This window comes from Zea mays, chromosome 3, assembly GCF_902167145.1.
Source record: "Zea mays cultivar B73 chromosome 3, Zm-B73-REFERENCE-NAM-5.0, whole genome shotgun sequence".
Lineage (NCBI taxonomy): Eukaryota > Viridiplantae > Streptophyta > Magnoliopsida > Poales > Poaceae > Zea > Zea mays.
Genome location: NC_050098.1, coordinates 149,186,530 through 149,257,701, shown reverse-complemented (window position 1 = coordinate 149,257,701; position 71,172 = coordinate 149,186,530). Strand labels below are relative to the sequence as shown.

The following is a 71,172-nucleotide window of genomic DNA, read 5'->3' as shown; positions in this document are numbered from 1 at the left end:
CTAGTCGGCACGCCGGCGCTCGCCCAACCCGCGCGCGCTCGCTCTGGCATTCGGTCAAGTCCGCTGCGCGCCCTTGCCCTCGACCGTGCCCTCCCGCGCCTATAAAGCCTCCCCGGGCGCGCCTCACTTCACTCCGCGCTCACCAGCACCGGCCAGCCACCCTTCCTTAGCTCCGGCGAGCTCCTTTCCGCCCACCATTGCCGCCAGAGCTTCGGCCACCGTGGCCAGCCCACTCCAGTCACCCCCAAGTCGCGCCAGCGCTTCGATTAGCTCCGCTAGTGGCCCGTGAAGCTTTCCAAGCCCTCGGACCCGGCAGAACTTCACAGGAAGCCCGAGATCACCCTCACCGGACTTTGGTCGCCCGCCTGCACGCGTGGACCGAGCTCTCCGGTGAGCCATTCTTCAATTCCTCGCGCGCACACCTTCCTTGATCCCTGGTGAAGCTCTCTGACCCTCTTGATTGGTCAATTTCGCCTTGATAGGCCGGACTCCTCGCCGCCGACGAGCTCCCCCGCCTGCGCACGCGGACCGGCCAACTCCGACCATCCCCGACGGCGACCCGCACATCGTCGTGACCGTCAGGACCTCCCCTACACCCTCGGCCACCTCACCGGAGCAGTCTCGCCGCCGGTAAGCCCCTCCGCCCTTTCTTCCGTCGCGGGTACTGTTTAATTTGGGGAAAGGACCTCGGGTTAGGATTAGAAGAACCTAGGGGGTTTTCTGCAATGTCAGTGACTCATTTGAATAGTAGCCCAGGGACTAATCTATGAGGAAAACTTAAAACACCCGCCAGGGACCCCGTTGCAAAGTAGTTTTCCATTTAATCAATTCTGTTTAATCTTTTTAATAAACAGAGAACTTAGAAAATTCATAACTTGATGAATTCTTAACCAAAAGTTGTCAAACTAATTTTGCTAAATCCTAAATAATATGAGCTATCATTTAAAAATAATGAACCCTATGCATTCTGTTTTAATTTTTAGAGTTTAAAATTAAAAACAGAAACTGACCAAACCTTGTTTAATTAAGGAAAATTAGTTTTGCTTCTATGCTGAACCTAAGAAAATTTGTAGATACTCAACCCTCATTTAAGCACTGTTTAAAAGTAGTAAGAACCCCAGTATTGGAAAATATAGTGTATATATCCATTAAAAGCCATTTCTGCCCAAAACTTAGGAAAATCAGAAAGGCATTAGAAATTGATGAACAGTGAGTGAAATTATTTTTCCTAGTTTACTTAGGAAACAGAGAACCTAAGAAAAATAAAGGGACCTCTAGTCCAGATCAGTTTTAAAGTGAAATATTTTATTTAGCATTATTCCAACTAGAAATCAGTTATTAAAATTACAAAACCAGACCTAAAATTGATAATAAAAATCCAGTGGACTTGTAACCACCAGAACCCCACTGCAAAAAATAATGAACACCCCAGCCCATCATTTTTAGTAGGGTAAATAAATATAATATGGAAATGAGTCATTTTCCAAATAAATCATGAATAACCCATAATAATACAATAATGGGCAAACAAAATTATGTTAGGTCAATGATAAGATAAGCCCCCAGCGAAAAATACAAACCCATTAAAAGATGCAAAATAATACCTATGACTAATATTTTATAAGAAAGGCCATTTAATCCAATTAATGCATACCACCCCTTCGCTTAAGCAAAAAGATGCCAAACTTCAGAATGATTGCTCTTGCGCAAAATAGAAGCTAAGAAAAATCAGAAATCTGTTGTTTGATATTTTTCAAATATAGTGGTAGTAGAAAGCACCCCCTTGGCTAGAAACTTTAGAAAATCCTAGGAAAATAACTAATAAGAATTAATGGCTAGAATTTTGTGCCAAGTCATGTTATAGCACCTAAAGGCCAGCAAAAATAAGTTTTAGAGAATTACCTACTATTAAATAATAGTTGTAGTTCAAAGCACCCCTTCTGCCGGAAAATTTGATAATTTTGTCCAGAGAAAACTATTCACTTTATGATTCCCAAATTTTGAGACAGAGAATTATACACCAGTAATAATTCACTTTAAATTTTGCAGAATTTTTGGAATTTTATTAAGGCAACTTGTAGTTCAAACCTACTCCAAAAACTTAAGGGGAATAAAGAAAAAGAAAGAAGAAATAAACCTCACTCCAATAAGTCCAACTTGAATTCTTGTCAATTCTCACTAAGACTTTAAAAAGAATTCAGTGGAACCCCAAAAATAAACCTACCACTTACTTTAGCTAAGTTTGATCCAACTTACCAAGTATACCACCCAAAAGGAACATAAGTAAGGTTTAACTCTATCTACTTAAGTAGACCATACACCATCAAAAGTTTAAATTACTAAAGCACATATCATATCATGCATATATCTTACGCATTGCATTCATTAGATTGTAATCTCGTCGATGGAGAGTACGTGCTCATCCCCGAGCAAGGAACTGTCCAAGAGGAGGACCAGGAGCAAGCTTCCGAGGTTGCTATCGAGGATCTCCCTGCAGCCCCAGCTATTGAAGGCAAGCCCCGGTTTATATGCATAACCGTATTATTATATGCTACTTTACTACACTTAATGCTTGTAGGATTGTAATGTGCACTTAAGTGTAGGAGTTGCTTGAAACCTCTAGTTGCATGAACTTAGGATTCCTTTTTGAGATGAATACTAGTATGCTAGGTCGAGTAGCTGTTTGCTAATCAGGATCTCAGTAGAAGTCGAGTGATTTTTCTAGCACTCGCGCGAGGCCAGGAATTGATTGTATTCATCTTGATAACGGGATCTGTGTTAGTCTATGGACTTGGATCCAGGGAGGATGCCTTGACCATGAGACGGGAAAAAGGAATTAAGGATTAATGTGTGGATACCTGAGTCAAGCGTTTGAACGTACTAAGCACATGCCAGGAAAAATGGTAACCGGTAAACCTAGTACCTGAGTGAAGCCGGGCGCGGACTTTATCCCTCATGCGACCTGAGACTGGGTCTCCCATGCTAGCTATGGTGGGTACAAGTGCGGTCACTGCACGGCGGCAGCCGGGGTCAGTGGAGCATTGTATGCCAACGCGGTGAGGCCTGGACGCGAACGGGGAATCGATGGGGATGGTTGTCATGTGCGGGGTCGGAGTACCCTGACTTGCCGTGTGTTTAGGTTTACCTTGCAAGGATAAAACTCGATTCGAATCGTCTGCTTCTCGCAGCTAATGAGACTGCTTGACCCCTTGTACTGCATCGAGTAAGAAGTGAAATGAGGTTACATGAGACAATTTGTTGATTGAACTAAATGCTTGTCACCATGTATGCTTAGAAGGAGCAAACCTAGCAAAGATAATGATGATAGAATTTGAAAAGCTAAGAATTGATTTTAGAAACAGCTAGTGCTTTTGGCAAACCCAACCCCTCAGCCAAACAGCTGCATAGTCTAGAGGTAGAGGAGTAGACTCCTCACACCGGGTAAGTCTAGCTGAGTATTAGTATACTCATCCTTGCTTGTGGCATAATTTTTGCAGGTACCATTCAGGAAATGGTTGATGGTGTGACTTGGCCTACCACCCTGCCACCGGGTTGGACGGTCGAGTGGGATGTTGCTCCAGCAGGAGAGGAGCACAAGCAGTAGTGGGCTAGGCCTTGCCCATTTCCTCGATACCGACGACATCGATTATCCGCTACATTTTATTTCGTGAACTCTTATTTGCTACTCGAAAAACTCTGATCTATGTAATAATCCAGTACTTAATTTGAGGTTTCCTGTTTTATTGTATTTCTTCTGTGACTCGCCTTCGAGTGAGATTGTGGAATTTGATCCTGGTTAAGTGGCTCTACCAGACTAGATCTGAGGGACTGACGGGTTATTCCGATTTAAGTGTGTTGCGGCCCCTGAGGCGTGACTTAGGCACTTAAGCTGGAATAATTCGGATGGTTCTGCCACAGCTGGTATCGGAGCAAATTCCACCACAGAGAAGGACAATAAACCATGAATACCATTTTCAAAAATTAAAACTTGCCTAGAAACTGCTACAGATCGTCAGGACTAGACCACTAGACCTAGGACGAAAGGCCTTAAGCATAGAGGGAGGGATAGGTGGCTAATTAATTAGGCCCCGTGGGCCAGTACTTAGATTTTTAAGGATGTCCTAAGAGCACCCTATTGTTTGGAGAGGAGACGTTACTTTCAGCATGCATGCATTATAAACACGAAGAGGAATTAAAACTTGAGCTAACCCACTTCCTTTAAAAAACCATCCGGGCTCTCTTTCTTTTTTTCCTTCCACCATAATCTTTACCTTTGATTCCCTTCCACAGATGAACTCACCCACCCTCGCTAGTGGAGGAGACACTCGTTTCAGTTTCGACTTCCTTTCTCGCGATGGCTTTCCTTCCATCTTGTGGGAAGTGCTTAACTCCGCCGGTTACCCTACGCCCCCTTTGTACACGGTGCAGTTGTATGAGGAGCATCGAGTACCTCGTTGTCGGGTCTGGCTAACTTTGGAAGCTCATCCCCTTCAGCCGGGTTGGCGTTCTCTTGATTCCGAGACAATTGGACTCAGGACGGATGACACCGTTGAAGCGGCAGCCATGAAGACTCTGACGACTTTCTGTGGCTACCATCCCCTGGAGATGGTGATGCACCCCTTGGGACTCTTCCCTGCCGAGAAGAAGGACGACCCCATGTGGTGTAACCGCGTGAGCCATGTGAATGATGTGTGGGCGATGTATCCTGACTTGGTTGGGAGGGTCACCGTTCAGTGCATGAGTGCACTGTACCGCCTTCAGGCCCTTCAGAGCGATGCTATGGCACACCTTGCTAACATCGCTCAAACCGCCAAGCTCACTCTCGACAATCGGGAAGATTTTGTGGTCGATTTATCCACCAAGTTGGTAGAGAAGGATCTGCAGGTGGAAAGGCTGAGCCAGCGCATTACCACCTTGGAGCAGCAGGTGGAGATCCGAGACAACACTATTGATGTCTTGGAGAACCAGCTTCACGATGTGAAGAGGGAACTCGAAGAAGCGAATGACCACCTAGACATGCACCACTTGGAGATGGAGGCCAATGAAGCCGGAAGCAAGGGAGAAGAGGCTCCCGAGGAGCTAGGACCAGCCCCTGGTGCCAATGGGACTACCTCCACGATGCCTCCTTCACCCGTATCTAGTGTCGCTTCCACCGCTTAGGGTTAAGCAGTCACTTCGACACTTTTAGGCGGATAGAAACCTATGCGAGCTTAGTTAATGTCAGATTTTGGACTAGGCTTACGGGTACTTTCCCCTGATTGATGTAACCCTGCAAACTTTTGAAATCTGTGGGATGTTTGTCACCATGTTATCTTCATTTCGAACCTAATATTATGATTATGGCATTTTTCCTTCCATATGAGATGATATCTTGTCGTTCGAAACTGTGAGTTGGGATAACAATGGCGGCAATCTCTGTTTTTAGATGGCAGCTAGGCAGCGTCGCAGGCATAACGAGCAGGTTCCCCCACCACCTCCTCTAGCTCCCACAGTGCAGGAGCTGATGGCCCAGCAGAACGAGATTCTGCGACAGCTCTTGCAGCGCCAGCCCCACCCTCAGCAGCATGGTGGAGTCCATCATCAGCGACCTCCGGCAGCGGCAACCTATCAGGAGTTTCTGAGTACACAGCCACCCTTGTTCACCAAGGCAGAGGATCCATTGGATGCCGACGTGTGGCTCCGCGTCATTGAGTCCAAGTTTCCCCTCCTCACGGGAGACTGCCCAGATGAAGCCAAGGCTCGCTTCGCCGCGCAGCAGCTTCGCAGCCCTGCTCGGACTTGGTGGGACCACTTCTGTGCTATGCTCCCCGCTGATCGTGAAGTGTCTTGGGAGGAATTCAAGACTGCTTTCAGAGGGCACCACATCCCAGCCGGCATTCTTGATCGCAAGCTGAATGAGTTTCTGGCAGTTAATCAAGGAACCCGCACGGTACTGCAGTATGCGCAAGCCTTCAATGACCTGTGCCAGTATGCAGGGTACCATGCTGATTCTGATGAAACGAAGAGAGACCGCTTCCGTAGGGGTCTTAACACCAAGCTGCGGGAACGACTCAACACTGTCCTGGCTGATAGCTTCAATGAATTGGTCAACCTGGCCATCTCCCAGGATGATTGCATTGTAGCTCACCGGGCAGAGAAGAAGAGGAAGGCACCAATGGCAGCACCGTCCGCTCAGGCCCAGAGGTTCCAGATTGTTTCTCACAATCAGAGCAGGGGTTTCCAGCAGCAGGCAGGCAGATGGGTGATCAGGCCACCTCAGCAGCAGCAGCCGGCACCCAACTGCTTTCCAACTCCCGCTCCAAGGAACAATCAGCCTCCGCAGCAGCAGCAGTTCCGCCAGGGCAATGGGAACAAGTGTTTCACTTGTGGCAATGTGGGCCACTATGCCAAGAATTGTCCCAGGAACCAGTAGAGGCAGATGCCAGCACCTAATCAAGACAAGGGAAGAAAGCAGAAGGTACAAGTCAGGCAAGGAAAGCTCAACTTCACTACTCTGGAGGAAGTACCTGAGGGAGCTCCTATCATGACCGATATCTTTTCAGTTTATAATCAACCTGCTTTAATTCTATTTGATTTTGGTGCATCTCATAGTTTCATTAGCCAAAAGTTCAATGCTAAATGTGAACTGCCATTCTCTCACTCAAAAGGGTCATTTATGATAGTCACACCTGGGGGTAAAATTTCAACTAATCAATTAAACCAAAGTGTGCCTATTCAACTGGGAAGCCACATTGTGAAAACCACTCTTCTTGTTTTGGGTTTAGAAAATGTGGACATTATTCTGGGAGCTAATTGGATGACCTTGCACCAAGTTGTGCTTGATGTAGCCAGCTGTACCGTGGAAATTAATTCTCCGTTCTGTGGGAACTTCACCTTAATTCTGCCCAGTCAGGGTTCAACTCAGTCATGTACTTTCTCTATAACGGAGTTACATCTGAAGATGATTCCAGTGGTCTGCGAGTATGCAGATGTCTTTCCTGATGAATTGCCAGGAATGCCACCGGACCGGGATATTGAATTTGCCATTGAGTTGCAACCGGGAACGACACCAATTTCTAAGAGGCCCTACCGAATGCCACCCACTGAGTTGGCAGAATTAAAGAAGCAATTGCAGGAGTTGCTGGATAAGGGATTTATTCGCCCAAGTACTTTGCCTTGGGGATTTCCAGCACTGTTTGTGAAGAAGGATGAAAGCTTGAGGCTGTGTATAGATTACCGCCCTCTTAATGCGGTAACTATCAAGAACAAGTATCCTTTGCCTCGTATTGATGTTCTTTTTTACCAGTTGGTCGGGGCCAAGGTGTTTTCCAAAATAGACCTTCGCTCCGGCTACCATCAGATCAAGATACGATCAAGCGATATTCCGAAGACGGCATTCTCAACCAGATATGGGCTATATGAATTTTTGGTAATGTCATTCGGGCTGACAAATGCACCAGCATATTTCATGTATCTGATGAATTCTGTTTTCATGCCTGAATTGGACAAATTCGTAGTGGTTTTCATCGATGATATTTTGGTATACTCGAAGAACAAAGAAGAACATGTCGGGCATTTGCATGTAGTGCTTCAACGTCTGCGAGAGCACCACCTTTATGCCAAGTTGTCCAAGTGTGATTTTTGGCTAAAGGAAATCAAATTCTTGGGTCACACTATCTCTCAGACGGGAATAGTTGTTGATCCTGATAAAGTGCAAGAGGTGATGAACTGGAAGCCACCAACGACTGTCCGTCAGATTCGGAGTTTTCTGGGATTAGCTGGTTATTACCGAAGATTTATTCCAGATTTCTCTCGAATTGCGAAGCCTATAACTGAGTTGCTGAAGAAAGAAGCCAAGTTTGTTTGGAGTCAGAAGTGCGAAGATGCCTTCCATGCATTAAGGCAGCATCTGACCACAGCAACAGTGTTAGCGCAACCCGACAACAACAAGCCTTTTGATGTATATTGTGATGCCTCCGGCACTGGAGTAGGTTGTGTCTTAATGCAAGACAACCGAGTCATTGCTTACGCCTCAAGAGCACTCAGGCCTCATGAGCAAAATTATCCCACTCATGACCTCGAGTTGGCAGCAGTGGTTCATGCATTAAAAATGTGGAGGCACTATTTAATGGGAACCCACTGCAACATCTTCACTGATCATAAGAGCCTTAAGTACATCTTTACTCAGGCTGATCTCAACATGAGGCAGAGAAGATGGCTAGAGCTGATCAAGGATTATGACCTGGAGGTACATTATCACCCAGGGAAAGCCAATGTGGTAGCAGATGCCTTGAGTCAGAAGTTGCAATGCAATTGTATTCTGATGGATTCTCACATCAACACCTTGTGTGATGAGTTGAGAAAGATGCAAATTGAAGTGATTCCTTCTGGTGCTCTGTCTCACATTTCTGTCGAGCCAGCTTTGCAAGACCAGATCATCATGGCCCAGCTCAGTGACAAGGGAGTGCAGATTATCAAGGAGAATCTCCATCAGAAGGTTGAGAAGTATAAATGTTTCCGCCAAGATGAAAAGGGTGTGTTATGGTTCAAAAGCAGATTGGTGATTCCTAAAAACCAGGACCTCAAGAGGAAAATCTTGGAAGAGGCTCATCTCTCCAAATTCTCTATGCATCCGGGAAGCACCAAAATGTACCATGATCTGAAGCCTTTGTATTGGTGGACCAGAATGAAGAGGGAGATAGCCCAGTATGTATCGGAATGTGACACCTGTCAGAGGATAAAGGCAAGCCACTTGAAATCAGCTGGAGCTTTGCAACCCCTATCTATACCTTCGTGGAAATGGGATGACATCAGCATGGATTTCATCGTGGGTCTGTCCAACACCTCTCGTCATGATGATTCGATTTGGGTTATTGTGGACCGACTGACGAAAGTGGCACATTTTCTTCCTGTGCACACCACTGATAAGGCTCAAAAGTATGCAGAGTTGTACATTTACCGGATCGTGTGTTTGCACGGATTACCTCGGACCATTGTTTCTGACCGAGGAGCCCAATTTTTTGCTAGATTTTGGGAACAACTGCAGGAGTCTTTGGGAACCAAGCTAATCTGAAGTTCAGCTTACCACCCACAGACTGATGGTCAGACGGAAAGGGTAAACCAAATTCTGGAGGATATGCTGAGAGCTTGTGCAATCGATTGTGGCAAGAACTGGGATAAGCATCTCTCCTTGGCAGAGTTTGCTTATAACAATAGTTATCAATCCAGCCTAAGGATGACACCTTTCGAAGCTCTCTATGGAAGAAGGTGTAGGACACCGCTCAATTGGTCTCAACCTGGAGAAAGAGAAGTTTTTGGACCTGACTTAGTGACTGAAGCCGAAAGGAAGGTCAAACTAATCAGGAAGAATCTGGAAGCTGCTCAGGCCAGGCAGAAGAGTTACCATGATAGAAGAAGGAAACCTCTCTAGTTCAAGGTGGGAGATTTTGTATACCTCAAGGTATCACCCACCAAGGGAGTGCAGAGGTTTGGGATCAAAGGCAAGCTAGCCCCTCGTTACATTGGACCTTATGAGATCATAGAAGCATGTGGACCCGTGGCATATAAGCTGAAGCTACCTTCAAAAATGTCTGCCATTCACAGTGTGTTCCATGTATCTCAGCTGAAGAAGTGTGTTCGATTGCCGACCGAGATCATAGCAGAGCCAGAATTGGAGATAGAACCAGATCTATCGTACCAAGAGTACCCCTCCAAGATTCTGGATTGCAAAGAAAGATCAACTCGGGCTAAATCGATCAAGATGTACAAGGTCTAGTGGAGTAATCACTCAGAGGAAGAGGCTACTTGGGAAACTGAGGAATTCTTGAGATCCAACTTCCCCGATTGCCTACCTAAGGAAGCTGGTACATAATCACACCCCACCCCTCCTCCTGCCCTTCGAATCTAAATTTCAAAGATATAATCTTAAATCAGAATGAAGTAATCATGAAACAAAATTTAAAAAGGACTTCCTTCTCAAGTTGCAAAGAGAATGACATTCGAAGAGCAGTTTGCCCTAATAATAACAATAAGCACCCACTTCCTATAAGTCTCACCCTTCGCTTCACCCCGGGAGGACTCTGGCCCGAATCTTGGGACGAGATTCCTTTAAGGGGGAAGGTTGTGACACCCCAGTGTCACCTAGGGTTTCTCTCAAAGTGCTAACCCAAGAACCATCATCTTTTGTGAACCAAATTTGAGCATGAACATCAAATTGACTTAAGAATAAAGGACCCACTAATCCTATACTTAAAAGTATCATGACCAAAACAAATGGGTTTTTCAAAAAAGGCAAAATGTGCAACCCAAACAAAAACCCTAATTGAGCCCTATGAACAAAATTCAAGAGAATGGGGAAAAGGGTATGAAAAATTTAGAATCATGGCTTGGGCAAATTATAAACATTGAAGTATATTTAATAAGCAACAATAAAGAATAAGGAAGCTTGGCCAAAATAATTCAAATAAAACCCCAAACAAGCTTCTCATGTGGGGACTCAATAGGAAATTCTGAATTTCAGAATTCTGAATTTCAGACCTTGAGCCAAGGATCAAGCGTGTTCACCTTGATCCCTAACTCAAATCCTAATGGCCCCATTAACAAAAATGTGCCTAACTAACCCCTCTGTCGCATGCCAAAAGATGGCATTGGGACGCGAGCCCTAGACACGACAAAACCCTGGATTTGCCTCGGGTTTGAGCAGGGAGACAAACCGGATTTCCGGGCTCCATATCTCTGCAACCAGTAGGCAAAATCCTATGACCCCCACACAAGATCGGTAGCTTGTAGGGAGGAGAACAGGTTTTGTGCACTGACCAAGGCGAGAGCAGGCTCGGATGAGTGACCACACGCGCCAGAACTTGGGCAGAACGCACGAGCACACGTGTTCGACCCTAGTCGGCACGCCGGCGCTCGCCCAACCCGCGCGCGCGCTCGCCCCGCCGTTCGGTCAAGTCCGTCGCGCGCCCTTGCCCTCGGTCGTGCTCGCCCGCGCCTAGAAAGCCTCCCCGGGCACGCCTCACTTCACTCCGCGCTCACCAGCACCGGCCAGCCACCCTTCCTTAGCTCCGGCGAGCTCCTTTCCGCCCGCCATTGCCGCCAGAGCTTCGGCCACGGTGGCCAGCCCACTCCAGTCACCCCCAAGTCGCGCCAGCGCTTCGGTTAGCTCCGCTAGTGGCCCGTGAAGCTTTTCAAGCCCTCGGACCCGGTAGAACTTCACCGGAAGCCCGAGATCACCCTCACCGGACTTCGGCCGCCCGCCTGCACACGTGGACCGAGCTCTCCGGTGAGCCATTCTTTAATTCCTCGCGCGCACACCTTTCTTGATCCCTGGTGAAGCTCTCTGACCCGCTTGATTGGTCAGTTTCGCCCTGGATAGGCTGAACTCCTCGCCGCCGACGAGCTCCCCCGCCTGCGCACGCGGACCGGCCAACTCTGACCCTCCCCGACGGCGACCCGCACATCGTCGTGACCGTCAGGACCTCCCCTACACCCTCGGCCACCTCGCCGGAGCAGTCTCGCCGCCGGTAAGCCCCTCCGCCCTTTCTTCCGCCGCGGGTACTGTTTAATTTGGGGAAAGGACCTCGGGTTAGGATTAGAAGAACCTAGGGGGTTTTCTGCAATGTCAGTGACTCATTTGAATAGTAGCCTAGGGACTAATCTGTGAGGAAAACTTAAAACACCCGCCAGGGACCCCGTTGCAAAGTAGTTTTCCATTTAATCAATTCTATTTAATCTTTTTAATAAACAGAGAACTTAGAAAATTCATAACTTGATGAATTCTTAACCAAAAGTTGTCAAACTAATTTTGCTAGATCCTAAATAATATGAGCTATCATTTAAAAATAATGAACTCTATGCTTTCTGTTTTAATTTTTAGAGTTTAAAATTAAAAACAGAAACTGACCAAACCTTGTTTAATTAAGGAAAATTAGTTTTGCTTCTGTGTTGAACCTAAGAAAATTTGTAGATACTCAACTTTCATTTAAGCACTGTTTAAAAATAGTAAGAACCCCAGTATTGGAAAATATAGTGTAGATATCTATTAAAAGCCATTTCTGCCCAAAACTTAGGAAAATCAGAAAGGCATTAGAAATTGATGAACAGTGAGTCAACATGTTTTTCCTAGTTTACTTAAGTAACAGAGAACCTAAGAAAAAATAAAGGGACCTCTAGTCCAGATCAGTTTTAAAGTGAAATGTTTTATTTAGCATTATTCTAACTAAAAATCAGTTATTAGAATTACAAAACCAGATCCAAAATTGATAATAAAAATCCAGTGGACTTGTAACCACCAGAACCCCACTGCAAAAAATAATGAACACTCCAGCCCATCATTTTTAGTAGGGTAAATAAATATAATATGGAAATGAGTCATTTTCCAAATAAATCATGAATAACCCATAATAATACAATAATGGGCAAACAAAATTTTGTTAGGTCAATGATAAGATAAGCCACCAGAGAAAATGCAAACCCATTAAAAGATGCAAAATAATACCTATGACTAATATTTTATAAGAAAGGTCATTTAATCCAATTAATGCATACCACCCCTTCCCTTAAGCAAAAAGATGCCAAACTTCAGAATGATTGCTCTTGCGCAAAATAGAAGCTAAAAAATCAGAAATCTGTTGTTTGATATTTTTCAAATATAGTGGTAGTAGAAAGCACCCCCTTGGCTAGAAACTTTAGAAAATCCTAGGAAAATAACTAATAAGATTTAATGGCTAGAATTTTGTGCCAAGTCATGTTATAGCACCTAAAGGCCAGCAAAAATAAGTTTTAGAGAATTACCTACTATTAAATAATAGTTGTAGTTCAAAGCACCCCTTCTGCCCTAAAATTTGATAATTTTGTCCAGAGAAAACTATTCAATTTCTGATTCCCAAATTTTGAGACAGAGAATTATACACCAGTAGTAAGTCACTGTAATTTTTGCAGAATTTGTAGAATTTTATTAAGGCAACTTGTAGTTCAAACCTACTCCAAAAACTTAAGGGGAATAAAGAAAAAGAAAGAAGAAATAAACCTCACTCCAATAAGTCCAACTCGAATTCTTGTCAATTCTCACTAAGACTTTAAAAAGAATTCAGTGGAACCCCAAAAATAAACCTACCACTTACCTTAGCTAAGTTTGATCCAACTTACCAAGTATACCACCCAAAAGTCTCACACAAGTAAGGTTTAACTCTATCTACTTAAGTAGACCATACACCATCAAAAGTTTAAATTACTAAAGCACATATCATATCATGCATATATCTTACGCATTGCATTCATTAGATTGTAATCTCGCCGACGGAGAGTACGTGCTCATCCCCGAGCAAGGAACTGTCCAAGAGGAGGACCAGGAGCAAGCTTCCGAGGCTGCTATCGAGGATCTCCCTGCAGCCCCAGCTATTGAAGGCAAGCCCCGGTTTATATGCATAACCGTATTATTATATGCTACTTTACTACACTTAATGCTTGTAGGATTGTAATGTGCACTTAAGTGTAGGAGTTGCTTGAAACCTCTAGTTGCATGAACTTAGGATTCCTTTTTGAGATGAATACTAGTATGCTAGATCGAGTAGCTGCTTGCTAATCAGGATCTCGGTAGAAGTCGAGTGATTTTTTCTAGCACTCGCGCGAGGTCAGGAATTGATTGTATTCATCTTGATAACGGGATCTGTGTTAGTCTATGGACTTGGATCCAGGGAGGATGCCTTGACCATGAGACGGGAAAAAGGAATTAAGGATTAATATGTGGATACCTGAGTCGCGTTTGAACGTACTAAGCACATGCCGGGAAAAATGGTAACCGGTAAACCTAGTACCTGAGTGAAGCCGGGCGCAGACTTTATCCCTCATGCGACCTGAGACTGGGTCTCCCATGCTAGCTATGGTGGGTACAAGTGCGGTCACTGCACGCGGCAGCCGGGATCAGTGGAGCATTGTATGCCAAGGCGGTGAGGCATGGACGCGAACAGGGAATCGATGGGGACGGTTGTCATGTGCGGGGTCGGAGTACCCTGACATGCCGTGTGTTTAGGTTTACCTTGCAAGGATAAAACTCGATTCGAATCATCTGCTTCTCGCAGCTAATTAGACTGCTTGACCCCTTGTACTGCGTCGAGTAAGAAGTGAAATGAGGTTACATGAGACAATTTGTTGATTGAACTAAATGCTTGTCACCATGTATGCTTAGAAGGAGCAAACCTAGCTAAGATAATGATGATAGAATTTGAAAAGCTAAGAATTGATTTTAGAAACAACTAGTGCTTTTGGCAAACCCAACCCCTCAGCCAAACAGCTGCATAGTCTAGAGGTAGAGGAGTAGACTCCTCACACCGGGTAAGTCTAGCTGAGTATTAGTATACTCAGCCTTGCTTGTGGCATAATTTTTGCAGGTACCATTCAGGAAATGGTTGATGGTGTGACTTGGCCTACCACCCTGCCACCGGGTTGGACGGTCGATTGGGATGTTGCTCCGGCAGGAGAGGAGCACGAGGAGTAGTGGGCTAGGCCTTGCCCATTTCCTCGATACCGACGACATCGATTATCCGCTGCATTTTATTTCGTGAACTCTTATTTTCTACTCGAAAAACTCCGATCTATGTAATAATCCAGTACTTAATTTGAGGTTTCCTGTTTTATTGTATTTCTTCTGTGACTCGCCTTCGAGTGAGATTGTGGAATTTGATCCTGGTTAAGTGGCTCTATCAGACTAGATCTGAGGGACTGGCGGGTTATTCCGATTTAAGTGTGTTGCGGCCCCTGAGGCGTGACTTAGGCACTTAAGCTGGAATAATTCAGGTGGTTCTGCCACACAGATCATCGAAGCATATAAGTTTCTGGATGAGAAGTGGTCACCCAAGTTTTTTTGATGAAGCACTAGAAGACCAATCAAGGAAGGAATCCATGTGGGAGTTCGCAAGAGAAAGGTTTGTGTGTTGGCATCGATGCTTCTTCAATAAGCTAGCTGTCAAGCGAAAGCCAGAAGCCTGAAGATGATCTCTGAGTAGCCAGAATCAGCATTTGCAATCGGCAACCGGATGCTCCTCAAAGTCCAGATTTTGTTGAAGTTCCATCTCCTCAAAGAGTCTGCAAAGTGAAGTTATGTAGCTGAAGTAAAGCTATACTCATAACCCTTCTAAGCTGAATCTCGAGGACGAGATTTCTTTTAAGTGGGGTAGATTTGTAGCATCCCAAAAATTCAAATCCTAAAATTTTCTCAAACTCGCTCTAAATTCAAAATGAATTTCAAATTTCATTTCAAAATGTTTGTTTGCGAGTTGATATCAGCAAATAAAATATAGTGGTCTATATTCTCTCCAAAATCCTCCTCAAATATCCTACAAATATTTCCCTAGTGATCCCCCTCAAATTCTTTCCAGAAATACTGTCCAAATATTCCACCGATATATCTCCAAGTATTTTCCTCTTGAGAAATACCTTTAGAATCATTTTTCAAGTCCCCACAAATATTTTCTTCATAACTTTCCTCATGCCCACACATATACGTATGCCTCCAGTGTCATACGGTGAACTCTACAAGCTAACCTCACTTATACAAGACAAATACATGCTAATCTCCCACTAATCCTCTCATCCTCCCACTAATCCTCTCATCCCTCCCCCTAATCCCCCCACCATGACTATAAATAGAGGGGCAAGGGCCTCCTCTCATCCCACTCCAAGCCATTTCATGGCAACTCTCTTCCCCCCCCCCCACACACCCACTCCATGTTCCACACAAGCACACACTAGCACAAGGATCGTTCGGTCATTCTTTGATCGTTCGTCCCCCTGTTCTTAGTTTGTTCGTTCGTTCGTCCGATCGTTCATGGTTCGTTCGTCCGTTCATCCGATTGTTCGATCGTTCGTCCGTTTGTTCGTCCAAATAATCTTTTTCCTATCGTTATGCTGCCGAAATTCCGATCGTTCATTTGTTCGATCATTCGATCGTTCATCGTTCGTTCATAGTTCCTATTCATCGTTCGTTCATAGTCCCTATTCATCGTTCTTCCAGATAATCTTTATCCTACCGTTATGCTGCCGAAATTCCGATCGTTCGTCCGATCATTCGATCGTTCGTCCGTTCGTTCATAGTTCCTATTCATCGTTCATCGTCACTATTCATCGTTCATCGTTCGTTCATAAGAACTATTCACCATTACCATTCATCGTTACTATTCACTGTTACTATTCATTATCGTTACTATTTATCGACACTATTCACCATCGTTACTATTTATCGTTACTATTCATCGATCATCTGGTCACCCCAATTTTAACTACTCATCCATCATGCTGTCCAGTCCACCTAAGACCAGCTAGACCTATATTCCAATCATACGAACTCCGGTGACTGTGATTTTCCTTCCAGTAGGGAACTTCCCATCTGGTCACCCATCCTAGGTTTCTCCAAGTTGAGCATGCTTTACTTTGAGATTTCTTTGAACCAGGCTTCCAAACTCAGATTCCAATAATTCTTGTTTCTAAATTCTTATCAAACTATTCCCTATCCAACCATGTCATCCCTTAAGCCTGGTCCATATTCCAGAAAAACTCCCAAAATACTCTTGTCCTATATTCTGCATATAACTCTCCTGTTCATACTAAGTTAGACGATTCATTCGTCACTATTCTCACCAACAGTGAACTTCACTGTGCTACACCACATACACTCAGCTATAAATACACCCAGCTACCCTCTCCCTCTCCACACACACTCAACACCCTCAGCCAAGGCAAACACCCCACCCACTCAGTTACTCCGCTCTGTCGGCTACACACATAGTGTCGCTTCGCCTCCAGTCCACCCTCTTGGTAAGCACCTCCGCTCCACCACCAGTAATATCACAACACCACATGACACAGATTCTACTCAAGACTATACCCATCCATATATCACTATTCTGACCACTATACTAAATATTTGTTGGTATACTTGCTTGTTTGTATGTTTGCTTATTCATGTTGCATAGTTATCGGAGCGTTCGTGCCGTCTCATGGAGGCCAGACCTGCAAGTCTACGCCAGGCAGTGGAGCTAGAAGCCAGTTCTGCGAGCTCCCCTTCCCCCTTCGCCGAATAAGCATGGCAAGCTCACTGGATCCCTTTGATGCATAAATTACCTATGCTTTTTCAACCACAACCCTCAGCCTGTTATTTTATGCATGATATGATTTTGATACAAGTTATTATGGCCACCCAGCCGCTTGCCGCAATCAATCCTTGATATATTTGTTCCAAATGATTTGAGAAAAGGTGTGAGTTTTCAAAAGAAAATGCTTTTCAAAATGTGTATTATGAAGGGTTTTCACCCTTATCACCTTTGAGTAGAGATGATCAGGGACTCCCTGGTTTAGGGGAGGGCCTAAGGTGATGGCTCAGCTGGTTGAGGCGTGAGCAGAAGGATTGTCCCCTCATATAAGGATCGGTTTGTCATCTTTCACTACCTGTACTCATGATAAGTACAACCACTCGAGACTGTGTGGCCAGTCACTCAATCTGAACTCGTACGGTCCAGCCCCAGGGTTATGAAGGCTAGGGAGCACCGGGAGGATAAGGAGGGGGAATGTTTTGTCCGGTTTGGACATGGCGGTGGCCTGACTCCTTCCGGTATAACCATTAAGGTTAGGACGTGCGGGGAAAGAAAGAGATTCGGATTCGGATCTCATTGATCATGAGATCGCAGAGCCGAACTAGTGGGTAAAGTGTACACCTCTGCGCAGAGTTCAAACCTATTCGAATAGTCTGTGTCCACAGGAATGGACGAGTCTGGTGTGGTATGGCAATTAGTGTTTTGTTTTCAAAAAAAGAGGTGCTTTTGAGAAAGGTGGTTTTTAAAAGGTCCGGCGGTTGAGCCGTGAGCTTTGGTGGACGGGAAGTCCAGTAGTTGTTTTGGAAAATGAAAACCAGTGGGAAACTGCTGAGATACCTGGATGGTTTAGTCCAGGGGATTTTGTTCTAATATTAAAAAACTTCCTGCTCCTTTGGGAGAGGATGCGCTTTGAAAAATACAAAATGTTTTACAAAACAACCCTGCATAAAATATTATTGTTTCTGCAAAATATCCTGAGCTCCACATATTCCATGCATTATATCTGATTTCCCCATTCTGCGGGTGAAGGTGGGCTGCTGAGTACGTTTGTACTCACCCTTGCTTATTTGTTGTTTTACAGAAAAAGGAGATCAGGTAAGAGTTACGACTGTTCCCAACCTTGCTTGTGGCTGTTGGACCGCTGATTTGCTTCGCTGCGTATATCGGGCTGCTTCAGCCCCACTCTAATGATATGTCCTGAGTTGTGGACCAACTCTTAAAGTTGTTCGCCACCTTTATAGGTTTGTCTCGTTTAAGCAGATCTGGAATCATCTGATGTATAAATGTGTTTACTAGCCTCCTGGGACTAATAATTGTATCACATTTGAGTCCTAGAGGATCGGGACGCTTCAAATTTGCCCTAGGTCACCACATCAGTTTTGTAGACCTATTATAGAAGAACAACTTTGACGCAGACATCCCCTTTGGTTGTTATGCAAAAATTGGAGTAAAGCAAGCCCAAAATTGCTCGGTCAGAACTGGGTTGGATAACTGAAACTGAACCCTAGATCAGAAATGGTCACAATGAGATGAGGCTAAAGTTGATGCGCCATATCTTTGAATTCATTCGGTTTTAACCCAATAATCTTATAGTAAGTTTGTAGACTAATGTATGGTGAACCAATTCTATTAAGGGAGATTGTTCTGTTCTTAATACTAATCTAGAGATAAAGATGGGAGAAGGTGGTCGGTTCAGACAAAAACTGAAGAACATCACCTTGGTACAGTACCCGAGAAGATAAGCTTCAGCCCTCACCACCGACGACCAATCCGCGTCGGGGTCGGGATGGGCGAGTGGCGTGCATCTCCACGCGAAGATCTTATTGATCTAGGTAAGATCGCCACGGTGGAGTGCAATGATTCCGGCCGCCACGCGGCCACTAATCGCTCCGGCCATATCCGGTCATCGGCGCCGCTCCTCTCCGTTCATCCACGCCTCACCGATTTGACCGCGTTACTATCGCGGCGGGGACGTGGCAAGCACGTAGGAAAGGGTAGCGCTCAACGCCGTCGTTGATCGCCAGCTAAGGCCGGCGATGGTTATCACCATGGCCGCGGCAGTGACTCACTACGCCTATAAATTCTCCTCATCCTCACTCTTTTCGTTCAAATCAACTGAGCACAGTTCTTCGTCCCTAAATTGTGAAGCCGAAGCACCCGCTCCCACCCTCGATTAGCCACCATAGCCGGAGAATCATAAATTTCCCCCAAATCGGTCAGCCGCGCCACCAAGAATAGCCCGATCGTGGCCAGCCCGCTCTGGTAAGTTCCTATCCAATTCAAGTATTGTTTTCGTGGCTCTGCATGCTAGTGAAGCTTACTGTGGCACCCGTTTGCTCAATTCGGCCATGATTTGGCGGGAACGCGTGCTCATGAACTCGGTTTCCGCCCTGATCATGGGCAGACGGTTCCCAGTGGGGTCATGTCAAATTAATGGATGTTCCTAGATCGTCCTAGGTCGGTGAAGCCTCCCCGATAGTTAGCCTTAGCAGTCGTCGCTGGCCATGGCCGGTACGAGCCGCGTCAGGGATGAACGACGAGTGCGCCGTGGCCAGGGATGTTTGTGGAGAAGAAATAGAAGTGCGAGGGTATTTCTGCAAAGTGTCAGTGACTGTTTTAAATAGTGTTTTGGACTCCTTCGGGTTATTCAAAACTGCAGGGGCTTATTCGCAAAGTCACCATCGCGTGCGCGAGCGCGCGTGGGCGTGCCCCTGTTCCCTGTGCAGTTTGGGCCGCCTGGGCTGAAATCGGCCCAGGACTCCTCCTTCTTTTTCTTTTTCTAACAGGACTCCAGCAATTCTAGAAAATTGTAGAAAAATCCTAAAAAATTCAAATCAATTTTCTTAGATTCCTAATTTTCCATAGTATTTAATAAAAATAGCTTCATGATTTTTAGAACCAATAAGAATTTTTGGAGCATTTAAATTAGCCTAAAATATTGTTTCTGGATTTTTAGAAAATAAATAATAATCCCAAAAATCCCCAAACTTTTTCGATGACCCTTATACATTATTTAGAAGCCTTGGGTAGAATTTGGTATGATTTGGACCTTGTTTGATACTTAGAGCCCAAAACCCTACCCCCTGCCCTTTGAATTCCTTTACTAACTCCAGAAACCCTAGGTACTCGGAGATTCGTGAAGAAAAATTGTATTCAAAACTTTAGATAATAAATTCTCATTATCTTTGCATCCTCATGAGCATTCCATGGGCATTCATTCTTATATATATATATGGTTATATTTAGAAAACGAGGAAGAAGTTGAGGTAGAAGAAGAAAAGACTTCGCCACCACCACCACCTGCGGAACATCAGGCAGGAAATTGTTTTTATTTTGACATCTGCGGATCTGAGCCTGACTCGCCTATAAACGAAGGCAAGCCCCGGTGCATTTGCCACCTCCTTGATGTTTTTAAAATCTTCCTCACTTGCTTGATGCATTAGGTGATAGGAGTTGAGTGCTAAAACAATTCCTGCATTACCTTCCTTGAATTTGATTACCTTCCTTGAATCCTTGTTTTACAAAAGGTTTTTCCTATGCTTAGTCTTGCTCTAGCAAAACAAAAGGTTTTGTTTTTACAAAAGATGATATGGCAAAGTGGGAGGGATGTTTTTGAAAATAAAACTTGATGGTGGATCCATCATGGCCATGATGGGTTCAACATCGGAAAAGATGTACCTCTGCCAGGTACCAAACTTTGGGTTGAAATGATTAAGCTGAGACCGGGCGGGTGACTTGCACGAGAAGAGAGTCTCGGTGTAGTGTCTCCGTCTGAGTCGATTAAGGACCGTCTCAATGTAGGCCTGCTGACCGAGGACCCTTTAACTGGTCACATGCCTCGTCATGGGTAAGCTTTGCCTCGGGTAGACTAAGGCCAGAATAAGACACCACGCAATGGGAGTGGAGAGATGGCGAGAGTAGCGTGTACCCTCCATGGCAAGAGGCTGGACGGTGGTGTATCTGTGCTCTCGGTTGGCGTGAACCTGATCTGGTCTTAAGAACCCCGGTGGCGGGTTGACATATGCAAGGGTTAAGTGCTACATATGTCGTGTGATTGGAGATCCTCAACTGAGTATAATCGATTCGGATCACCGTACCTCCGCGGTTATGGAGACTTGGTCACTGACTTATACGTAGAACTCCAGTGAAGATGAAGGGGTGTTAAGAAATTGGCTAGTGCAGGTCAAGTGCTTGAACTAGGGTAGAAAGAACTCTAGATGTAGGTAACTTTACCTAACCTGACAATAAAATTGTATTTTAAGGATCCACTCGTAGTAAGCTTTTCTGCAAAATAGAGTCCTTGATTCTTGATAAGCCTTTCCTTGAATCTCTCTAGCCAGCATACCCTTGAGAGTCTTTTCTTTAGTCGGGTAAGTCTTGCTGAGTAATTTCATACTCAGGGTTTTATTCCCTATTGTTTTTAGGTGAGGAAGCAACAAACTTTTGTTGTTTCTGTTCCAAGGTGGTCTCAAAAGAAGAAAACCAAGAGTAAAGCTGTGGGAGAAAGGGTTCCTCCATAAAAACTTTTGTTTGATACTTATCGGGAGGGGTTTTTGCCTCCCTTGGTTCTGTAATAATAATACTCTACACTCAGTTAATTATATCCTGGTCTGTAATATATAACTTTTTCTTACTTTTAAAATAAAGGTAAGTTTATGTAATTGCTTCCGCATTTTCGTATCTTCGATGATTTGTAATGTCTGCCTGACGGGTGAAACGCTCTTGGGAAAGGTAAGAAAAGCAGATACCGAACTTGTCAAGTGATTCACGGGCACCTACAGGGTTGTCGAGGTCCGTTGGACAAGGACACTGTAGGTGGTCCTAATGACTTGGGAGGTTCCGTCACAGTCTTCTTCTTCCTCGCAGGAACCTAAAACTTGCCCCTGGGGGAGAGATCTTAGGGTGCTCTGCGGTCGGCAGGCCACCCAGCACGTCCCCAGACAGCGTAGAGTCATCTAGGGATTAAGAAATTAGGTTGAGGAAGAGACCTAAAGACATTCACTCCTAGCAGATGACTAGAGAGGGAGGGACCTCGTCAGGGCAAGATCTTAGGGTAGTGTTGGGTCAGCAGGCCACCCAAAACGGATTTAGACGACATAGAGTCGAATAGAGGTCACGATGGATATGTGGGAAGCTACAACTAGGGTTAGGCTACATCTAATCCTAAGGCATGAATGATAAAAAGTAATATATTATTTTGATTGAAATGTGTTTGGGGTTCTTAATTGGTCATACCCTTATATTTGTAGGTGAGGAGATCTAGACATGTTCCTAGGTGAGATCCAGCAAATTACCGCGAATATGTTAGGATAACCATACATGGGATAAGTACTCTCGCCCCGTGTTAATCTAGTCGCGGGGGCACAAAACGCTCGGTCGTGCCCAGGTGCCAAATATGGTGCTCAACAGGTTGGGAAAAGCTCAACTGATTCATCCACAAAATAATATCAGGACAAATGTAATAGCCTTCTTCAAGCAAGATCATAAAGCTTCAAACCAAACTAGTAGTATACAACCTCAAACTAGTTAAAGCAAGGAGTCACGCATGTCACAAATGGAGAGCATTCTTGCCTCCTTGTGTTCCTTAACGTAGTGTTTAGTTCTGAAGTATGATGGGACAGAACATCTCTGCTCCCAAATTGTTGTTGTTTGGATTGGTTCCATGTAAATAGAGTGACTCTAAAAAAGGAAAATTACACTTAAATGTTGAACCATTTGGCTCCCCAAAATTTTGGGACTGAACCACTCCCTAGAATGGAGCCGCTCAATTCTAACCCGGTTCCGGAACCAAACACCGTGCATAAAAACAAGTTTCAGCTGTCCATTGAAGGAAACAGTGACACATAAGAGGGGTGAATTATGACTTATAAATAGTTTCTCTAAACTATTTCACAATAAAATCCCTAGAACAAACCCTATGGAAATAAACAATGTAAAATGTGTAAACTAGGTTTTGTCTAAGTGTCGCTATCTCTACCGCAAAGCCTAAGTTTCAATTCTAAATAATCTAACTATAAAGAAGAGGTTGAAACTTAAGTACTTAATGTATTAATGTGGAAGGTAAAGAGCAAGGATAGAGATGCAAACTCTCATGGATGACGCCGATATTTTTACCGAGTTACTCGAAACCACGCAAGGTCCCGACTAATCGTTGTTGGTGCCCCTACACAAAGGGTAACCCACGCGAGGGCCAAGCACCACGGTCGAGTAACTCCATAGAGAGCCACTGGCCTTCTCCACGCGCAAGTGGTGCTCCGCTTCTGGCTCCTCTCGAACGCTCCCCGCCGTCTCCACTATCGAGCTTTCGGTCGAAACGTCACGGGCCTCGTTCCCTTTGGTACACAGTGGCGACCGTGACACAAACTCGGTTGTCACGATCTCGCAAGACTCTCGCCCACTCGATACAATTACAACAGCTCGCGCAAGAGCCGAGGGATTGTGTGGTTTTTTCTAAACTCACTCAACTAACTAGGATTCACCTAGAGCAAGCACATAAGCGATCTAACTAACTTAAGCCCTTCGCAAAGCACCTACACTAATCACCGAGTGATTCTATTAAACACTTGGGTGTATGAGCACTTGGAAATGTCTACAACATGTGTTGGTATGTTGTGTGGTCTACCACACCTTCAAATGGCTGGTTGGAGAGGTATAAATAGCCTCCCCCTCAATTATAGCCATTGGACAGAAAAGCTGGTGCTTCTGTCGTCGGGGCGCACTGGACATGTCCGGTGCACTGCCCACATCAGTCGACTGTTGAGGTATGTAGCAGTCGACTGTTGGATCTAACCGTTGCAGACTATCCGGTGCACACAACGCTCGAGAGTCCCTAGTTGCGGATCTCTCTGCACTGACAGTCCGGCTGCACACCGGACATGTACTGTTCACTGCCCGGTGCCACCAGAGCGCTGGCTGACTACCCTATTCTTGGATTTCTTCACTATTTCCTTGGGCTTATTTTGTTCTTGAGTCTTGGACTTCTATGGATCTTTTAGGTCTTCTTTTGATGTGTTGCATCCTCCAAGCCTCAGTCCAATCCTCTTCGCATCATGTGAACTACAAACACAAACACTAGCAAACACATTAATCCACATGTTATGTTGATCATCAAACGCCGAAATCATTTAGAAAAATTGGCAGGGGTCCATTTTCCTTACACCCGTAATTAAGATTGAACACTGCCTTCTCGCAGTAGCGCACACCTAACAAATTGATTGCAATATAATAAGGGACAACACTAAATTAAGTTTTTCAATCACAAAAAGGAACAAAAAACTGCCGCAGGTATCTCTTGTTTGTAATTAAGCCTTTTCTATTTCACAAAGTAAAAGTTTTTTATTACAAAATTTTTACGCAGTCTTTATAATATGTTCATCCATGCATTTGTTTCAAGATAAACATGTATCTGCAAATGATAATACTATGTCATAAAACAGAATAAATTTATTGCATCAGTATTCAGTAAGAAGGAACACAAGAGCAAGACATTTTCAAAGTAACAGGGAAAATGTTAACCTTATATCTTCGTTGGGTCAAAGTTAACAACAAATTAGACATAGTTGGCATAGTATATCAAGTGAAAACCAACTAATTTTTGGAACTTTGGAAAAGGTTTTGGTTTGACCATCAAATCGACATGAAAGCGTCCCAAAAAAGTTGAGCAATAAAAACCATAGGAAACATTCTTGTGAAATGCATTGTTAAGTTCATTTTCTGTTCTCTTGGCATATTTTAGAATTATCCTTGAAAATTTAGAGCATAACTCAATATCCAGGATTGGCTAGTAAATCTTTATGGGGTTCTTTTATGTTTTCATCTTGTATGTCTCTTAATGCACAAGTAAAATAAAATACAATTATAGAATCTTTAGATCCAAGATGAGCCTCATGTTTTGAATAGTCGGTTGCCCGTGTATTGCCACAGTTTCTATATATCGTATGTGTAGACTTTGTCTTAATAAGACACAAAAATGTGTGTGTTCTACTCCCTCCGGTTTCCTATTAGTTGTCGTTTAGGACAACGACACGGTCTCCAAAATATAACTTTAACTAATGTTTTTTGTTAAAATACAAATGAACTCTTAATACATTTATACTTTTATAAAAATACTTTTTATGACAAATTGGTGCATATAAATATTAGGTTCCAAAACTAAATAACAAAATAGTTATTTGTAGTCAAAATTTTGTAAGTTTGACTCGAATCTTATCCAAAACGACAACTAATAGGAAACCGGAGGGAGTATTTGTTAGACGGATGTTAATGTGAAGCCAACCAACAAGGTTCAAACCCTCATTTGTGCACAATTTTACTTTATTTTTGTATTAAGTGGGAAGGATGACCCGGGACGACCATTGAAACTGGTGCTTTATATAGTAGAGATATAGTGAAATTTTAGTTATTCTAAGTCGAATCATTATAAGACCCTATTTAATTCCTTTAGCCACTCTTCTAAATTTGAAGGATTAAACTTTAGTCCATAGAATATTATGTTTGGTTCTAAAAATTAAAACTAACTAAAGAACATTAGCTAATGTATATGAAGACAAAATTGTCTCTAATTAATACATGGGGTTCAGTTCTAGCCTGCCTCTCGTTTTGGACTGATGAGGTACAGACTCTGTAAAAGTGCAAATTTGGTCAACTTTCATCACACGTTGCCGATTGAAGGACTAAAGTTTATGAGGCCTCCTTTAGTCATTCCTTCAGCCAAGTTTAAGAGACGGAAACCAAACAATGCCTGAGTTTTTGACTAAATTCGTTGAAGGGAACAAGAGTAGTTATGGTACCAATGAGATGATTCTAATGTTGATTCAACAAACTAAAGAAGGTTAGAAGGATTGACCGATTGAGTAGAGGGAGATAGAGGGATAGGGGTGAGAAACAAATGAGGTTAGCCTTAGTTAGGGAACAAGTTGAGGCCGTTTGAGTAGGCGCCATGAGCTACGACACCAACATTAAACATTAGTGCAACGTGAGGATTACAATATCGTTCACACTATTTGTGACGTGATATCTCAACACAATGACATATACTGCTACGCGGATTTAGTCTCAGCAAAGGGAAATTTTTAAAAATGACAAAAATAAAATAAATCAGTTTAATTGCCCATACAATAACTTAATTCAAATGTATCCTTGCTTGTCGAAATAAGCTATTTTTCAAAAAAAAAACACAGATGAAATCGTCTGAACCGAATCAATACATGGTCCAAATTTTAATCCTACTTCCCCGCTCAAAAGAAAGCCCAATTTGGTCAGTTTAAATTGTCAAAATTTTAATCCTAGGGCACCCATCTCTAAAAAGAGAAGAAAACTTCCCAAACCCCTTTGGTCGGCCTCTCAGTTCTCAGCACCGCGGCCATGAAGCGGAAGCAGAGAGCCTTGGCGGCCGCCGCCAACGCGGACCTCGACTCTGACGCCGACGAGCCCACTCAAACCACGCTCCCCCTCGAGTCCTTCTCCGGTGACGCCTGCGCCGCCCTCACAGCTCGCTACGGCCGCTCGTCCGCCCCGCAGCACCGTCACCTCCTCGCCTCAGCCGCCGCCATCCGGTCCATCCTCCTCGACGACGGCCTGCCCCTTACCCCAGCGTCCTACCTTCCCGCAGCCGTCTCCGCCCTTCGTGCCGCCGGGTCTGCAGACCCCGCCGCCGCCGCCGCCCTCGCCTCTCTGCTTGTCACCCTGCTGCCCCACATCCCATCCTCCCCGTCGCCCCTCCCGCCAGACGCCGCCTCCGAATCTGCCTCCGCACTCGCCGCCTTTCTGTCGTCCCCCGACGCCTCCCGGCTCCCGACAGGCACCGTGCGCTCGGTAGTCAAGTCCCTCGGCCACGTGACCCTCCATCTCGATGCAGCAGCCGATTGGGATGCTGTGGCGGCTTCTCTGGAAGCTCTCCTTGCGGCTTCTGTGGACCAGCGAGCCAAGGTGAGCGAGATAACTAGTATCCAGTAGTACTAGGAATTGCTGAATCAGCAATAGACCTTTTGCAACCTCGCTCATGTGGATGTCAATCGCTGCTTTCTAGGTTCGAAAATGCGCGCAGGAGAGTGTTGAGAAGCTGTTTGCTTACTTGGCACAGTGTGATTGCACGAAGAAAGCTAGCAATGCTGCAACTTGCATGTTCGAGAAGCACATTTCTTCAGTCCAAAGTATTGTCCATTTGAATTCAGATATTTCTGAGGGTAAAGAGACAGAAGCAGCTCATATGCTAGGTACAATGGTGAATTTAGTTCCATATCTATCAAAGAAGGCAAGGAAGAATGTGTTCTTGGATGCTTATCAGTTATTGAACCCTTGTTTTACCCCACTCACGAGGCACACTATAAGGCTTTTGGTAACCTTGTTGGATCATCTGAAGGCTGAAGGTGTTGAATCTGAGGTGGAGAGTCTTGTATCCTTGGTAGTTGCTTACCTGCCTTATGATGAGAAGAAGCCTGATGATACCATTGTCTCAGCATTTCACCTAATTAAAAGTTGCTTGGATAAACTTGTTGGCCGCTCAAAATTGTGGATGGAGGCCCTTCCAACTGCATTGGAGGCAGTTTCAGGTGTGTACGTGTACATGTCTTATGCACCAGCCTTGTCTAATTATATATATTGACACTTCTATTATGAGTTTATGGTATACACATATCCATCCAGAAAAAATAAATTTCCTATTGACATAATTGGCTGACCATATTTGGAAATACACCATGCTTCCCTCCAATGTTTCAATGTTTCAATAGGAAGGAATTATTCCTTTAGTATATCCTAACTGTTCAAAGCTGCCATCTAGTTTTTTCAGATTGTTTTTTTTTGGGAGCATATCTCATATGCTGTCACCATTTTAATTTGCAGTTGTCTACCTAGGATTTTTTTCGAATATGTCATCCTTCAGAATCTATAGTTTGTGGATCATGCTTATGCATCCCTCTAGTGGCAACTGTTTCTTTTCTCTTTTTGACTGTTCTTTATATATGCAATATAATGCTTATCAAATGTAGCCTAGGAGCCACACCAACCATGAATGGTCGAATCGTCGAGTAGTAAGTAGTAGGGGAAGTTAATCTTCTTCTTTTTTCGAAGCTGTCGGTTCATCCTAGTTTTTGGTGAGTACTTCAATATCTTTACCATCCTTTCCCTTCGCCAGTCTTAGTTCTTAGAAAATCAAGTAAACCACTGCCCAGGATTTCTTTCTGGGGCTCGCACCATCCTATAATGTTTCACACACCAGAAAAAACCAGAACGAAGCAAGCTTCATGCGTGGTACCAGATAGATGTCATCAAAGACAGATCACTGATTCGGAGACTACCTAATAGTATGATCTATATCATCCAGGTGGAGTATGCATGAAAGAGTCAGATGCTTCTTCTATTCTTTCCTCCTCGCCTTGTGCCAAATAGCGAATCGAATATAGAAGAAAAGTTCTTCTGCTTCCTGCTTTCTTTTCTCTTTTTGACTGTTCTTTATATATGCAATATAATGCTTATCAAATGTAGCCTATGTTTAACTCTCAATTTGGCAGGATACTTAACTCTGGGCAGAAAATGTTCGGATGATATAGCAAAAGTGGTGCGAGACTGTATTGATTCTCATATTAATCAAAATATTTTTGTCACTAGTGGACCACAGCTTACCAACAGTCGCTTTGAGGGTTTGAGTGATCAAAGTGCCCTGAAATCAATCTGTTTAACAATCAACAGCAGACTTCACACATGTGCTTACCCTCCGGATAGTATCTTAACAATAGTATTGGGTTTATTTCTGAAACTTGGTATGTCTTCAGTTTTTTCAGCAGTGGCATCTCTTATTTTCAATTAGACTATCACAGAAATATTTCAATTAGACTATAGGAATAATTAATCTCGACATCTTGATTTTTCAATCTGAATTTACCTCATAAAACTGCATGCGCCTTTTCTACATACACAACAACATCAACAAAGTCTTTTAGTCCCAAGCAAGTTAGGGCAGGCTAGAGTTGAAACCCAACAGAAGCCACAAATCAAGGTTCAGGCAAGTAGACAACTGTTTTCCATGCACTCTAATTAAGACTAAATCTTTGGGTATAATGCGTTTTCAACCTATCATATGCAAAATGGGCTTGTTGATTACGACCAAACACTTGAAAGACTACAAAAGGGTAGATGATGCACCATAAAAAATGTATTAGCTGCAAAGTCAGGAGCACCCATGTAATCATTTTAGGCAGACAGATGAACACATCTTTCAGATCTGTTGTGAATCCTTTTTGCATATATGCCAATGACCTGCTCTTTGTATGATTGTATCATTCAGTCGAATGATTCATTGACTTTTTTCTGTTTGAATTACTTTTTCCAGGAGAGAGCTCTTTTATCTTTATGAAAGATATCCTACTTACTTTGGCACAGTTTGCTATGAAAGTGGACAAAGAATCACAACTGAGGAATGTAAGTTCATTTATTGGTATAATGGTATTTGCCTTGTCTTGATTACTCTGATGCCCTTCAATATAAAACATTTTTCAACTTCTTTCATGACAGAATTATATATAAGTGCTTTAACTGTAGTTTTGTTGAACTTATATCACATGCAGGTTGAAGAATGCATTGGAGCAGCAGTGATTGCTATGGGACCTGATAAAGTACTTTCATTACTTCCAATAACTTTTGATGAAAACCGCTTGACATGCTCCAATACTTGGCTTCTACCTATTCTGGATAAATATACATATGGAGCCCCGCTGCAATATTTTCTAGAACATATTGTACCACTAGCAAAATCTGTACAAAGTGTATTGAACAGGGGTAAGTAACTAGACACAAATAATCCATTCAAAAGCACACAAAACCCAATTTCATATATTTTTTCTTTAATTTCAGTGAAAAAACGGAAACGTAAAGACTTGAAATTTTGGACTGATCAACTGTGGAACTTGCTTCCTTCCTTCTGCCGCTATCCTATCGATGTACACGATAGCGTTGGTTCCCTTTTCAAATTGCTGGTACAGATTTCAAAGTGTGATGACTGTCTGTACAAATATGCTGTTCAAGCCCTGCAGGTTTGGATGCTCAGCTATCATACAATGCTGCACTTTTGTTGTTTGCTATATAGGTCCCTTGGACATTTCTGCCTTCGGAATTATAAAGAGGGTTCATATCTTATATATTTCTTTTTATCGTTTCTCAGCAACTTGTAGATGGAACCAGAAGATTAAGTACTGGGGATCAAGATGTTGAAATCTATATGGAACTTTCAGCCTTGTTCTCAAAACCTTACAGCTTCAAATGTGCACGTTTAGATAAGTGTTCCAAAAAAGATGCCTGCAAGAACTTAAGAGTTCTAGCATCATATTCTACCAGTCTTCTCTGCACTTTCACAGACTATTTCCTCGATTCCTCACCTGAAAAGCGTGCTCATTTGAAGGTGCACCTCCTACTGATCTCTTTCAATTTGAAATTTTAAGTATTGAATCAGCCGCGTACATGCTGTGACACATCTTGTATCTTATAATACCTAATTTAGTTATGTCTTAAAAAATCATCTGGCTGCACCCTATTTAGCATCATTATATTTCTACAAGAGTTGTCAGATTTGTACTTCCGAACTGGGAACTAAATTTATTTTGTTGACATAGGTAAACTACTGAGGTATAGTAGAACTTTTATCAAGTGCAAGTTTTACTAAGGAGGGATTTTGATGCCAACGATGATCAGGATCCAACTTTCACATTTTCCATTCTGAAATGTTCTCTGCTATAATAATAAACAGCTCTATCTGTTATGGGCTAGACTCCAGATTCCAGAAGAAGGAAGAAAAAATTCTTTTCTGAACAGTTAACAGTTTAACACCCTAAATGGGTGAATGCTAAGTACTGGCACAATAAAGTTGGGGTTTCCAAAAATTGCAGTAGTTTCCACCTACAAACTAGCATTTTTGGTGCATGCATAGTGGAACATTTGGAAGTCTAGTTTCCCTCTTTTCTTCAGGATCAGTTCTAACTTGTAATGATTTTCACTTGACAGCCATTTATTCGCTAATGTTATGTGAGCTTAAGCAATTTCTCTGTTAATATACTGTGCTTATAAGCAATATTCTTTTACTTGATCCGACCCTCATTATCTCTTTCCAGGTTGCTTTGAGATGCCTGGCTCAGCTTTCTGGAAGCATGAACATATGTGAGCTTTTTGTTTCACTAGTCAAAAGGTTTGATTTAGAAGATACTCCATTGGAGCCAGATAGTCAAGAATGCAAAACTGATGAAGAAGATAGGATGGATGAACTTGTCAAAAAGAAAGATAGGAAGGATGCAGAAAGTACTGAATTCAAAACCGATGAAGTAGACATGAAGGATGGAGAAAGTACTGAATGCAAAACTGATGAGATAGGTAGGAAGGACGAAAAAAGTACTGATGCTACAGTGGAGCTAAATAATAAGAGGTTTGTTGCTTCTTTTCACTCACCTAAAAGATTAGATTTTCATGTTCAGTCGGTTTCTGTTCAGAAAAGAGCGCACAAACTGCTTGATGATGTAGTTTTGCTTGTGCATGTGTCTTATGATGAAACTCAATCTCATCTTGTTACTTTGTGCTAGTCTAGGATGTATACATTATATGATCATTGTATTGCTTGCGCAGGTCTCTTCTACTAGAACTCATTTCCACATTTGTTGAAGTTGCTGATGAGGATCTGCTTGATAAACTTTTCGGATTTATCAAGTCTTGTTTGCTGGTACTCTTTATTTATTTCTGCTCCTACTACCCCAAGACCCCAACTCTTAGTAAACATTCATTTTTTTCATAAACTTTATCTACTCCTTCCGCAGGACAGCAGCATGTCTTGTCACAACAAAGCTCTCTTTGCGTTGAGCACAATTGTGAAGGTTAGTGGTAGTTTCCTGTCAGTCATGACACTGATGTTTTTCTTCCTCTTCTTGCTTGAGATGACCTTAATGTCTCATATTTTTCTTACTTTCAGGAACATAGTGAATATTCTTTGGCTCATTTGGATGAAATGATGCTATTGCTTCATGGAATGAAGTCAGCTTTGGATAACACAGTTTTAGAAAACCAACTATTATGCTACCAGCATTTATTGGTTCACATGATTAAAGTAGGTTGACATTTTTTTCCATTTGATCATAATGTGATTTGTATCTAGAGCTTTGCTTTTATAGGGCTTGTGTTTTATGGGTGCTTTGTTTGAGAGCATTATGGGGCTTCTCTGGATCATCATGCAAAGCCAGAGTCTATTTTCCTTGTTTTTTTGAATATGCCTGCAGACTATGCTTATATTGCTACATCTCAGTGATGTCCGCACAGAAATATAAAAATTAATAAAAGCAATTCTTTTACAGTATTGAAGGTGCTTTTTGTTTCAAATTTATTTAGGGGGCGTTTGAATGCACTAGAGCTAATAGTTAGTTGGCTAAAAAATTGCTAGTGGAATTAGCTAGCTAACTAATTTACTAAAAATAGCTAATAGTTGAACTGTTAGCTAGTGTGTTTGGATGTCTTCAACTAATTTTAGCTACTGATTATTAGCTCTAGTGCATTCAAACACCCCCTTAGTAAACTTTCGACAAGTAAACAACTAAACATTTCAATTACAGGTTCTGGACAAAAAGCACAAGTTTGTTTTCTAAGCTGCACTCTTTCGTACAAAATTTGTTGGTTGTCAGAATCTTAACTGAATGCTAATGCTACAAAATTTTATTCTTACGATATGAAACAATGCAATTCCAATAAGATTTTAAGGTCTAGCAAAACGGGGTTTATTGAAATATGATTGCATTCTTATCTTGTGCTTGTGTTCATGAATTGCCTTATCTAGTTTTGTTTTATATAGTTTGGGTTTGTGTTGCATTTCTCTGACATACATTTTTACTATTTCAAGGTTAATGAAGAGAACACCAGCAAGAAGGCATTCTTGATTCTAAATGAACTAATAGTTGCACTGAAGGTTTTCCTTTCTTATCTTCACATACTAAACAATTATTAAATGTGTATTAGATAATATCCAACGAAATGTACATCATTGCTGTATGGAAATCTGAACAGTAATGGTGTATGGAAAAGGTTGTAACATGAGGATCTCTCTTTCTCTGATGCCAATATGCTCTATTTATTCAAAATTCCTTTATTTTTCTGGTGCAGTCTAAGAAGGAAAGTAGAAAATTAGCATATGATGTGCTCCTGGCAACTAGTACAAACTTGAGAAGCCCAGAGTCAAATAGTGCAGATTCAGATCTTCAACGATTGTTTACAATGGTTAGCTACATAAAATACTCTATTCTCAACATGTTTCCCTTTGTTTTATTTGGTTTCGAAATTTATTATAAGTGTCTTGCTTGCCCGACAGTTACCATTTGTTTCCTGCTGCTAGTTATTTCTGCTGAACATTTTTTTGTTAAACTTATGGTATTTTCTCTGCATTTAGATATGGAGTGACATGACATCGGTATTTTTAGGCTTCATTTGGATACATCCCCCTCAAATCCAAACATATTATTCCTCTGTCCCTCAAATCCAAATATATTACTCCCCCATTCCACAATGTAGGTTTTTTTAGTTTTTTCTAAGTCAAACTTCTACAATTTTGACTAAGTTTATAGATAAGTGCACCGGCATCTACAACACAAATGGTTTCATCAAATCCACTCAAATATTTCTTCATAGTGCACTTGTTTGGTACTGTAGATGTTAACATATTTTTTGATAACTTTGGTACAAATTTGAGAGTACTCCATTTTTTATCTACTTTGAAGATATACAATCACCAACGGTAAGATTTAAACCACTGATGATTTCACAAAACAATCCGATTGTTCTCTTAGGGGCACAAGGGCCACCTTCTAAAGGATATCAGGTTATATTTTGCTGCACAATTCTCGTGGAAAATATAGAACTATGGAGGCTTTTGAATAAGTAGTATCCATGGTGTTTACATGTCATAAATTATGTGACGAGCAACAAAACAGCATGAAGATCGCAATGGAGCTGTTAGCTGTAACAGTAGCTAATCAAATGCCTAGCCTTTTGTTTTTCCAATTCACAACTATTTGCAAACTTGTAATGTCTATAAATCACATGGTTTATTTTGTGTGAACGTCATAAATATTTCAATCTTGTAAAGTGCATAAGGTGCTTTTACAAGTTGTGTTATTGAAGTTTATTGACTATCTTGTTATTCAGGTAATGGGATATCTTTCAAGTCCATCTCCTCACATAGTGAGTGGAGCAATTGCTGCACTGTCATTGCTTATATACAGTGACGCTAATTTTTGCATGGAAGTACCGAATCTGATAGAGTCAGTATTAGTTTTGCTGCAACATAAAGCCATTGAAGTAACTAAAGTCGGTTCTGCGATTCCCTATGTCCATATTTTCAGTTATTTTTCTAATTCCTATTGCTGATAGTCTGGTGTGCTCGATTTTAGGCAGCCTTGGGCTTTGTCAAGGTATTGGTAACTTCTTTGCAACCACAAAAACTATTGAACTTGCAAGCAGATATCATAAGTGGGATATTACCATGGTCATTGGTTACAAAGCATCATTTCAAAGGGAAGGTTGGTAGAAATATTCTGAGGTTTAATTCCTTTTTTTTCTGTACAAGGCTGCGGATGACATGCTGCGACCTTATATTTGCAGGTCGTACTAATATTAGAAATATTAATTAGGAAATGCGGCTTTGATGCTATCGACTTAATTACACCTGACAAGTTCAAGGGCTTTGTTAGAAGTGTTGAAGAGGTAAGATTCAAATTACTAACTTGCCATTTAGACGTGGAAACAATATGTTATTTTTTTGATCAATGGGGCATGCCGTTAGTGAGTTCTTGTTATGAACTTTATATTGGTAATGGCTAAGAGCAAAATCGATTGCATGTGCACCTGTGACATATTTTGGTAGCCCTATATATGTATTTGTAAACAGCAGCATGCCTGGTTAAGGCATATGATATAAAGCAGATGGCCGTTGATACTATTTATGTATACTCAGGTGGTAGGATCATCTTGTACTGTTTTTAGTATGTACTATATTCGCCAGTTAATACAAATACAGATACATCGTTTGTACCTTATGTTGTACTCCGTATGTATCATCCTTTTTTCCCCTCGACCAAGGGGAGAGACGTCCCCTGGACTTTTTTTTCTTAAAAAAGTTGGTGCCGCGACTCGTACCCGGGCTGGCTCAGGCGCTCAACAGACCGCTCCTTTGGCGTGTCCGGCTAACCAGTTACACGCGAGAGTGTTATCCCGTATGCATCATCTCAATAGTGTGTACTTGCGATTTTCAGGGTCGCAAAGGAAATCGTAACCAAACTGATGGTGCACATCTGGAGTCAAAAGAACAGGGGCGTCGTGATGGCAAAAGGTTAGCCTGGAGCCATTTTTTCCTGTTGCTTAACAAATCGCTTAGGGCTAGTTTGGAAACCTTAATTTCCCAAAGGATTTCTATTTTCCCATGGGAAAATGAAAATCATTTGGGAAAATGGGGTTCCCAAACTAGCCCTTGGGCTGATTTGGTGGGAGCAAGGATTTCTTCCCATGGATCTCCTCCAATTGCCTGGTCACCAAACCAGCCCTAACGGTTTATTGTTGTACAGGAGGAAACTAGTTGATTCTAATGCTGAAACTGGACAAGGCACACCTAGTCGTCGAGCACCGCCAAATAGTTGGTCAGCTGGGAAGAAGCAGGGCAAGGATTTTCATTTGAAGAGAAGGACAGGGAGAGGTAACAACCCTCATGCTGCAAAAAGGAGGCATCTAAGCAGAGGTTCAGGTGGCAAGGGCGATAGGACTACTTCCAAGCCCAAGTCGAAATGGCAACCAGGAAAATAGCCAAGGAAAATAGTGAGGTTCCTCCGGTAAGATGCAAAATAGTGAGGCCCGGGGTGTGCACCCCTGGCACTCCTCATTTCAAGAAGCGCAAGAGATCAACAGTTCACTAACGCTTTCATCTTGGAGATCCTTGCAAATTTCGGCTAAAATTTTGTAGAATAAAATTTTTGGCTTGTAGGTGGATTGAATACCCCGCTGCAATCGATGGATTTTGGTTTTAAAGAAAACAGTAGTAGCACCAGGCTTGCCAGGTGCTCAAATAGAGAGGTGCTCAACTCAAACAAACTCCTTGAGGCAACAGAATAGAGATGGCTGACGATGGTGAGCCTGTCTGCTCTATGGACTGGGATATGATAAGAACATGGACCCGATTGACAGCCAGCAACACCATATCAATAGTTTGTACTCCCTGTCCCAAAATTATTAAACATACATTCATTAATTAACCTATAAATGCATTTTGTGTGTATGTCTATATTCATTGTCATTCGAATGAACGAGGATAAAACGACTATATTTTGGGACGGAGGAAGTACTAACCTTCTATTGATAAGATCATTAAAATAGTTGCTGTTCTGATTAGCAGTTAATTTCTTGAAATAATGCTCCACTGAAATTTGACCAGGAAGAGTATTATGGGTAACACAGAGTATTATGGATAGCACAATGTCTGAATTATTCTTTCTCCACTAGACGGTGGATCTTTGTGTAATGAACTAATGATGTATTCATAATCAATATATGAACCACAATGACAAGAAAACTCTACTCTTACAAGCCCAAATGAAATCATTCAATTTGTCCATTATGTAGATTATGACCATTGAGCTAGTTTTTGTGCGGTTGCATTATAGATGGTAGTGGGTAAATATTCATCGGGTATTACTATTCTATAAGTACTATAAAAAAATAATCTCGTCGGGTCATTTATATCCACTGGTGGCTATAAATTTATCCCATACCCATACCTATGTGAGTATGAGTCATTCATATCCACTTGTGAGTATAAATTTAACTCATACTCATGTGAGTCACTTGTACCCACAAAGATTAGACATCTATCATATATGTTAAACATCATTCAACAAATATAATGAGCTCTAAAAAATACTAGGTACTAAACATCAAATTAAAATAAACTATGTGCCATAATTAAGCACTACACCATTTGAATTCTAACAATGTAGACACATGGCTATAAAAATCAAACTATATGACTAGAATTGTACTTAAATCTACAGAAGTAATATCTTATTTCATAGTTGTACAAGAAACAACTATAAAATCTATTTGAAAACTATACTTACACAATTGATTTGATGAGGTTACGACCTGGATGAGCAAGAGTACAACTATCTTTGGACTGTGCACTGTCTATGGAATAAAATTCTGTACATACCGGATGTAAACGTTATCTTTTACAGCCCCTCATATCCATCACTCGGAGGTCTACAAACACAGATTAAAATTTACAAAATAACTCTTTAGTAATTTGTTTTTCTTCTATTTATATGGACCAACAGCTGGTATATGTGAGAGGCTGTAAAATAGATTCTTTACATCCGATATGTAAAGATCTTTTTCCTGTCTATGGACTTCTAGAGTAGAAAGAGATTAATATAGCTAGGGTTTAATTTGTTTTGGCTAGGCCAAATGCTTAAGTTTATGTTTTTGGCCAAGTTTATACCGAGTATTTTATAGCCACGGGTTAACAAGTACGAATGAGGACGAAACATTTTAAGTATGAACGATGGACACTGGGTGAATGTTTTTGTCCAATAAAAGACATATAGGTAGAATATTTAGCCTATATACATACTCTAATACAATAAATACCCGTCGGGTATCAGATATCCATTGTCATCTCTATGTTGCTCTTTGATTCAATTGCTTCCCGGAACAGTGCCACAAAGATCTAGCAGAGCTTGCTATTGCCTCCCACTTTAAGGCCCGGCACATCGTTGCCACCAAAAACTTACCGATTTCCCGAATTCTTGCCGACAGGCATATCACTAGTCATTCGATGCTATTCAACGTTAGCCTCCATCTTCCTGCATGGAGTTTAAAACTGGAGATAGAGATGCATGGAAGAAGCCAGAGGTTTAGAAACGAAACAGATTTGGATCGATTCAGTTAATCCAAGAATTTTGTTACAACTGGAGTTTTAAAAAATAGGATCGAGCATATTCTACAATTCTTTCTCTGAATCCTCCTGGTGCAACTCAACAGTTTAAGACTGATTTGGTGAATAGGAAATTTTAAGGGATCCATGGGAGAAGAATCCATTCAGGGCTAATTTATTGACCAGGGAAATGTAGAGGACCCATAGATGAAGAATCCCCTCTATTTCTCATCCCCTGCATTTCTCTAGTCACCAAACTAGTCCTCAACAAGGAGATTTCTCCGCTATAGACCCTATCTAATTCTCTGATTACCAAACCATCCCTTAGGGCTCCAAAGCTGGACGCTCCACTTTGTTTGCCTCAACTCCAGTTCCAGTTCATCTTGACACGGGCCATGTGCTTCCTACCACTATCGTAGTTCCCAACAAGAAAAAAACTCGCACAACGAGCCAAAGCAACGGCAGAGTCCAAAGCTTTACAGTAGAAGCATGAATTATCTCTCCAAAACCCAAAATCATGGGAAGATGGCTTCAACAAATGCCTCGGCGTCAAAAGGTTGCAGGTCTTCCATCCCTTCACCAACCCCAATGAACTTCACCGGGATGCCAAGCTCATCCACAACGCTAACCTGCAACAGGCCAAGCAACAAAAATCCAGGTCAGACAGTAACGATTGCCATTGTTAGGTTTGTTTACGCAACAAAGTTGAGCCTACCACACAGCCACCGCGCGCAGTGCCATCGAGCTTTGTCAGGATGAATCCAGTGACTCCTACAACCTGGACAAGAGCCAAGAGAGTAGAGCATCACTAATAATCCCCCCCTTTTTTAGCGAGGAGGCCAATAATCCTCTTGAACGAATGATCATGAAAATTGAAACTGAATTATCAGGTGCAGTGATTACATCATTGAACTCCCTTGCTTGCTGTAACATGTTCAAGCCAGTCGTTCCATCGAGAACCAGTAAAATCTCCTGTAGACCATTGGACAATATATAGTTATTACCAACTAAAAATGAGCAAATAATAAAACAAATTAAATCTGTATACATTGAATATAGCATACATTTGGAGCACCAGGAAGCGCTTTAGCTAGGACTTTTTTGCAAGAAACCAGCTCTTCCATCAAACCATAATTTGTATGAAGTCCTGCAAAGGGTGCTCCAATGTCGTTAATTTCAGCCAACAACAAGTAAATACCTATAAACAGATGATAATCGAAGTCTGTAGTAACCACCATACTTCCTGATGTATCACATAGAACCACATCAAACCCTTCACGCTTCCCGCGCTTTACTGCCTGCGAAAGAACTACCAAACAAGTCAAATTAGATGAAACATAAAGAGTGTAGCTCCTTATGAGAGAGCAAAGTGCTTTCATAATGCTCTGGCAGACCACGTGGTCATACCTGCTGGAGGCTGTGCCTTCTTGTCATTGTCAATGACAATCTCTGAACCAGTTCTCTCAGCCCAAACTTCTAGCTGGTCACGAGCTGCTGCTCTGAAGGTATCACCTGCTGCCATCAATACCTATATTACGGTTCAAAGCAGGAGTTGCAAATTAATTAATTTATTTGTGGGAAAACATGGTCGATCCAAAATAACAAATAGAGTAAGGAGTACACTACTACTACTACTACTACACTGTAGCAACTAGCAACAATGCCCATTTATTTGTGGGAAAACATGGTTGATCCAAAACAACAAATAGAGGGTAAGGAGTACATTACTACTACTGCACTGTAGCAACAATGTCCTGAGGCGATACATATAACTGGACCTTTTCCGACACAGCTAGCCTATAAAACAGGAGATGTCAAGAAAATATACTCACCTTGACACCTTCGTTCTTAAACCTGTAAGCAAGCTTCCCTGCAAAATACAACAAATGAAAAGCATGATCAATCTATGGTACTAATTGGTACCATCATATTGTTGAATTCAAGGAAAACATCATTTTAAAATTAATATAGAAAGAACAGAGTAGCAAACTAAGCAGTGGCTCGAGTCCAAAGCAAATGTGATCTACTCAAACTAGGGATGACAATATGCCGGGTAGTACACGGATATATGGTTCGTGAATCCATATCCGTGAGACAAAACTAAACTCATACTCATACCCATATATATTTGTGGGTATGGATTTGTACTCATACCCGTACCCGTCGGTTATCCACTACCCGTCGGATTTCGTTACCCGTCCACCCACTATAATTTTAACATTCAACACCAAACAATAATTTTGTCACAATTCATCAATTTCATCATTCTAGCAACATCAAACAACAATTTCAGTATTCCAACAACATCAATTTATTGGACAATAATATAAACAATATTCATGGAAGAACAATATAATTTACCCATGGATAATGTATGGATACCCACATGACAGATACCCATCAGGTAATGGCTATGTATACTGCATATTCCACCATGCCCGTGAAAAATTTATCAGCGGATAACTTGTTATATCCATACCAGTATCCATGATAACAAATTCCACCGTGCCCGTGCCCAATAGATAATTACACGTAGTTATCTGCCCATACTCATACTCATTGCCATCCCTAACTTAAACTAGGGCCACATAGTTCTAAGGTTATAGGACCCAGTTGAAAATCGGTGTCAGGTCAAGTTGCACAGACAAAAGTTTATCTAACTGAATACAGCGCAATCAACAATTGCAGCAGACAGTGTACCTAGCGAGGTCGTCTTTCCCCCGCCATTCACTCCCACGATCATGATGACAGCCGGCTTCCTGGCAGAAGGACAGAGCGCAATGAGACCTCGCAAGTCGCAAACCTCAATCAACAAAAGATTCTCCTAGGCAGGAGGGAGCAGAACCTGAATCCGAGATTGAGCTCCGAGTTGCCGCCCTTGCTCGTCAGCAGTTCCAGGATGCACCTTTTCAGCGCGGCCTGCAATCGACCATCAACACTGTAAAATGTAAGCCGCTAAACGGCTAAACCAACGAAAAATGATCAGTGCAACTGAAACCAGCAGCCGAGACCGATCGAGTTAACCTTTATCTCGGCGCCAGACTTGAGCTTGCCGTCGCGGATCTCCTCGCGGAGCGTGTCGACGATCCGGAATGAGATTTTGGGCCCGAAGTCCGAGACCAGCAGCGCCTGTGTGACGGGGTGTGCATCGGCAAGGAGCATCATCAGAACCGAACAGATGGGGCAGGCAGCAGAGAGGGTCAGAGGGAGAACTGAGGCAGTAGTGGGTAGGAGCACCTCCTCGAGGTCGTCGAGGACGCGGTCGGTGTCGGCAAGGTTCCAGTAAGTAAGGAGCTCGTCGACGACAGAGAGGTTCTCGCGGGTCTTGGAGAAGCCGGAGAAGAGCTTCTCCACGTCGCTCTTGGCCTTCTCCTTTATGAGGCGACCGAGGCGAGTGAAGAAGCCCGCCTGGCCGGCCGCGGCCGAGCAGCGCAGGAGACCAGCGCGGTAGCCAGAGTGGGCGCGGGCGGAGGAGGCGGCACACCCGCCGGCGGGGGACAGGAACGGGAGGACGTGGGAGGGTGCCGCCATTCCGGGCGCTGCGGATACGAGAGCTGATGGGTGGATAGCACCGCGCTTGTGTTTCTTCTTCTCGGCAGGGAGGAAACAGGACCCGTTGCCCGTTCCGTTGGGCATGGGGGCCCAAAACGAACGGGGCTCCAATGTGGACTTGAGGCCTTGAGGGCTCAAAATGAACGGGACTCTAATTTTTTTGGATGTGGGGCCCACGAAGAGGCACACCGACACACCGTGACACAAACCGCGCATCAAATCTTTTTGCTTTGTTTGGGTTGTGTTACCAAAACGTGTATACGGTAGAGTGTAGTTTAAAATAAAGTGAGAGATTATTGGGGATATCTAAGGCTAACTCTAACAGTTCCCTTTTTAAAATATCCATATTCACACTTTTATTCATATTTTAATATCCCTTCTTTTCTCATTTCACTTCATCTTCAACCATTTTCTCTATTCAGTTTTCTATACAATATTTATAGTATCATAATACATTATTTATTTATTTATTTATTAAACATGAAACTGATTAATTTCACATTTAAAAACACTGATTAGTGAAAGGAAAGATCACTGCTCGAACGGGACGTGAAGCAAGCATGAGAGACATAAGGGGTGTAATCGAATCGAACCAGATACGTACGGATATTACTTGTTTTATATTTATTTTTATATTTTTTTTCGGGTATCCATAATATAAGTTATGTAGGATAAGATTTAAATATATATTGACATCTTAAATATCTAAATTTAAGAATTCAGATGCTGATTATCTGGACTCAGATATGGATTGAAACTTAGCCCTTTTAAATAGATCAAATTCGAATATGAACAAATAATATTTGTATCATTTAGACGTGTTCGGTATCATTTTATTCTTTATATAAAAATCACCAAAAATATATAATTAGTCAGACCAGTCCGGGCACGTGCCTAGGCTTCGCCCTTGTCGACCCAGCGAAGAGCAGGCCCACGACCAGCGCTCAGCTGCCCCAAACACTAGCACGCAGGCCGCCCCCGCAGGACGCAGCTCGGCAGCCGCAGCCGCTCGGCGTAGTCCCTGCTCCCGCAGCCCCGCACCGGCGTGCCCCCGCTCCCGCAGCCCCGCGCCGGCGCAGCGCCCCCGCAGGCTTGCGCTCGGTCGCTCCAGCGCGGGCACGGCTCCGCCGGCCGTCCGCCCGTGGCCCGCGCAACGGCCGCCCGGCAAGGCCAGGCGCTTAGTCTTGCAGGCCATCCGGAAGCCGCTCGGCCGCCCGCCCCTCGCCTCTCCTCTGCAGGCCTTGTCCCCCAATAGCTCGATCCAGGAGCAAAAGACCGAACCTGTGGAGGTGTGTGCCATTTTCCTATGAACTCTTTCAGGCATGTATGTGGCATATTTTAGTATTACTTAGTGTGTCTTGCACCTATAGTCAACTTGCTATTTTCTTGAACCACATACAATATATGTCAGACCATGTGCTCAATTTCTGGTGTTCCATGTCGTGGTAGATGAGTCTCACAAGCTGCATGAATGCATTTGGTAACACTCAGTCACAACTAACGTTTGCATCTGATTTATGGTGGCGATGACCCTCATTTTTATCATGTATTATACCTTTTCCTTTAGATGCCTCATCCTTTTTATCCGGAGCTATTTTTCATGAATTGGGAGGATTGATTTCTCTTTCGTCGCCCTAGTGATGCCCTTGGAATTGTTAGCAGTAACGGTGAATTTGGGTGGCTCAGAGTAAGCGATATCTTTGGGTCCTTATAGTTTCGCTGATTTGTTACATACTTACATCTGAGCTTAAGTGCAGGCTGTGTGCTTTGGCCAAATTTATGAGTGTATGAGATGAGCATCATTTACTTTTCGGGTTTAGGCTGGAATTGCTCCCGGTGCCCAGGCTTCGATCGCTAGCTGGCTCCGCCACTGGCGAGCGGAGTGACTAAAAAAAAGCAAAAATCCCAGTTATATGGATGACGGCACCAGCGGCTGACGGGCACTGTGCTTTGTAGCAGTCAGGGTGCCGGAAACTGACACGGGCTTTCTAACTCGCCCTCCCGCTGTGCCGGAGGAGAGGGAGTACCGGGCCGACGCCGGGACGCTGTGGAGGAGGAGGAAGGTGGGTCGACGCTCACAGCGGAGGCTCACTGTCACCGACCTCTGCCCCGGTGAGACCGCGCCACCTCTGTTTTTGCCTTTCCCCTCTGCCACGCGTGCGGCCCACATGGGTTTTTACCCTCCCCCAACCCCAATCTTTGTGGGTAAATCCCGTCCGTCTCTATGGTTCTGTGCGAATTCGTTCTTGTTCATTCAAATGTGTATGTCTGTTATGCTATTTGGGGGATTTTATTTACTACACAGGCCCTAACACTCCCGTTTCATTATTTCGAGACGCGATGAACGGTACGTTGACAATTGAGATGACATAGACGATTGTATCTTTTGCATTAATGGGCTGATTGCAATTGGCCACAATTGTTTTCTATTTCCTTTGCTCCCAAATACTGTAGTAGCTAAGATTCAAAGGCTTGATGCATATCTGATTTTGGTTCAACCAAAACCGAACATAACATATGGTATGACCCTTGGATTCTGACATCGAGGCTAAAAGGAATTAATGCCTTCATTTCTCCTTTCAGGTGAGGTTGATTTTAAGAAGTACACGCCACCATAGAACAAAATTTCATAATGCTTTGGCAAACGAGTCGTAGACTATGGCAACCCGTATCCTGTCGCGTCAAAATCTGAGAAAGTTGGCTTCGTTCACGCTCCAGAATATATCCCAGAGGCAACTAGTTCCGCCTTATCCTCCAGCTCTCAGGTAATGACACAGTTTCAATTCTTACTGCTCTTTTGAGTCCTCACTTGTATGCATATACGCCAAAGGAGAAAGAGAAACACCACATGAGCAGAATGTATGCCTAATTGCATGGTCCCAATGTCCTGGTGCTTTTCAGGCTGCAACATGTTGTTTTCCCTTTTAGATTAGGCACATAGCGGTTGCAGCTGATCTTTGCAATATGAAATCACAAGGCTATTACTCCAGTTATTCTGTAAGTAGCAAGTAGTCTCTTCTGCTGAGTTCTGGAACATATATCATGAGAGTTCGCTGATTAAGTGTTACACACTTAACCACTCAAATTATTGTCTGAAGTTTACTAATCCAAGATGTGAAGCATGTTTTAACACGTCAAGTGTTAGCAAGGGTGTCACAATGGTTTTGAGTCCTTTTTCATGCATGCCGGTTTGATTTTAGTTCTTGTATCTTCCTTATGTTTGTCACAGATCCACTATTGTTTCCCCCAGCAAATTCCTGAGCCCCCTTTACCTGTCTGGGCATTCATTGGCTGTGAGATGGGCAACCTATGGATCAGTGAATCTAGTTTTGTCCGATGATGGAAAACCCAAGTTTCAAATTGAGGAGGTGGAGCCCTCCACAAAGAGAAGGTATTTGACAAAGAAGCGTTTGAAGCTTCAAAGGAAGAAGGAAAAGAAGAAGAGGAAGGAGGCAAATAAAAATGACCCACGGCGCATCAGGCCTAAGGGAAAGAAAATAAAACAGAAATTTCCCACACCTGAAGCTAGGCTAAAATATAAGATCGAGAAGGTAGTGTACGTATACTCTATCATATGGATTAGTTTGGTTTGCTTGGCCCGTGTCTTGTTGATCCATTTCTTCACGCATCTTGCTTGATGTATCAGTCAAATTTGTGACATTATTAAAAATTGAGGTTCCTAATTATTATGCAGCAGCATTTGAATCATCATTAAGAAGGGAAGGTCTGGTGTAGTGGTGAGAGCTATCTCATTGAGTCACCGGGTTGCAGATTCGAAGCAGCCTCTCCTTGATATGCGTGGGGAAGGCTTGCCTCGGTTTATCCCTTCCTCAAACCTCACTCATGCGCGAGCCTTCACCATTAGATCTGTTCTTTTTTTAATGCGAATCACAATTATTGTTTTGTCCTTATAGCAAGTTTTTTTATGGAACAATTCCTTTACATTTATTTTCCTTGATATTGTTTCTATGATACAATGTAGTGTAGTTCTTTGTATTAAAGCCCATTTGATTTGTTTGAGCCCTAACTGAAAACTATAAGGCAGTGCGATCTCTCCCGTTTATTTTTTTGGTTTCTTAGGAGAAAATAAATTGAAATGCACATTTTTTTCTCTTTCAGGCCAAACTAAAGGAAGCTAGGTTGGTAGAAAAACTAAAGAAGTATGAGATTGCCAAAGCCCAAGGCCCTATGGCTAAAGTGGATGATCTTAGCGGCGAAGAAAGATTTTACTTGAAGAAGGTTTCACAGAAAAAATCAAATTATGTCCCTGTTGGAAGGCGAGGAGTGTTTGGAGGCGTAATTCTGAACATGCATTTGCATTGGAAAAAACATGAAACTGTGAAGGTCATATGTAAGCCCTGCAAACCAGGGCAGATCCAGGAATATGCAAACGAGATAGCCCGACTGAGCGGTGGCATCCCTGTCAACGTCATTGGAGATGACACCATAGTCTTCTATCGAGGAAAGAGCTATGTTCAGCCAGAAGTTATGTCACCTGTTGATACACTGTCAAAGAAAAAGGTAATTGGGATGTTTGTTTAGTTTAATTTTGTTGCTATGGAAACAATGTGTTTATGGATGCTTCAAATGATTATGTTTCCAAAGATATATTGGTCCAAACCTCTTTTGTCCTTATACATCTTCATCATCTTCGAAGCTGGTGAATTGTTTATTTATTCTTGTTGGTTTCCCTTCCAGTGTAGTCCAAGTCCAATAACCTCTTTTGTTGTTGCTAATGTATGCTATTAAAATGCGATGGCTATATGCTCCGTTTGTATTTTACAACACAATAGATATGCACATAACAATAAACTAGTAGAAGCTGTTAAACCTTTCCATTGATTTAAATCCATGTCTGAATCATACCTCCCGTGTTCCCAGTTCATGTAGACTAATGCACAGCTGAGGTTCTTTGCAATCCTCTTGTCTTGATAATTAGCCATCATGCTGATTCTAGATCTGCATACATCTTTTATGTGTCCTTACATCTGCCCTTCTCTGATCACCAGGCACTTGAAAAATCAAAATACGAACAGTCGCTGGAGACAGTTCGGCGTTTCATTGCAATATCCGAGAAGGAACTTGAGCTTTATTACCGGCATGTCGCACTTTATGGAATTTCACAATCCCAGAAATCTGATCTTGTTTGCGGTGATGATAGAGAAGCTTCTTTGCTCAAAATGGAGGGATTGGATCGAGGGAAGGGCCAAGAGCCTCACCTGGCTACGAATCATTTCTCTGATCTTCACATTGGTGATGTTTCTGAATCCGACGAGGAAGATAGTTCCGGCAGTGAATATGATGCTGACGACGACGACAACGAGACCGAAAGCATGGCCAGCGTTTCTGAAGACGCTAGCTAATGTTTCTGATCATGGAGGTTTAGCCAATTGGGGCGGGCGAAGTGTGGTTACCTTGCCTCACATAATGACCTTGTTGGCTAGAAATTTGCCTTGGATCGAGCCACCTCATCATAACATGCTTCTGTTGTCAGCTGTAATTAAGCTTCTTCTTCTTCTTTTTTTGGTGTGGCGGTTTACCTTGAAGGACTTGATGTATGCCAGTACAACAAATTCAGCCAAATGTGGCCGTGTATCTAACATATCCTTGTAATAAAATTGCTCCCTCCTTGCTGTCAGAGGAGCTGGGACACATGTGACAGCTGTGGAAGAGTACTATACATTAGGGAAGAGGTACTATAATATTGTGCTGCTCAAGAAAGTATCCTCTGAGTTGGCCACCAACACCTGGTGAAGCACTGAGGTGATTTCTGGTCATGATTAATGAACAACAACCTTGGAAATCCAAGCCTTTCAAATGAGGTCTCCTTTTTAAATTTATCACAGCATCCTTGCACAGGCCGCGCGTCACTTTTCTGGTGGCTCTCCTTCCTTTTCTTCCCACAACGATCAATGATGTTGCTGCTGGGTAGCAAGTCAAATGTTTGGATAATCTGTCGCTGTCCTTGTGAATTTAACAACTTGCTTGCACTGTCGCTGAATTTTTGCATAATTCTGCCACTGCCTTTTGTTTTTGTGGGGTTTTGAAACTTTATCTCCGAGAAAAGTATGTGAATCGATTGACTTTGGGGGGGAAGCAGCATGCATGCAAGGCATACAAGAATATTTGCAGTGGGTGGGGTTCCCTGGCCCTGTGTGACGCGAGTCCTCATTCAAAACTGCAAATGGAGAAGCGCGTAACTGTTCCACCAGAAAGCCACTTCATTGGGATGAGTCGGTGAGATCAAATTTTATTCTGTTCCTATGGATGGAACATTTTGCAGGTACGAGCTACGAAACACGAACCACCAACTTGCATTCGTATACAGTATATATATAGACGACCACTGTAGCACATCCTAAAAGGAATCATATACATACTGGAACCAAAACTCACACAAGTCAACACGAAGCAGTTTTCAACAACAGTTTGCATATATATATGGCCCCCTTTTTAACAAAGGAAAAGTAGAGGATTGGAATCGTATAGCAAATTTTCCTATATAGCTCTTTGAAACAAAAGGATTGAGTTCCTTTAAAATCCTTGCTCATTGTAGTAAGATTTTGGAGGATTATTTCTAACAATAGGTCCAACCTCTTGAAAACTTTCCTTCGTGCCTATCTCTCTCCTCTAATTCCTTTGTTCTTTATATGCTGCATCCAAATACTCTATTTGATATTTTCCCTGTATTTTTAATTAATTCCGGTAGGATTAGTTGTAGTTGTCATAATTATATACCTCTATTCCTACGTTTCTTTTCTTTTGTTCGTACATTTTACCAATCCTGCATTTCATTTCAGGGGGGGGGGGCTATATTGCTAGCTCCTTTCCAATCTGTGATGCTTCCTAACAAAAATAATTCATGCACAACAATAACATTCTTAGCTGTATATATGACGTGTGTGTTGTGGTGACCACCAGATCGAGCTGTACATCATAATAGCTGACACTAGCTAGCATACAGGCTGATCTACAATACAAAACATATAATATAGCCAGTTATTAGGCAACCATAGAATGTGTTCTTCCACTACTTCATTAATTCACGAGGTAGGTCAACTGCTGAGTAGCTAGAGCGGTACTTAAACATACATATCATCGATCGTGCATGCTAATTAAGATCTAGATAAGTTCTTGTTAATCATCTCAAGGAAGATCCATGCTGCACTGGTGCGTGGTGGTCTCCCACTCAGCAATATCACCTTTCTGTGACAAGATTCACATAATTCGCGCGCGATCTCCTCTTCTTCTCTCGATATCTCTGGTGTGGGGTTATTTGTCGTTGGTTGCTGTCGGTACGCCTTTTCTCTGGTGGTGGTGTCATTTTCATAACTGGCTATCAGAGATAATAATGATCATCAGCAATAATATCGTCGCTCGATCGTACAGGGCAACAAAGTTAGCAAAAGAACTCGACCAGCTGTCGTCCCATCTATCGTATTACTACTACAGGTTGGGGCGTTGGCGTGCAGTGCATCTTATTCCCAGCTGTCGTCGTTCTTGCTTCATATCCACACACACAGGTATATATATTGGCAAACTCATTGTTGTTACAAAGATGTGTTTCGTTCATCATGGATCTCTGTAAAATCTGCTACTGGTTTCGCATGTCAATAATCTCCCTTCTGACGACGGTAGCATGAAATTAAGGAAGGGTAAGAAATTTTAAGTATCAAATAAAGAAGGGATTACGATATTTAGGGGGGTGTTTGGTTCCTTTAGAGGGTGTTTGGTTTAAGGATTGAAGTGATCCATCTTCTTCTCACTCCTCACTTTTTTATTTGATTTGTGGAATAGAATGAGTTGATCTATCACCACCGTACCTCAATTCTCATAAGCTAATAATTAGTATATACATGAGGAATAGGTTGATTCTACCAAAATTGATGGAATGAACTTATGATACATCACTTCATTAAGCATATAGTGACTCCACAAACCAAACACACCATTAGTCACCCTTCTAAACTCTAAAGTTTAGGAGGTGAGAACCAAACAGCCCTTTACGATGGTAGATATTGTAATGGGTAAAATTGCAGTGACATATAGAGAATTGTTCCTATATTTATTTTTTTTGCTAGCTTTCTCGATTGAATGCAGATACAAATAATGTATGATAGTATGTATGAAACATACTGTTTACACATAGCAGCTGATCCTCTAATAGCAGTACTTTTGTGGAGCCTACAATTTTCTTCAAGGAAGAACCCAAGCAGCAGATGTGGCGTAGAGACTAGTCTAGCTATATAACGGTGCCAGGTCCTACCTTCTCTCCTCTTCCTTTTTCTTTCTTTCTTTTCCTCTTTACCTACAGGCTGCAGCCAACTTTATCTTCTCTCTCTCTCTCTCTCTGTCTCTCTCTAGTTCCTATCCCCTTTTTCTCTGCAAGCTAGAGAGGATCGGGCGGCAGCTGTAGCTAGGGTTGGTGCTTGGATTGGAAGGAGAGAGGAGGTAACCTTTTCTCTCCCTTGCATATCAAGCCTTGAGATCAGACCTCGCCTTTCTGTTCTGATCCCTGCCTGCCCCATAAACACAAACTCCCTTAGTCGTCGTAGTCCTCTCGTTTATCGGTTGGTGGACAGTGTGGATACTGCGAGAGATCGATCAAAGGACGACGGAGCTAGCTAGGGGGTGCAACAGAAGAAGAAGAAGAGGAAGTGGAAGAGGAAGAGATCTGTCTCATCAGTACGACGTACTTGTTGTTGGATACATACAAAGATATATATATGTCTCATCAGGCGACGGCGATGATGTCCGGCGGCGGCGGTGCGGGGCAGTTCGGCGACACGACGTTGACCAAGGTGTTCGTGGGGGGCCTCGCGTGGGAGACGCACAAGGACGGCATGCGGGCCTACTTCCAGCAGTTCGGCGACATACTTGAGGCCGTCGTCATCACCGACAAGAACACCGGCAGATCCAAGGGATACGGATTTGTGAGTGTTCCCAAACCCTTCCCACTTTTCTTCGTGATCTCTTCTTCATTCACAACCATCACACATCTGCATACGGATTTGTGTTTGTGATGCATCATGCATGGTCGTTCGTTATAATTAAGCTTTGCATATATGAATCGATCGTCGCAGGTGACTTTCCGTGAGCCGGAGGCGGCCCTTAGAGCCTGCATCGATCCGTACCCGGTGATTGATGGACGGAGGGCCAACTGCAACCTTGCCTATCTCGGCGTCAACAAGTCCAAGAGAGCACTGACGACGATGCTGCCGCAGTATCTTCAACCATATGCTGGTAATATATATGTGTATAATAACTGTACATATTGTTCTGTCGATCTTCAATAATAGCTCCTTTAATTTTTAACGAACTAAGACACTAGTAATTAATAATAAATCGGCTCATCAACAAATTAAACTCATGCCGGATCGGATATGATGCATGTATATATACTGTCGACGACTCCTTGCTCATTAATTAATATAATAGGGACTTAACTGATGCATATATATATGCATGCATCATGTACGTATAAAGCTTTGTTCAAAGGCTTCTTTTTTTGGCTTTGCATCATTTCATGCTGATGTTTATGTGTATATAAAAGCTTTGTTTTTTTTATATAGCTGCTAATTGCATTAGTAGTGCAGCACTTTTAGGATCGAATCAGATATTGCCGGAAGCAGGGAATGCATGCACGATGATTGATGCCTTTTCTTGTTTAGAATCAACTGGATATATATAACTAACTAACTAGTAATATACACATATATATGTCACTAACATATATTTGCAAGGTCAATTTAATGTTGCATTGCATATATGCATGTATGTATCTTGCACTACTAAGGACAAGCAAGATGCTACTACGCACACATACATGTGTAAAATAAAAGGGTCAAATCAAAGAAAAAGCAAGCCCGACAGTATTTCCCCAATGCAAGATGAAAAAAAAAGCTGCATGACCCCCCAGCTTTCTGCAAAGCGCTAAAAGCAAGCCTGTGGTTAGTTATTCTTGGGGGCTGTGTTCCTTCCTGTTTCCAGCCTAGCTAGCGGCTTAATTACCTTGGTCAATTTAATGTTGCATTGCTAGCTATTGCTTCTTCCAATCCTGCTGCATGCAGCTGCAGCCGCACTGGATCGTCAGTACGTGTGCTTTGATGCCCTTGTACGTCCAGTTGATCGTCAGTTGTGTTTTTACGACTTCTTTTGCAAATCAAATTCTCCAATAATAATTAGTTAATCAATGATGTAACGACTGTGTGTGTGTTCCTTTGCATATATGGATATGGATATGGATATACGCATGCGGCAGCCCATGTTTACGGGGGAGGCAGCAGCATGCGGGCAACAATGAAGTCCTTTCAGACAGCTGGTGGTGGTGCCAGCCTGATGAGCTTCGTGCCGGCGGCCGATCATGGCATCCAGCAAGGGATCCCTACGTACGACAGTGTCTATGCCGCAGCCGGGTGAGTCGTACTACTTGTATTGTATCATCTAGCTAGCCATGCACACTGCATGCATTGGCCACCGGCCGGCCATCACAGTCGCTAGCTTCTGATGCATGCATGATGCCGGCCGGCCGGCCGGCCAGTCGAGATCGATCGATCCATGCATCTCTTTGTCTCCCTCTCCCCGTCCCCGATCTGCACTGCTGCGCTCTAGCTGTAAAGACATGGGTTTCGGTTAAAGGCAGCGCCGGCCGGCCTCTCTGCTGCTGGCATGCATGCCGGCCAGCCTCTCTGCTCGGTCGTTAATTGTAGGAAGGGGCCAGCCACTGCACCGTCCATCACCCACGCATGTGCCTCTCGTCTTCATGCATGTGTCCCATGGGCCACACAGCTATAGCTAGCTCCTGCATGCGTGCAGCGCTCGCTACTACAGCGACAGCGAGGTCGTTTGTCGTGCACACTCTCTACAGACTACAATAATGGATTTTACTACGTACAGCGAGGTATATATATATATATATATATATATATATATATATATATATATATATATATATATATATATATATATATATATATATATATATATGCACAATATGTTATGTGCTTGCTAGTTGCTACACCAGTAGTATCCAATATACTATTGCTATACCAGATCATTTACTGTGCAAATGTGTTTATTTTGATATACATATAATGAGTTTTTACATCTGACAATGTGTATTTCATTAATAACATATGAAGTACGTACTAATTATAATTTAAGCGCTGACGGGAATCCCGACGGGGATTTATCCCCGCGGGGAAGGGAGAGATTCGGACTATAATCTTATAGCTGCTAGTTTACAATAAAAAGTTTTATGAGAGAAACAAGTAAACTATACATTAACAATGAGCAACTAACTTCTATATGGATGAACTAAAAAGTACTTACTAGACTAGAAAAGATCTTTACAGCCAGCGTGAGCACCTACCTCATCATCATGTGAGAGTCCATGACAGCGAATACAGTAGTAGTCTCGTATGCATACATACTACCTCGACTACAGTGACTGCCGTGTGGGCGCAGATCGCTTTGGCAAAAAGCCGCGGCTCTGCGGCTGGGCGATGGCTGGCTCCTTCTAGCTTTGCTTTCTTCTTGCATGCCTGCTGCTGTGCTGCATGCGGCCAGGCTCGCATCGCATGCACGCTTCTGGCGCGGTCCTGCTTGGATCTGCGTGCACGGTCAACAGCCAAACTGGCCTGCATGCTTCTTGACCCATGCAAAGTATCCATGCTGCACCGTCCAAATTCCCTCACGTTCTCTTCGCTTTCGCATCCATGGCGAGAGACGGAGCCAGACATTTTTTTAGGAGTGGCTGAATTAAACCAATACAATATAGGAGCCTGTTTGGCATGGCACGATACAATGATACGTTCAACAACGAACTGTGAAACGATGATATGATCTCAGCTCGCATGCATGTTTAATCTGCCGGTAATTAATGATATATTTGGTGATAATTTCAGGTACTCTCCCTATTTCTCGGACTACGGCTACCCGCTGGTACACACATGCATATTCATTTCGTCGAAGATCTTTTTTTTTAATTTGTCAAATATTTCCTCTAATTTGCCTCGGTTCTTTAGAATATACAAGTATTTTTTTGTCATCGTACATACGTACTGCTCATCGTCTACGCATTGCGTGCATTTTTATTTATTCCATGTTATTTTGCAGAGCTACTATCAGCCCTACATGGTCGGTCTGCAGCAGGGAGGCCAGCTACAGCAGTACGCCGCCGTCGGGGGAACAGCGGCAGCGGCGCCGGCGGCCAACCCCTCAGTAGGACCCTACTCCTACTTCCAGTACGGTCCGGCGAGCGCTGCGGCCGCTGGTGGGCCGTACAGCATGGTGCAGTACCCCCAGCTGTACCAGTATGCTGCGGCGGTAGCAGCAGGTGCCACGGCGGCGCCGACCACTCTGGCCGCTGGCGTCGTTGCTGGCGGCCTCCAGCAGTACGGCGGCGCGGTGGCGTTCACTCCTAATTCCATTGCCCAAGCAGCAGGTAAATATATATAGCTTAATCAATTCTATCATAAGTAGGAGTATTATGCATATGGGCACACACGTCGTCGTCTACTCGTCTGGCACGGTTAGCTACTTGTTTAGTTGTTTGTCACGCACATTATATTTCTGTCAAGTAAAAACTTAAAATTACTGATGAGCTCATTTCTCAGGCATGACAATGTCTCTGACATCTCCAGCTCTGGGAGCGGCACCGACGACAGCCCAGCAGTTCCAGTACAGCGGCAGGCTGGTTCCTTCTTCTCCCCCGGCTGCTGCTGCTGCTGATCAGAAGCCCGGCTTGGCCTAGCGACAACCAACATGCATGCATGAATGGCCGCTAGACAACAACCACCAGTCTCTCAACCACGCACGCACGCAAGCACCTACCTTCTTCAATTCCTTCGGTACACGATCGAGTCATACATCATGCATGCATCTCTCTGCTAGTAATAGGTAGGTCGCTCTCTGCTTGACATGTACATCATGCATGCATGCAGTCTACGTACGTACGTACGTACAGATAGAGTAGTGGTACTTACTGATCACCATGCATCACCTCGCCCTGCACGTACGTACACTTGCATGATAATGATTGATGATGATGAGAGACTTGACTAACTTGTTGACGGCGGCGATCGATGTGTGCGCTCACTCTGGGTTGGGCCGGGTGCAGTGCTGCATTTTTCGCTAACGTCCAATGCAAAAGGACCACGGCAGGGTGTCCGATTTTCCATGCATATCATCCTTAATTAGATTAGATTTGTGCTATAAAAAATCCTGTTTTTGTTAGCCGCCACACACATCATAATTAATAGTGTTAATTACTCTTGTAGCTAGCTAGGTAGATCGAGTTTTATTTGCTAACTGCTGCTGCTGCTGCTTGCACTCTTATGGAAGAGAGCAAGAAGGGCGAACTGGACTACTGGTGAGTCGCTGCTGGGTTTTCATGTGCAGCTAGCGTCACTCAGCTAACCCCCTGTCATCGTGTCAGGCAAGATGGCATTTTTCACGGGCCATGCATGCATGTATACACGCGCGTGTGGAGTCCACAGAAGTTTGTGGATACGCGCACAAAAGGTTTACGGTCAATTTAATTAATTTGTGCTAGTCAGGCATATATATATATTATATATGTAGTATGCATCGTCTTATTAAATGAACCAATATGCAACTATTAATTAGCTAGCTACCTATGAGCTTGCTGATTTTAATCTTCTCTGTTTTGGTCCCTTCCCTTTCTCTCTCCCGGCCATACACATATCATCATCATCATCATCATCATCATCATCATCATCATCATCATTGACCTGTTATCCTCATCCGTACTAAGCAAAGCCAGACATGGTTAGGCCAAGCCAAGCTTCTGATAGATCATTCATCATCATCAGATGAACGATTACGTACTAGTACGTCCTTATGATGATGACAGACATATTATCATTACTTACTGTTCGCGAACGATTCATGTAATAGACGCTATATATGAAGTGTATTTGGCTTCCTTGTGATGATCGAGAGGCTAATTAATGTACCATACATATCTATCTCTTGAGTATCGCTTGGCATATGCAGTATTAATTGATTACGTGCCTAATTAAAGTCTAAAGACTTGCGTGGATGATGGATCTCTGAACCCTCACTTTAATTTGCGGCCGTACGCGTACGTATGTATCCATGCTATAGGTATGGTATGTCGACAGCCAGTTCGTTGCCGGAGATATATATGATGGAGAGGGTAGACGTGTTCCGGCGTGCCGTAGAAAACCATCTGGGTCAGTGCCAGGTTGCTGCCCGCCTGCGTCGGACCGGGTCGGGTGGTATAGTAGGCGTCCGAGAACACGCACCCAACGGCGCCATGCAGAGACCGCCGGCCGGTGATGATCAGCCCCAGCCGCCTGGACGGCGGCGTATAGGTGTTGCTTTCACTACCGGAATCAATAGCTTCGCCGAGTGCCGGAAGCACTCGGCGAAGCCTTAAAAACACTCGGCAAAGGCTTTGCCGAGTGTAACACTCGGCAAAGAAGGCTCGGCAAACAGTGCATCAGCAAAGACTTCTTTGCCGAGTACTTTTTCTCGGGCACTCGACAAATATCTTTGCCGACTGTCAGGGAGCACTCGGCAAAGAAAAGCGACCGTTACGACGCTGGTTGACGGAGACGGCGGCTTTGCCGAGTGTCAACGGCGACACTCGGCAACGAAGATATCTTTGCCGAGTGTCCTCCTGGCAGCACTCGGCAAAGCCGCCTTCTTTTGCCGAGTGCCAGTTGGGACACTCGGCAAAGAGCCCGCCAGGGAGGGTCCCCATGTCAGGCTCTTTGCCGAGTGTTCTGTGCGGCACTCGGCAAAGACGACCTCTTTGCCGAGTGCCAGCGACATAACACTCGGCAAAGAACCTAAGCCGGTGCCCAGGTCTGTGCTCTTTTCCGAGTGTTATGACCCAGACACTCGGCAAAGAGCCTCTTTGCCGAGTGTAACACTCGGCAAAGTGACCAGTATGTACCTTTTTTATTTGTTTTTTGTTTTCCATCCACACAAACAGAAGATACCACATATATATCACATATATACATCACAGATATCATCACAGACATAAATAGCCAACACAAACATAAAACCGTGACCACAAACATAAATATCCATCACAAACATAAGTGTTCAACACAAGTATTAAACACAAACATAAGTCTCAAACGTCGCAAGCTCTCACATAAGTATCAAACAGAAACATAAGTATTATACATAAGTTCTGAAGTCTAAAACAATGACTCATGGAGGTGGGCGGTTTGGCCGGGGTTGCGTTGGGCTGAACCCTTCCGGAGGGTTGTTGGATGCCGCCCCAGATTGGCCCTGCACAGAGAAGAGATAGCATGTGTTATACCAGATGCATTACAAACATCTAACTACAATTTTGATACTCACAGGAGTGTGGAAGAGAGTAGGGTCAACTGGGGGGAACAATGGAGGTGGCGGAGCGATGCCCTGTGCGGCGCCAAGGCTCTGCATGTACTAGAACATCTCCGCCATCCTCTGATCAGCCGCCGCCCGCTCCGCCATTATCCTCGCCTCCATCTCTTCTAGTTGGGTCTGTAATATTACAAGCCAACGTTATAGTAACTCAAAGACTAGATATATAACTAAAGGAAGGACGAGTTATAGAAGCACTAACCTCGAGTTGCTGTATGCGATGCTGTGAGCTGTCGTGCCGAGGTCGAATGGCTGGGCTCGAGCCCGTGCTCCTTGCTCTCACCTGAGACAGAGTGGGAGTGGAGGACGAGTCGATTGCCCCATCGGCAATCCAGTACCGCCCATGTCTCTTGCCTCCTCCGACCCTCATGAGCACATCGGGGTCGATAGGCTCGGTGCTCGGATCATAGTCTGGGCCATCGACCTCCTGCGCCATGGCGGTGTAGTCATGGAGGCGGCTGTAGACGGCGGGGTTGGTGTAGGCCTCGGGCCCGTCATCCGGGTTGTAGGTGACGTCAGACGTCGCCTTACCCTTATGGGCCATAGCATAGGCCGAGAAGGTGGAACAAGGCCTGCCACCATGTGACGCCGACTGCAACGAAAACCAACGAGATAGTTAGAAATAATATCTAACTTAGTGCTATATATCTAAATAAAAAAGGTGGCGTACCCATGCTTCGGCATATTGGCCCAGGCTCCGGCTGCCTTGGTGGTGCGAGGGGCCTTGCATCTGCAAACGCCGTTCCCGGCTAGCTGTGTGCGCCTCGTCCCACTCAGCCGAACACCACCTATCCACCATCTGCTCCCAGCACAGAGGATGTGCGGCGCACCAATGTGGAATCACCTGCAAAGTAAACACATAAAGTGCATATCAGAAGATAAAATAAAATTCATGCATGGAGTACTGGTACCAAACATGCATGACTTTACCTGCAGGTACTGCTCCGTGGTCAACGACATGGTTCGGGCTTGAGGTTTGGTCACCTTCTCCCCAAGGACGGAGCCGTGGTAGGTGATGATGGCCTGGATGCGGGCCTCATAGTGCATGTCCACGACGAGCTTCTTACAGCACGTGGTGGCCACCACATCCGCCCTAGCCTCGTATCCAGCATCGCATCTAAAGAAATCCTGCATACAAAAACGATGTATCCATACATTATTTCAAGAATTTGCAACGAATGCGACATATTTTATATTATACTAAGACTTACCCACAACTCTTGCTTCACCCGCTCCGCCTTGTTATTGAATTCCCTGCCGTCCCGGTCTACTGCATCGGGGGCGACGGCGTAGTGGTCGAAGGTGAAGGCTGGGCCCGTCACTCCGGCGTACTCCACAAGTCCACGGAAGTGTTCCCTGCACAGCAGGCCGAGGATGTTGTTGGGGGGGCGACGATGACCCCCAGCATAATCCAAAACCGTCCAAGACCTGTCCAAGTGATAAATAAAAAGTATTAGTTTATATTATGATTTTGAACACATAATATGAACAAGAATGAAGAACATAAAGTTACATACCTCTCCCCTTCCGGCCGAATCAACGGTCGTCTGTCCCGAAGTATGGGACGCGGCGGGAGACTCGCGGGGCCTCGCAGGTAGATGCTCCTCGAACTAGAGCCGCCTGAACCTGAGGCGTCCTGCTGCTGGTCGTCGTCGTCCTACTGCTGGTCGTCGTCGTCCTGAGGCGCCACCTGCTGCTGCGCTGCCTGCTCTGCCTCGTGCTGCTGCGCTGCCTGCTCTGCATCGTCCGCCGTCCTACTCCTCCTCCCCCTCCTCCTCTTCAGGAAACCGCCCACCATATTTGTCCAACAACCTGCAATTAAGAGTAAACAAATAAGCACATATAAAAAGATGTATTTAAAAACAGGTGCGAAATAAAAAGTCATATAGCATTACATCGATTAAAAATAATCTTCATATGTGTCGGGGTTAGCCGGATCAAAACTCTCATCATCACTATCAAGCATTTCAATCTCAACACCATCGGAAGACGCAACCTCATCATTGCCTTCAAGGATTACTAAGTCATTATCATTTTGCACCTCATCATCCTCCTCATCAACAACCATTTCAATATCTACGTCCATTCCGATAGCTTCTGTTAAGTCTATCTCAAATCGCCCTTCTAGCCCATCTTCTTGGAAGAACTCTCCATCATATGTGTCCGGGTCTAAGTTGTAATCTTCATCGTTAGGAACAGGTAACCTCCCATGCGGCGATACCTTATACACAACATCCCGACCCTTAAGATGTTCTTTCGTTTGACACGCATATGGGAGATAATACACTTGTGTGGCCTGTTGGGCCACGATATAGACATCGTCTCCTGCTAAGGTGGAATCTTGTCGAATTTCGACTATCCCAAGATTAGAATGTGTCCGTCTCGTCACTTGAGGGTCAAACCAATGACATTTGAATATCACTGGAGTAAGAGGTTTGGAACCATAAAAATTGAGCTCATATATTTCTTCAATTCGTCCAAAATAATCGACATTGTCAAGGCCCGGCGTAAAGACTCCAGAACACGTTGTTTTCCGATTGGGCCGACTTTGGTCGTAGTGTGTTGTGCGAAAACGGTATCCATTGACGTCATACCCAGAATATTTCTTGACCCTATAAGCAAAGCCGTTGGCTACTTGTCTCAACTCGGCACTCATAGACGGATCTCTTTGGCCCTGCAAGTATTCGCAAGTTAAAAGACGCTAAATTGAGTTCAAAGACGTATCTCTTTTACAAACTAAGCACGTACCTTACGTTTGAACCAGGAAATGAAATCGGGCAACCCATTTCTCGCACCCTTTCTAAGAAGAGCGTCATATTCCTGTGGAGTGGGGTCCCTTGATCGACGCCAGAATTCATGAAGAAATTGTTCCATGTATGGCGTCACCTCTTCAAGGTTGGTCAATACGTATAGCATGATATGTCGCCACTCTTCATGATTCAGGGTCTTGGTGGTCGAGCCACTTGCGCTTCCGAGTTAGCCTCGAAATATGCTAAGGTTCGATTCATTGTCGCCATCATTGTAACGAGGGGGTGGATTATGCACGCTCGGCAGATTGTCACCATAATAAGTTGTTGTGAAGTTTGAGACCTCCTCTAGAATGTATGCCTCTGCAATGGAAGCCTCGATTTTGCATTTATTTCTACATTTCTTTCGAATAGTCTTTAGACATCTCTCGATTGGATAGCACCAACGTCCCTGCACGGGGCCCCCCATTCGTGCCTCATACGGGAGATGAAGAATCAAATGCTGCATTGGATTGAAAAAGCCGGGTGGAAATATCTTCTCAAGCTTACACAGTAACACGGGGGCCAATCTTTCCAAGTCTGCAACAACGGTCCGAGATAACTCTTTTGCACAAAGCTGACGAAAGAAATAGCTCAACTCTGAAAGCGCTAGCCAGACATGCTCAGGGACATAGCCTCGAACCATCGCAGGAAGAATCCGTTCAATCCATATGTGGAAGTCATGACTCTTCATCCCTAAGACTCGCATAGTAGATAAGTTCACCCCCCTACTCAGGTTAGCTGCATACCCATCAGGGAACATCAACATCTTGATCCACTGAAGTACTTCCTTCCTCTGGGCCCTGCTTAGGACGAAATCGGCCTTAGGCCTTCTCCATGTCTTTCCACCACTTGGCGGCTTCATCTCTAGTTTTGGTCTATCACATAACGCTGCCAGATCCACTCTCGCCTTCACATTATCCTTTGACTTATCAGGAATGTCCATAATTGTTGCCCACAGTGCCTCGGCAACATTTTTTTCAGTGTGCATCACGTCAATGTTGTGTGGAAGGAGCAGGTCGTCATAATAGGGGAGCCGAGTCAAGCCAGACTTATGTGTCCACATATGCTGCTCACCATATCCCACAAAACCACCTTCTGTATTGGCCACGAGCCCATCTATCTGTTGACGAATTTCGGCACCAGTCATCGTTGCAGGTGGGCGGTCTGTCACTACGACACCTTTCGTAAAGTTCTTGATGTCTAGGCGGAATGGATGGTCAGCAGGAAGAAATTGTCGATGTTTATCGAAGGACGAATATTTGCCACCCTTTTTCAACCAAATGAACCTAAGAGCTTCCTTGTAAACTGGGCATGGGAACTTACCGTGAACACACCAGGCACAGAATAGCCCATACGCCGGTAAGTCATGCATGGAGTACTGGTACCAAACATGCATTCTGAAGTTTGTCTTCGTAGCTCGGTCATACGTCCATACCCCTTCCTCCCATGCACGTACCAATTCATCAATCAAAGGCTCCATGTACACGCCCATTTTGTTGCCCGGGTGTCCTGGAATTATCAACGACACGAATATATTCTGCCTTTGAAAGCACACACCAGGGGGGAGATTGATTGGGATAACAAACACGGGCCAACATGTGTACGGGGCAGCGCTCATTCCATAGGGATTGAACCCATCTGTGGCCAACGCAACACGTACATTACGAGCCTCTTCGGCTTTCTCACGGTGAATGTCATCAAAGTGTTTCCATGCTTCACCATCTGATGCGTGCACCATCTTGTCAGGATTGTATCGTTTTCCATTTTTGTGCCATGTCATCTGTTTCGCGGATTCCTCTGTCATGTAAAGACGCTGGATCCTCGGTATGAACGGAAGGTGTCGTAGGATTGTCAAGGGGATGTCGAGCTGCCTCTTCTGTCCATCACCAGAGTCTACCTCCATAAACCTAGACGAATTACACTTGGGACAGTACTTTGCCTCTGTGTATTCTTTCCTAAATAGCACGCAGCACTTCGGACAAGCATGAATCTGCTCATACGTCATCTTGAGTGCACGAAGTAGTTTTTGTGCCTCGTACATGCTCTTTGGCATAACGTGATCATCCGGAAGCAGACTCCCAATAACCGTCAACAAGCCATCGAATGCGTCTCTACTCATGCTGTACTGCGACTTGAACGCCATTACACGCCCAATGGCATCCAGTTGAGAAACCTTTGTCTGGCCGTGAAGGGGTTTCTGTGCCGCGTCGAACATGTCGTAGAACGCCTTTGCAGTCGGCTCTGGCTCGTCATCCATACATCCTCCCGTGTACTGTGCCTCCTGATAGTCGTTCAACATATCTGCTACCCCCGCATCCGCGTCATAATCCTCGACACGTTGTCTCAACACCTCCTCTCTCGTACGATGCGCTTCACCATGAAATATCCACCGAGTATAGCCTGGCGTAAATCCATTCTTCCAAATATGTTCTACCATGGTCTTCTTTGGTTTTCTTTTCCGATTGTCACAATTGCTGCACGGGCATGGGACTAGACTCGCTCCTTTAGCAGCTTCGCCGTATGCCCGTTCCACGAAATCATCGGTCTTTCTAATCCATTCAGTGGTGACATCGTTCCTTCCTCTACGACCCGTGTACATCCACTCACGGTCCTCCATCCTATAACATATATAACCGACTATAGTTTAATATAACATGTAAAAAATTTGGCAGCACCTCCCCTGTACGGGGATGTTTACAAAACCTGCAAATAAAACTATCGGCACGATGGCCGACATCCACAAAATATATCTAATTGACACACAGAGTAGAAACTCTCTAAATTAAATAAACATGTATTATAAATTTAATAAACACACATACTAAATTCAATAAACACATAATATAACAATAAACATACATATGACAATATAACAATAATATAACAATAAACATACATAAATTTAATAAATTTAATAAACCTTTACGGTTTGGCGACGATCGGCTGGCGGCGGCGTGCCGGGCGCGTGGGCGGGCGGCCGGTGACGACTTGCCGGTCGCGTCGGGGGCGGGCGGCGGTCGGCTCGCCGGCGGTGGCGTGCCGGGCGCGTGGGGCGCGGTGAGCGGGCGGGCGGCCGGGCGAGGGCGACGTGCCGGCGTGGGCGCGGTGAGAGGCGCCGGCGGCTTGCCGGTGTGGGCGCGGGGAGAGGCGGCGGGCGGCCGGGCGAGGGCGGCGTGCCGGCGTGAGCCGCGTGAGGCGGCCGGGCGGCCGGGCGAGGGCGGCGTGCGTGGAGAGGCGGCGGGCGGGCGGCCGAGAGAGGCGGCGGGCGTGGCGGCGGGCGTGGCGGCGGTGAGGCAGAGGGAGAAGAGAAAGGAGAAGGAAAGGAGAAGGAAGAAGAAAGCCGGCCGGGCGGCCGGTTAATTAAATTTCTTTGCCGAGTGCCCGCGATCCGGCACTCGGCAAAGATTTTTTTAAAATTTTAAAATAAACTTTGCCGAGTGCCGGATCACGGGCACTCGGCAAAGGCTTCTGTGCCGAGTGCTAGGTGTACAGCACTCGGCAAAGCTTTGTTCTTTATACTTTGCCGAGTGCCACACAGTAGGCACTCGACAAAGTATATTTTTATTTTTTTAATTTTATCTCCCAAACTTTTTGTGGTATGTTCCTACACTATGTAGACCTACATGTATCATTTGTGGACAATTATAACATAGTTTCCATAGTTAGTAGATTTAGTTCGTTTATTTGAATTTCTTCGGAAAATTCAAATTCGAACTGCAGGTCACTCGAAACGTGGAAAATCGTACATGAAAAAATGATATTCATGTTACTTAGCATAAGTTACGACCGATTTCAGAAGCGTACCGGAAACTTCGAGCAACATGCTCACTAAACATGGCCGTGAACTTGGCATCCACATGTTTAAAAATTGTATAAAACACAAACAAAGTCAGAAAATCATGAAACTTGTCCCCGTGTCATGATATCATATGTATAGGCTGTGATAAAAAATTTAGAGTATTTGGAGAAAGTTGTGAGACACTATGTGTAGAAACCTAAGAGATCCACATTGAAACTCTATGATTTCATGTGTAGTCCTCTTAGGTTTCTACACATAGTGTCTCACAACTTTCTCCAAATACTCTAAATTTTTTATCACAGCCTATACATATGATATCATGACACGGGGACAAGTTTCATGATTTTCTGACTTTGTTTGTGTTTTATACAATTTTTAAACACGTGGATGCCAAGTTCACGGCCATGTTTAGTGAGCATGTTGCTCGAAGTTTCCGGTACGCTTCTGAAATCGGTCGTAACTTATGCTAAGTACCATGAATATCATTTTTTCATGCACGGTTTTCCAAGTTTCGAGTGACCTGCAGTTCAAATTTGAATTTTCCGAAGAAATTCAAATAAACGAACTAAATCTACTAACGATTGAATCTCTGTTATAATTGTCCACAAATGATACATGTAGGTCTACATAGTGTAGGAACATACCACAAAAAGTTTGGGAGACAAAATCAAAAAAAATAAAAATATACTTTGCCGAGTGTCTAGAGATGACACTCGGCAAAGAGGTCTTTGCCGAGTGCTAGATGTGTGACACTCGGCAAAGAATCATCTTTGCCGAGTGCCAGCCGCTGGCTCTCGGCAAAGACTGACGGCCGTCAGCTTTGGGACGGCCGTTGACGGCCCTTTGCCGAGAGCCCCCTTTGCCGAGTGTTTGACACTCGGCAAACTAGTCTTTGCCGAGTGTCGACCTGTGCCGAGTGTCCGGCACTCGGTAAAGAGCCTCGTTGCCGAGAGCCTAGCTTTACCGAGTGCGGAACTCGGCAAAGCCTTCTTTGCCGAGTGCCCGACAAAAGGCACTCGGCAAAGATTGCAACACTCGACAAAGCCTTGGATTCCGGCAGTGTTTAGACGAAGGTGGTGGCCGGCGCCTCATAAATAAATATTGTCAAATAACTCATACATAAATGTACTCTAGATCTAAACTAAAATATTAATCGAAAACTTTGGTCATCAACTGTTTGCTTTAAAATTGAGCCTAACTAAGTATATCCACGCTTGTGCGGCCACCAAATTTAAGTTCCATTCCATCTCTTTCTGTACAACAAATATGAGAAGTCAATAATTACTACTTAGTCACAATTTAACATCTCACATTGTGACATATTACAAAGTCCATATGGATATGTAAAAAAGATAGAATAATGATAGATTTTACATACGTCAAAAGAACTTACCTTCTCTAGAACTTTGCTGGAAGCAGACTACCAATTGGTGAGACAATAAATTTTGCCATATTTGAGCAAGCCGACTCAGTTGCCCTTGCATCTGGTCTTCTTATCCACTATGATGCTCCTGCTTCTGCTGCTTCCACTAGTAGAAAAGAGCTCAAAGCCTGCGGCACCCATAAATTATCACTGACGGTTTCAGTTACCGCGCGCCAGTAAAAAAACCAGGTGGGCCCGGCTTGGGAACCGCCAGTGGAAACCTATTTCCAGTGAAAATCTAGTTTCCATTGGCGGTTCTGTTACACCAACCGCCAGTAGAAATAGGTTTCCACTGGCGGTTTTTCAAGCCAACCGCCAGTGAACTATGTGTTATAAATACCCCTCTTCTTCCCCGCGACAGGAGCTGTATGCTCGCAGCCAACTTCCATTGGAGGCGATTTTGGAGGTCCAGATTTCGCAAAATACAAGGGGAGGTTTTGGTCTTCATTTTTTGGAAGAAGGTGGATAAGAAAGGTTGGTTTATGTTTCTTTGTCAATTTTTGTTCATTCTTGCTCAATTTTAGCCACATTTTGGATCTAGGGTTTATTTTACATGTGAGAGAGAAGAGTATAGCTAGGTTATTTTCTCTATTTCCTCAAATGAGGTTGCTTAAGATGGTTAGATTTTGTCTATTCCCTCTCCTTTTTCATGTTTAGTTCTCAAATCAGTTTATCCATGACACATATTTAGTTGCTTAATGAATGGTGAATGTGTTGTATGGAGAGGGAGGATGATAGGTTTGGTAATTAAGATTGTTTTTATTAATTGTTATGAAAGGTTGGTTTAATTATGTTTCAATTGCCAATTATTGTTCATTTTTGCTCAATTTTAACTACATTTTGAAACTAGGCTTTCACCATGTGTTAGAGATAGGTTTGGGTATTAAGAGTTTTTGTTTATTAGTTGCTAGGAAAGTTTGACTTATGTTTTTTTGCCAAATTTTGTTCATTTTCCCTCCATTTTAGCCACATTTTGGATCTAGGGTTTCACCATGTGTTAGATATAAAGTAGTTAGGTTGCCTAATCGATCCAACCGCCTATGACCTTTGTTGTATAAATACCCCTTCATCCTTCCCGACAAAAACTGTGTAGCTCGCGCGCAACACAACTTTTATTGGAAGGTCAGATTTCACAAAATACAAGGGGGAGGTTTTGATCTTTATTTTTTGGAAGAAGGTCGCTAAGAAAGGTTGTTCATGTTTATTTTGCCAATTTTATTTATCCATGATATATTTAATTGTTAGGAAATATTGGTATATGTTTCTCTTGCCAATTTGTATGTCTTGTGTGTTTTATGTTACTTTTTTTACAGGTGATGATGGAGAGGATATCCTGGATGTATAACTTGTTGGGGACTTGTTCTCAAATGCTTCGAATTAAGAACAAGGCAACATAAAATGTTAAATATAAACGCCCTTCGTCCGCTGAAGCATTATCTCCCTCAAGGATTTAAATGAACTTCAGACGAAGGTCATGAATTAAATATCACGAAGGTTACACCTTCGTGACCAGAATTAGAAAATAAAATGGAATAAAATATAAAACATGAAACATTAAGGAAAGATGTACCAAAAGTAGATAATATTATTCATATATTTTATTATATGAAACTGAATATCAAAATATAACATTTAGGTACATTTATACCTTCGCCTTGGCAGAAAATAATAACTCCAGGGCAATGTGTTTGCAATTACAGGATTGCGTGAACAGTAAAGGAATACTGTTCACTATTTATAGGCACAGGACACAACCTGTAATGAATTACAATCATACCCCTTATAAAAGTTTACAACAATGACTCAAACCCTTATGGACTAAAAGGTCATTCCATCTTTAAGTCGGTTCAATCCTTCATCTTCGGATATGCTATAACACCGAAGCTTTGTGCTTATACGTGATGCCGAAGCTGTTTCTCCCTGCAGGACCTTCGGCGACAAAGCATGGTCCCAACAGTAGCCCATTCACGGTGCTAGATCGTTTTTCGTAACGAGCTTGATCCGCGAAAAAAGTCTCTTAGGCTTCGAGAAGCCGAAGGTCCGAAAAACACCTTCCTTGAGCTCGTTGCCGAGAAACGATACAGTTTCCGAGCACGGAGCGGTCCCACCATGCAGGTTCACTTTCTCAGTTTTTGCGGTCCATCGTTCAGTGGGTGCGAGCGACTGTTTGTCCGGTGTAAAAATCTTGACGATTCACCTTCTTACCTGCAGCACTATATAAACAGACAGGTAGGTGTGAAGTTACCACAACATTCATTGCTATTGCACTGTTTTGCTGCCAAAAATTTAACCATAGCCGAAGCTTGAGTTTTGCATTCAAACGAAGCTCCAGTTTGGATTCTGCTTCGTCACGAGAAGAGCTTCGGAAAAAAGGTTATTAACTTCCAAGGAATTTTCAAGAAATTTAAAATCAAATGGCCAGAGTACGTTCCACTGCTAGGGTTGAGCGTGATGGAGATGAAACCGAAGCCGCTGACACTGTTCCGATTTCCGAAGCAATGAGGCGTTCAGGGCTGGCTGCATCAGAGAACACACCTGCTGCCGAAGCAACACAAGCTGAAGTTGAAGAAGCTGATTCCGAAGATGAATACAGCTGCGGGATGCCAAGTAAACCTAGTCATTTGGACTTTGGAAAGTCCACCATCTCCGAAGCTGATCTTTCTAAGATGGTGAAGCTAGGTTATTTCAGTGAGGCCAAGAAAAAATTAATTCGTTTTAGTGGGGAAGAAGCTATCCCAAAGCCAGAAAAAGATGAGGTAGTAGTCTTCAAAAGTTTCATGAAAGCTGGTTTAAGATTCCCCCTAAACAAGATGATTGGTATTGTATTGAAGAAGTTTGGGGTTTACCTTCATCAGCTGACCCCTAACGCTATTGTTAGGTTAAGTGTTTACATTTGGGAACTTCGTAGCCAGAGAGTGGAACCGTTCGGTGAAGGTTTCTGCCGAGTTCATGAACTACACTATCAGACTAAAGCCAGAGGAGATGGTCTGCACGAGAATTTTGGCTGTTACAACTTCGCTTATCGTAAGACTTCGAAGTTTCCAGTAATAAGCTACCGAAGCAAATGGCCAGCCGGATGGAAGTCTGAATGGTTTTATGTTAAAGTTGATGAAGATAAAGATGAGGTGGTTCAGAGCCCGCTAGAATTATCCTTCGGAGAAACGAGGCCCCAATGCAACATGATAATGGGGAGCCAGAGTCAAATTGCTTTGGCTGAATTTCGAGTGATTTCGGAACATATTGGCACTAGAGACCTAGTGCAGGAATTTTTGGCTTTTAAGGTGTTCCCAACACTGAGGGAGTGGAAGATGCCGAAGCTAGAAGGAGAAAAGAAGAAGGGGGAACTTGTTCGGTTACCTTATCACTACAAATTTAAGGAACATTTTAAAACACCCTGCCAAGAGTGGTTGACCACTATTGAAATTATGTGCAACGAGATTCTCGGCAATTACTCTAAAAAAGAAGATCAATTAATGACTGTAGCCTTCGGCACACGCCCGAAACGAAGATTGAATCGTGTGCTGGATGCCCTGAATTTTGATTACCCTGACTATGAGCAACTGAGTGGAGATGCCGAAGGCCCGAAGAGAAAGAGGATTGCCAGCGCCCTTGTCAAGGAAGGCACCAAACTGGCTAAAAAGGACAAGACAATTTTTGAAAAACTGAGCCCTGAACCGAAGATAACTGTTCCAAAGAAAAGGAAAACTGCATCCCCAAAACCAAAGACGTCGACCCGAGAGGAGGAAGCTCCTGCAACACCTTCTGCTGCCGAAGTAGAAGAGATTCTAAAGGTAATGACTGAACCTTTGCCTACCAGGCTAAGTCCGCTGGCGCTAGAACTGACAAAGTTTTTTCAGAAGGACAAAGAAGCTTCGGCAACAGAAAGTCCCGCAAAGCCGAAAAAACGAAGAATTATCCAAGTGGTCGATGTCATTCATCAGACACCGCCACCGACGTTGGCGTCAAAAATTGCTACTGCCGAAATCACAGCCACCGGAGCCGAAAACACCAGAGCCGAAGCTACTGGAGCCGAAGCTACCGGAGCCGAAGCTACCGGGGCAACCACTGAAGCCGAAGCCACTGGAGCCGAAACCGGGATCACCAAAGATCCTAATTTAGAAACTACACTTGGCGATATTGACAATATACTTCTGAGAATGGCTGAAGAAGAAGCTGCTGCAGTTGCGGTGAACACGACAACTGAAAAAGGAAAATAACAGATTGAAGACACTTTGGAAGAAGAAAATTTTAATTTTCAAGATATACTTGGGCAAGAGTTAACAGACGCTGAAAAAGAAGAGCTAAAGAAATATGTTATATCCTGCGGATACAAACCAGGGTCTCTGCTATTTGGTGGAGTAAATGAAGGGAAACTAAGATGCCTTCGGAATCGAACCGAGGCCAAGGTTGTTAGGACCTTTTCAAAAAGCGTTGGCCTACCGAAGATAGAAGCTGACCTCTGCAGATACCAGCGACAACATATTGCTGGTAGCCTGCTCTATGCTAATTTCAAGGTAAAAACTTAACTTTTTGTTGTTTTTTGAATTAATACGTTTTCTAACGAAGGTTGTTTTGGCAGAGTATACTACTAAGTAAAGTGCTGAGAATGCAACAAGATCTTGAAGAGGAGAAAAACAAAGCTATCATCAAAGAACTAGAAGACAAAGTTGAAAATTACGAAGCTGCTCTGAAGAAAAAGGACTTCGTCATTCAAGACCTTGAAATCGAAGTTAAAGAACACGAAGCTGCCTTAGAAAAGAAAGACTTTCGTCATTCATTCTATGGAAGGTTCACTGGCTGAAGCTCAAGCCGAAAATAACAAATTAAACAATGAATTACTTATAAAATCAGAAGAATCTGAGCGGGAAAAGAAGAATCTCGAAACAAGTCTCAAGACCAAAATCGAGAAGAATTCAAATTTGCAAAAAAATCATTGATGGAGCTTCAGAAGAAATGCTTAGATTTCGGCAGCCGATGTATGCAGCGGCTGAAGGATGTGTTTCACTCAATTGGAGCCAGCTCCGATAAGTTTACACCTTCAGCTGAAAACCTGCCAAGCACCTTGGAATACATTGAGGGTGAAGTTGATGCTCTTGACGAAGTTATTGCTGGGCATGCTGATTTCTGCGCCCTGCTAGCTTCTCGAGGCACAGCTACCGCTTTCCTGAAGGCTGGCTGCACGCATGGGAAAATTGTAAATAGGCCAAACTTCAATTTGTCACCAGCAGATTTAGTTGACATCCCAAGCCTAGCCCGAAGCATAGGAAACAGGTTTATGACCCAGATTTGGATAAACGGCGGGCGGAAAATGGCTAGTGACGAAGCTCGAAGCCACCTTAAGCCAGTGAGAAACTTATACTCGTTACTTTTACCTTCTCCTTAAATTCTGCACCTTTCTCATTCCGCTTTAATATGTGCAGGATGATGAAGCTGAAGAATGACAAGCCGAAGCTTAATTGATGCTCCGAAGAACTTTTCTGCAAAAGATTCTAGAGAAACTTTTGTAATATAATTGTAAAGAAACTTATGTAAATTTGTGCATACCTTGTAATATATCTTTTTCCCTTTATCCATGTACGAATTGCTTTGCTGTGGACGAAATTTTTACTTTTGAGCCGAAGGCGAAAAACACCTTCCCTTCTTTTCGTACACTACGAAGCATGAGAATTTTCTCTTTCTCCGAAGTTTTTCCTCATAGCCGAAGCATCTGCTTTTTCTGCATGATATGATGATAATGATCCTATATATGTCTAAATGAATGTTTATGAATGCAAATGTTATGGTGTAATGTATCGTGCAAATGAATATCCAAATGTATATTCGAAACCATAATCATAGCCTTCATTCCCTTGGGAATGACTCAAATCTTTTTGTCGTTTATTTTTCGGCTTCACCATTTACTTTTCGGTGTATCAGCGCTGACTTTTCGCTGTAAGCCTCCCTTAGGAGCTTCTTCGCCTTTTACTTTCAGCGGAATCAACGTTTATTTTTCGCTGTAAGCCTCCCTTAGGAGCTTTTTCGCCTTTTACTTTCAGCGGAATCAGCGTTTATTTTTCGCTGTAAGCCTCCCTTAGGAGCTTCTTCGCCTTTTACTTTCAGCGGAATCAGCGTTTATTTTTCGCTGCATGCTCTGCATTCCCTTAGGAACGACTTTTGAGCTTTTCTCTGTTTTCTTTTCTTTTTCCTTTGCACTCGATGGT

At 43.5% G+C, this 71,172-nt stretch overlaps 4 protein-coding genes across 14 annotated transcripts; 3 read left to right on the top strand and 1 right to left on the bottom strand.

Annotated features, from left to right (window-relative positions):
• Nucleotides 1-26,321: 26,321 nt before the first annotated feature.
• On the top strand, nt 26,322-36,639 carry LOC100277245 (uncharacterized). 2 transcript variants are annotated; one of them, NM_001361287.1, is made up of 19 exons: nt 26,365-26,993; nt 27,094-27,616; nt 28,577-28,825; nt 29,395-29,483; nt 29,630-29,840; nt 29,916-30,094; nt 30,223-30,459; nt 31,166-31,473; nt 31,671-31,764; nt 31,859-31,915; nt 32,011-32,145; nt 32,929-32,994; nt 33,189-33,302; nt 34,227-34,388; nt 34,472-34,600; nt 34,683-34,784; nt 35,333-35,409; nt 35,642-35,902; nt 36,055-36,500. In NM_001361287.1, the coding sequence occupies exons 1-18, from the start codon at nt 26,430-26,432 to the stop codon at nt 35,874-35,876; spliced, it is 3,531 nt and encodes a 1,176-aa protein (NP_001348216.1). In that variant the 5' UTR covers nt 26,365-26,429; the 3' UTR covers nt 35,877-35,902; nt 36,055-36,500. The 2 variants fall into 2 exon arrangements, with proteins under 2 accessions (XP_035821683.1, NP_001348216.1); XM_035965790.1 differs by having other exon boundaries at nt 26,322-26,993; nt 35,642-36,639.
• A 1,338-nt stretch (nt 36,640-37,977) lies between these two features.
• LOC542753 (chloroplast srp54 receptor 1) lies at nt 37,978-41,536 on the bottom strand. The gene is given in 11 exon segments (NM_001112262.1): nt 37,978-38,627; nt 38,714-38,776; nt 38,902-38,970; nt 39,063-39,145; nt 39,239-39,307; nt 39,406-39,526; nt 39,831-39,868; nt 40,699-40,757; nt 40,844-40,917; nt 41,023-41,127; nt 41,236-41,536. Coding segments are annotated over 11 exon segments (1,089 nt in total). The 5' UTR covers nt 41,530-41,536; the 3' UTR covers nt 37,978-38,513.
• A 917-nt stretch (nt 41,537-42,453) lies between these two features.
• Nucleotides 42,454-47,364, top strand: LOC100284661 (CFM6). 7 transcript variants are annotated; one of them, XM_035965910.1, is made up of 7 exons: nt 42,517-42,839; nt 43,118-43,237; nt 43,308-43,662; nt 44,134-44,315; nt 44,780-45,101; nt 45,670-46,071; nt 46,560-47,364. In XM_035965910.1, the coding sequence occupies exons 4-7, from the start codon at nt 44,209-44,211 to the stop codon at nt 46,911-46,913; spliced, it is 1,185 nt and encodes a 394-aa protein (XP_035821803.1). In that variant the 5' UTR covers nt 42,517-42,839; nt 43,118-43,237; nt 43,308-43,662; nt 44,134-44,208; the 3' UTR covers nt 46,914-47,364. The 7 variants fall into 7 exon arrangements, with proteins under 7 accessions (XP_020405372.1, NP_001151028.1, XP_035821803.1 ...); XM_035965912.1 differs by having other exon boundaries at nt 42,553-42,839; nt 43,371-43,662; XM_035965914.1 differs by lacking the exon at nt 43,118-43,237 and having other exon boundaries at nt 42,553-42,839; nt 43,510-43,662; nt 44,801-45,101.
• Nucleotides 47,365-49,755: 2,391 nt separating this feature from the next.
• On the top strand, nt 49,756-55,587 carry LOC107604628 (uncharacterized). Of its 4 annotated transcripts, XM_020550041.1 has the most exons (7): nt 49,756-50,001; nt 50,133-50,483; nt 50,634-50,793; nt 51,812-51,965; nt 53,457-53,493; nt 53,668-53,995; nt 54,168-55,575. In XM_020550041.1, exons 2-7 carry the CDS (start codon nt 50,277-50,279, stop codon nt 54,302-54,304), a joined length of 1,023 nt encoding a protein of 340 aa, XP_020405630.1. In that variant the 5' UTR covers nt 49,756-50,001; nt 50,133-50,276; the 3' UTR covers nt 54,305-55,575. The 4 variants fall into 4 exon arrangements, with proteins under 4 accessions (XP_020405630.1, XP_020405629.1, XP_020405631.1 ...); XM_020550040.2 differs by having other exon boundaries at nt 49,756-50,483; nt 54,168-55,587; XM_020550042.2 differs by having other exon boundaries at nt 49,756-50,483; nt 54,195-55,571.
• Nucleotides 55,588-71,172: the final 15,585 nt, after the last annotated feature.

Coding starts and splice junctions, on each gene's coding strand:
- LOC107604628 (XM_020550040.2), top strand. CDS start 50,277: ATGTCTCATCAGGCGACGGCGATGATGTCCGGCGGCGGCGGTGCGGGG. Junction 50,794..51,811: donor GTATCTTCAACCATATGCTG/GTAATATATATG, acceptor CGCATGCGGCAG/CCCATGTTTACGGGGGAGGC. Junction 53,494..53,667: donor CGGACTACGGCTACCCGCTG/GTACACACATGC, acceptor GTTATTTTGCAG/AGCTACTATCAGCCCTACAT.
- LOC100284661 (XM_035965910.1), top strand. CDS start 44,209: ATGGCAACCCGTATCCTGTCGCGTCAAAATCTGAGAAAGTTGGCTTCG. Junction 44,316..44,779: donor CCTTATCCTCCAGCTCTCAG/GTAATGACACAG, acceptor TGTTTGTCACAG/ATCCACTATTGTTTCCCCCA. Junction 46,072..46,559: donor ATACACTGTCAAAGAAAAAG/GTAATTGGGATG, acceptor TCTGATCACCAG/GCACTTGAAAAATCAAAATA.
- LOC100277245 (XM_035965790.1), top strand. CDS start 26,430: ATGAAGCGGAAGCAGAGAGCCTTGGCGGCCGCCGCCAACGCGGACCTC. Junction 33,303..34,226: donor TTCAACGATTGTTTACAATG/GTTAGCTACATA, acceptor CTTGTTATTCAG/GTAATGGGATATCTTTCAAG. Junction 35,410..35,641: donor GGGCGTCGTGATGGCAAAAG/GTTAGCCTGGAG, acceptor ATTGTTGTACAG/GAGGAAACTAGTTGATTCTA.